Source organism: Ipomoea nil, unplaced genomic scaffold, assembly GCF_001879475.1.
Source record: "Ipomoea nil cultivar Tokyo-kokei standard unplaced genomic scaffold, Asagao_1.1 scaffold3170, whole genome shotgun sequence".
Lineage (NCBI taxonomy): Eukaryota > Viridiplantae > Streptophyta > Magnoliopsida > Solanales > Convolvulaceae > Ipomoea > Ipomoea nil.
The window spans coordinates 2366800-2434853 of NW_017619598.1; the positions used below are offsets into that span (position 1 = coordinate 2366800).

Sequence of the window (68054 nt, forward strand, 5' to 3'; positions counted from 1 at the left end):
TATAAAGTTTTCAATTTGTTTCGGGCAATGGTAGAACGGCGGTTTTCCCGTTCTATCAAAGCCATCCAGTCTGACTTGGGCGGCGAATATCGCCGATTGCATACAGTTTTCGAGTCTCTTGGCATAACTCATAGGCAATCTTGTGCCTATACACACGAACAAAATGGTCGTGTTGAGCGCCGGAACCGACACATTGTCGAAACCGGCTTAGCCTTGTTAGCTGAAAGCTCAACTCCACTTCAATATTGGGATTATGCGTTTGAAACAGCAGCCCACTTAATCAACTACTTGCCGTCCTCAGCTATACAGTTTCAAACACCTTATTCCCGTCTCTACAACACCCAACCAACATATGACTTCTTCCGAGTCTTCGGTTGCCGCTGTTATCCCTATTTGCGGCCTTACAATCGCCACAAAATGGAATACCGGTCGGCACCGTGCGTGTTCTTAGGTTACCCAGTTTCTTATAGGGGATACCGCTGCTTAGACTTAACCACGGGAAAGATCTTCATCTGCCGTCATGTCCGGTTTGATGAGTCCACTTTCCCCTTTTCTATGCAGGATTCTGTACAGGTTTCTGATGAACAACCTCTCAATGCACCTTGGGGTTCAAGCCCGGTTGTTGTTAATACTCCAGTTCCACCACCGACTATGGAATTACCCATAGCGCAGGAACCACCTCAAATGGCTATAGAAGCTGCCCCCGCTCCAACTCGGAGGCGACGGAGGGTCGCTACTAAGTCATCCCAAGGCGAGGGGCATGTCATGCGCACTCGGCGTAAGACACATGGAACAGATGAGCAATTTCAAGCGCTCACTGTCACCACAGACCCCACATGTTACTATCAAGCAGTGGGACATCCGCAGTGGCGGGATGCCATGGACCAGGAGTTTAATGCTCTGTTGCACAACAACACCTGGAATCTAGTCCCGGCAACGCCTCACATGAATGTCATTGGCTGCAAGTGGGTTTTCCGCACCAAGCGTAAAGCTGATGGCTCAATAGAGCGCCACAAAGCACGCCTGGTTGCCAAAGGGGTTTAACCAAGTTGCTGGTGAAGATTTCTTTGACACGTTCAGTCCGGTTGTTAAACCAACCACTGTTCGCATCTTATTTTCTCTTGCAGTGTCTCACAATTGGACCATGCGGCAGCTGGATGTCCATAATGCTTTTCTAAATGGGCATCTATCCGAGACGGTTTTCATGAAGCAACCACCGGGCTACGAGGATCCTGCACATCCGGATCACGTATGCCACTTGCAACGTTCTCTTTATGGCTTGAAACAGGCACCTCGGGCCTGGTTCAAGCGCCTACATGAGTTTCTAATAACAACAGGTTTTCTCGCCTCCAAAACGGATGTGTCGTTCTTTCACTACACCGACGGTGATTCAAGGGTGTTCTTACTCGTCTATGTGGACGATATTATCATGTTTGGCAACGACTCAGCTTTAATTGATTCCCTTTTACAGCGGCTCTCGTCTACTTTCAAGATTCGGGACTTGGGCAAACCCACCTTCTTCCTAGGCATTGAGACTTTGTCTGAGGGAGGTAGCTTCCTTCTATCTCAACGACGGTATATGGCTGATGTTCTCTCTCGGGCAGGTATGACCGACTGTAAGCCCTTGGCTACCCCGGCGGCGGTAACTCAACTGGCTACACCGACTTCGATCCATTTGACAATCCGACTCAATACCGTCGGATCGTAGGGGCTCTACAATACTTGACCATTACTCGGCCAGATCTCTCGTTTTCCGTTAACAGGCTTTGTCAATTCATACACTCTCCCACACAGGATCATTGGGGTCTCCTCAAACGTGTTCTACGTTATGTATAAGGCACCCTTGACTATGGTCTTCGTCTGTCTCCGTCATCATCCTCCACTATACATGCTTTTTCAGACTCGGACTGGGTTGGTTGCACCATTGACCGTAAATCTACCAGTGGCTATGCGGTCTTCCTTGGATCTAACCATATCTCCTGGCTATCTCGGAAGCAGCGCACGGTTGCACGCTCCTCGACTGAGGCCGAATGCAAAGGGCTTGCTGACGTTGCTGCTGAAGTTACATGGGTCGTGTCCTTACTCCGGGAACTGGGTCTACATACTGGCCAGCCTGCCACATTATGGTGCAATAATCTAGGGGCGACTTACTTAGCTGCTAATCCCGTGTTTCACGCCATGACAAAGCATGTGGAGATCGACTTTCACTTTGTGCGTGATAAAGTTTCTTCCGGGGAATTCGTCGTCAACTTCGTTTCCACCAAGGACCAGCTTGCTGACATCTTCACCAAACCTCTTCCAGCTCCTCGCTTTCATACTCTGAGGGACAAGCTCAACGTGGACATCATCCACCCTTGTGCTTGAGGGGGTGTGCTAGCAATAGTAATATTTTATGTCTATGTTATGTTTTAATATTGTTGGCTGTACTTTAGATAATAGTCCTAGCCTTAATAGTAGGAGACTATTGTGTTATTTCTCCTATAGGACTCTAGCATGGTGGTTCCCTGTAATTTGATTTTTGATCATTAATTTGAATTCGAAGTTACATCATCTCATAATTATCACGCCTTGTGATTGTCTTGTTGTTCTATCTAGCAAAGGATCATAAGAAGTGAAAGTGTACAAATGATACACATTAAACCCGTTTATATTGGCTAATTTAATTGACAAAATAATTAGAGCATTTATTTGAAATTAACATATGGACCATGGACCGTCTCATATCAGAAGGTATGATTTTATATTTCTACACTATGGTTTCAAATTGGAGACTTTCGAAATTATGAAGAAGAATATTGATTATGGACAGTGAAGTTAATCAGCTTTGAAGAATTAAACACGTGGTCATGATTGAATTGGAGATATGCTAATTGTGGAAAATTGTGGAATTAATCTTGCATGGGAAAATGAATATGTGACTTTGGATTATTTAGTGGAAGATTTGATTATTTTATTTGCATGGCCACAAATTATTTGGTTGAGAATGAGAAGTCAGGAAATGCAGCATTCAAATAAAAAATGTGTGGCCTGTGATTAATGAAGATTATGAGATGCTGATTTCAAGGATCAATGTAATGCATATCCATTGCTATAAAAGGATGTCACTCAAAGAAGAAAGTTGCCATCTTTGAGATTAACAATTCAAGAGCTCACATCTGAGTTACAAAGCTTCCCATTTTAATGTGTTTTATTATTTAATTCTTAAGAATATTTAATCCGTACTACATGATCAGTACGTGGTACTGCTAAAGCATCTGGTGAAGATTGTTCGGTATTCGTATGTCAATCCTGGATAGGTGTTAGAAAGAGTGGTAGTGGTAAAGGCTGGAGGCCATCTGTATTTACCTCTTGTAATACTCCTTTTGGTGAACATCTATAGTGGATTGGGCAGACGTGGGTTGCCCCGCAGACGTAGGAGAAGGAGCTCCGAACTGTGTAACAATTTCTTTGTGTTTTTACATTCTTTTATGCTTTCTGCTTTCATTATTTACACTTGCTTAAACGAGTATAATTAATTAACGAAACTGGTGCATAACTTAATTAACGAGTAAAAACACATTGCTTTTATTTTTCATGTGTCATGATGCATTTTCAATTCGTATCAGAGCCTGTAGACTTAATCTATTAGTCTATCGATCTGGCGAATCCGTGCATCTTGAACTCATTTCTTCAGCGGCTATTTTTATTTATTTGTTTATTGCTTATTTGTTTGATCTCACGGGGTGTTAAGTGTTACAAATGGATCGTACTAAAGTCATTCCCCAGTTGACCGGCGACAACTACGCATATTGGAAGGCTCGCACCCGTACGCATCTAAAAGCTCAAGGTGAAGCCCTGTGGCGGTCTGTGGTGGCAGGTTGGACACATCCCACCAAACCCAGTTCCAGCACTGACGAAACAGAAATAGCTAAGCCTGAGACTGAGTGGACTCAAACAGAAATAACCAACGCTGGAAACAATGATAAGGCTTTAGACACAATTTATTCTCTTATGCATGAAAGCCAGTTCTCAATTGTTGCCGGTATTCCTTCAGCTAAAGGTACTTGGGAGGCTCTTGAGTCTACTTACGAAGGAACGACATCGGTAAAACAGTCAAAACTACAACTGGTCCATTCAGAATTTGAAGAGCTTCACATGAATGAGGATGAGTCAATCATCGACTTTCACACACGCGTACAGGATCTGGCGAATCGCGCAATGGTCCTTGGTGAACCATTCTCGCAAGCAAAGATTGTTAAGAAAATACTGAGATCTCTACCTCCCAGTTTCAAATGAAAGTCATAGCCATCCAAGGGCATGATGGCTGGGAGAATAAATCAGTCACTCACTTAATGGGAAATCTTAAAACATATGAAATGGAAATCTTAACTGATCATACGAAAAAAACAAAAAAATGTTGCATTTGCCGCTGAAGAAAATAATGTTGTATCCGATTCAGATGAAACTAGTGATGATACAGTTGTATTCCTGACTAATTTTGAAACACGTATCCAAAAACACACACAACAGAAATTCACAAAGGGGAGCAACGTCGTCCAAAACTGCGCCTAGGACAGGGGCATAAAACTTCAAACAGTCTGTGTCATGTCCAGGACAGTCCAAAGAAAGACATAACAATAAAGGAATCAAGTGTTATGAATGCGAGGGCTTTCGACATGTACAAGCTGAGTGTGCTACCTATCTTCGACGCAAAAAATCTATGTAAGCCATTACCTGGAGTGATGACGAGCCTGACGTTGATACAACTGGATCGGATGTCGAAGAAGTCTCGGGTAACTTTGTTGCATTTACGGCACGAGTCACTGGCTGTTCAGAACCCATTGAAGACTCAGAAGGTGGTGAATATGTCTCAGCAGAAGATGTGGAACTAAATACTTTATCTTTTGAAGCTGAGTTTAATAAGTTGTATCCCAAATGGGAAGCCTTACGAAAAATGAACTGCAAACTAGCTAGTGAGATAGAGATTGTAACCAATGCCAATAAAGTATATCAAAGTCAAGTAGCTGATAGGAATGTCTTACTTAAAGAAGCAGCTGATCGAGAAGAAAAACTACAAAACAAAGTACAAACTGGCATTGTACTACTGAGGGAGGCAGCCGACCGAGAAGAAAAACTCCAGCAAGAAGTACAGACATTGAAACAGGAGCTCAGCACCTACAAACGACAAATCCAAATGATGGATACCACTTCAACACTTGATAAGATTCTTGATTCCGGCAAGAAATTTTCTGCAAAATTTGGTTTGGGCTTCACTGGAAGTAACTCCAAAGATAAGACAGTATTTGTCAAAGCATCTGGACCTGATCCAGAAGACATCCCTGAGTCCAGCACAATGAAACGCTCATATGGTACAGTAAGCGCAAATAAGATACATTATAAACTATATAATCCCATTTGCCACAATTGCAGGTTACGCGGTCATACCAGACCTGAATGCTACTATTTCTACAAGGATCAAAGGATCGAGAAGTTCAAGCACAAGAACATACAACCGTTCACAAAACAAATTTGGGTTAAAAAGACTGATTATATTTCATTTGTTTCGTTTCACTCTAAAAGTGCAGGAAGAGAAGAGAAATGGTACTTTGACAGCGGATGTTCCCGTCACATGACAGGAAATGTCAAATTCCTTAACAACGTAAATACCAGTAAAGGTGAAGTTACCTTTGGTGACGGTGTCAAAGGTCAGGTGATTGGCGTAGGCACTCTGAATGTAGCTGGTTTGCCAAAACTGGACAAAGTGTTGCTTGTCCGTGGTCTTCATGCTAATCTTATCAGCATAAGTCAATTATGCGACCAAAACTGGAACGTATGCTTCGCTAAAAATAGCTGCAGTGTGATGGACAAAACAAATCAATGCGTTATGGAAGGTAAAAGCTCAACTGACAATTGCTATATTCTAACTAACATATCTTCTATTGCAGGACCAACATGAATGAAGCCGAGCTATGGCATCAAAAATAAATAAATAAAAAAAAGGGGTCATCTAAGTTATAGACTCCTTGATAAACTTGTAAAAGTAGAAGTTGTTCGTGGTTTACCCAAGATGAAAGTCGAGTCAACTATCTGCGGTGCCTGTCAAGATGGTAAGCAAACCAAATAATCTCATCCAGCACAACATACCATAAACACAAGTCGGTGCCTAGAATTGATCCACATGGATCTCGTTGGTCCAACTCAAACAGAAAGCTTCGGAGGTAAGAAATACATACTGGTATGTGTCGATGACTTTTCACGTTTTTCGTGGGTAATCTTTCTCAGGGAAAAATCCGAAGCACCTGAAGTATTCAAAACACTGTGATTAAAACTCCAAAAAGAAAGAAATGAATCCATTGTTCGAATCCGAAGTGATCACGACAGAGATTTCGAAAACAAGCTGTTCGATGACTTCTATAACCAATCAGGAATCACTCATGAGTATTCAGCTCCAAAGACTCCTCAGCAAATGGGAATGGTTTTATTAAACGCCAAAGGATTACCACAGAAGTTCTGGGCAGAGGCTGTAAACACAGCATGTCACATCATCAACCGAGTCTACCTTCGTCCAGGCACAACACAAACACCATACGAATTATGGAAAGGTAAAAAGCCGAACATTACATATTTTCACATTTTCGGCTCACGATGTTTATATTGAAAGATAGGAATCCAGTCTCAAAATTTGAACCAAAAAGCGACGAAGGAATCTTTCTCGGCTATTCAACAAATAACAGAGCCTACAGAGTATACAATAAGGTGATCAAAACCATCATGGTGTCCACAAATGTCGTAATCAATGATCAACCACATGAGATTATCGAAGTTACTCAACCTGACTCAGTGACAGATCCTGAAGCTAACCGCCCTTAATCCCCTGACGCTGGTACTCCGGAACCAGATCCTAGGTCATCTACCTCATCGCCCATATCTAATCAACCAGAACCTGAACCAGAGTCAGAATCAGACAACGATCGATATGACATTGACATTCCAACATGCATCCACAATAGATCACCCATCTTCAAAATTAATTTTGCCATCATCGCTGGTGATAAAGTTTACAGGTTCTTCACTCTCTAATTCCTTTTGTTAATTCCTTGAATGTTTTTTTGGGTGTATTTGCCTAATGTGTTGTGTGAATTACCTGCAAATTTTCCTATATCTAAAGCTAAGTTTTTATGTGTTCATTTACCTAATTTGGTGCCCTCTACTTCAATATCCTTGCATTTATCAATTCTTGACATTTCTTCATCTTTGCCAATGTAATATTCTGCAACTGTGATAGAATCTGTTTCAGGATAAGAGAATTTACCTTTTGAATTAATGGTTCAGTTCCTACATGCTCTCACACTGCATATATGTTTTATTTGGAGTGTGTCTATGATTGATTTTCCTTATATTTTATCTTTTTAAATTTTCTCGCAATTAGTCCTTTTTGTTGCCTACTACTCTATGTGTTTACTAAACTGGGGGTTAATTCTTTGCATTTTGTTCTTGACTATTTTCTATGTGTTTACTAAATGTTCTACTTGCGTTATTTTGAGTGCTTTTGAACTGATAAACCTATTTTTGCTTACGTTATTTTATTGGTGTTTCTTGTGTTGAATATTTGAATTCTCTATGGTTGAATGAAAATTTGATGCAATTTGTTTAATATTTGTATTCTCCTGTGTTACTATGCGAATGTGTTTTTGTTGGTCCGGTCATGAACGTATCTGTGTTTTCTTGTGCACTTATTGTGCTAAACTGTTATGAATTCTTGCCTGAAGTTGATTTATATGAATCTGTGCCTGATTTTGATATATTTGAATCTCTGGCTGAATATGCTTTACATGACCATGCTTGTTTTGTTTGTGTGTTCTACCGTGCTATCTGGTATGAATCTGTGCTTGACTTGGCTTTATATGAATCTGTGCGTAAATGTGCTTTCTCTGAATGTGCTTACTGTCTTTTTTACCAATCTGTCTTCTTGAGTTACCCAATTGTGTGCTTTTTGTGTTATTTGCTACGAATTTGTGCTTGAGTGCGTTAGTTACTTGGTATGTGTTATCTACTTAATCTGCTCCCACTTAACTTGTGCTTATATGTTATTTGTTAAAATTGTTATCACGTTTTGCGTTTCTCGTTGTTTCTAATCTTCTTATGCAGGTTCAATCCAATAGGGCACTTCGTCAGACTCAATCCACTAATATAGATGTTCACCTTTGTCAATTTATTGGCAAAAAGGGGGAGTATATACTAAGGGGGAGTATGGTTGGAATAAGGGGGGTTTTGGTTAATTCTGGATATTCTGGATTTCTAATAATATTATGATCGTGAATGGATTATGGATTCTGTTTTGGTATAAGGGTCTCGGTTGCATTATGGATTGGATTATCGACTATAATGCATCGTGGTTTATATTCTGGATTTCTAATAATATTATGATGGACTATACTGGGATTATCTTTTGATGAAATAGTCTACAGTTTTGACTCCTCTTACCGTGAATTGAATGTGACTTATTTGGATGGAGCTACGATTCATTGGTCATGGTAATTCAAATAACTCTAATGCTTAGTGTTTTGTCAAACTGATATACTATGGACTCTTTATATATAAAAATGTTGTTTATTTCTTTCTATTTGCCCAAAGTATAGATGTCTAAGATTTTGCCAATTAAATTGCCAAAGGGGGAGATTGTAAGTGTACAAATGATACACATTAAACCCGTTTATATTGGCTAATTTAATTGACAAAATAATTAGAGCATTTATTTGAAATTAACATATGGACCATGGACTGTCTCATATCAGAAGGTATGATTTTATATTTCTACACTATGGTTTCAAATTGGAGACTTTCGAAATTATGAAGAAGAATATTGATTATGGACAGTGAAGTTAATCAGCTTTGAAGAATTAAACACGTGGTCATGATTGAATTGGAGATATGCTAATTGTGGAAAATTGTGGAATTAATCTTGCATGGGAAAATGAATGTGTGACTTTGGAATATTTAGTGGAAGATTTGATTATTTTATTTGCATGGCCACAAATTATTTGGTTGAGAATGAGAAGTCAGGAAATGCAACATTCAAATAAAAAATGTGTGGCCTGAGATTAATGAAGATTATGAGATGCTGATTTCAAGGATCAATGTAATGCATATCCATTGCTATAAAAGGAAGTCACTCAAAGAAGAAAGTTGCCAACTTTGAGATTAACAATTCAAGACTTCACATCTGATTTACAAAGCTTCCCATTTTAATGTGTTTTATTATTTAATTCTTAAGAATATTTAATCTGTACAACATGATCAGTACGTGGTACTGCTGAAGCATCTGGTGAAGATTGTTCGGTATTCGTATGTCAATCCTGGATAGGTGTTAGAAAGAGTGGTAGTGGTAAAGGCTGGAGGCCATCTGTATTTACCTCTAGTAATACTCCTTTTGATGAACATTTATAGTGGATTGGGCAGACGTGGGTTGCCCCGCAGACGTAGGAGAAGGAGCTCCGAACTGCGTAACAATTTCTTTGTGTTTTTACATTCTTTTATGCTTTCTGCTTTAATTATTTACACATGCTTAAACGATTATAATTAATTAACGAAACTGGTGCATAACTTAATTAACGAGTAAAAACACATTGCTTTTATTTTTAAAGTGTCACGGTGCATTTTCAAGAAGGTTGGTGGTCAGTACAAACTGAGAATGCCAATAGACAATTCAGATTCGCCAACTGTTCGACCAACTTGATTGGGATTACCTCCAATGTCAATCAAAACTAATCAATATATACCAATTCTCTCACCTCTTTCACTACTCACTAGTCATTACCGTAAGCACCTTAGAGGTCCAGTCAACTGCAAAATCCTAGCCCAAATTTCCCTACGAAGTGCAGGGTATGAATGCCGTATAAATCAATATTAGGAATTATATTTTGTTAAGTAACTTAAAACAAATAAATAAATGTTTCACCCTAGACAATGTATTTTATATATGATTGGGGTTGAACTTTAAAAAAAAAATAGATGGAAAGAAATATTGGATGGACGGGATGAAAAATATGAGAATTTGAAACGTTCTAAAAAATCGTTGGCTGAAGGGAATATTGGACGGATGGGATATTACATTTGAGAACTTGAAAGGTTCTCAAAAATCTTTGGCGGAAGAAAATACTGGATGGATGTGATAATAAATTTTAGAACTTGAAATGTTCTCAGAAATCTTTGGTGGAAGGGAATATCGAATGAATGAGATTATAAATCTGAGAACTTGAAACGTTCTCAAAAATCTTTGGCGGAAGGGAATATTGAATGGATGGGATGAGAAATTTAAGAAATTGAAACGTTGTCAAAAATTATTTGCGGAAGGAAATACTAGATGGATGGGATAATAAATTTGAGAATTTGAAATGTTCCCATAAGACTAGCAAAACAAAACGACAGCAGAGACATCTACCAAATAATTAAACAGAATATCAAGACACTATGAAAAATCAAATGCGCAATCAGGAAATGCTAAAAACAAAAGTACAGAAGAAAATAGAAGCACAAAATGAACAAGGCAGAAGAGCAGAATAAGCGGACTTGAAATCGTCAGTTATATAACTTCAAGTGATACAAAGAGACTTGGGCCGAACAGTGGCTGTAGTTTAGTGGTAAGAATTCCACGTTGTGGCCGTGGAGACCTGGGCTCAAATCCCAGCAGCCACATCACTGTACTTGTGTTTTTTGTTGTCGGAAGAATCACAAGAAGGTAGCTGATTCACTCAAGTGTGAATGATATACGATAACGTTTTTATATTTATATTTATATTATTTTCAAATTTAAAATAACGTTATGGGTTTATTATCACGCCTTGTGATTGTCTTGTTGATTCGCCAACTGTTTGACCAACTTGATTGGGATTACCTCCAATGTCAATCAAAACTAACCAATATATACCAATTCTCTCACCTCTTTCACTACTCACTAGTCATTACCGTAAGCACCTTAGAGGTCCAGCCAACTGCAAAATCCTATCCCAAATTTCCCTATGAAGTGCAGTGTATGAATGTCATATAAATCAATATTAGGGATTATATTTTCTTAAGAAAATTAAAACAAATAAATAAAAGTTTCACCCTAGACAATGTATTTTATATATAATTGGGGTTGAACTTTAAAAAAAAAATAGTTAGAAGGAAATATTGGATGGACGGGATGACAGATATGAGAATTCGAAACGTTCTAAAAAATCGTTGGCTGAAGTGAATATTGGATGAATGGGATATTACATTAGAGAACTTGAAACGTTCTCAAAAATGTTTGGCGGAAGAAAATACTGGATGGATGTGATAATAAATTTTAGAACTTGAAATTTTCTAAGAAATCTTTGGTGGAAGGGAATATCGAATGAATGAGATTATAAATCTGAGAACTTGAAACGTTCTCAAAAATCTTTGGCGGAAGGGAATATTGAATGGATGGGATGAGAAATTTAAGAAATTGAAATGTTCTCAAATATTATTTGCGGAAGGAAATACTAGATGGATGGGATAATAAATTTGAGAACTTGAAATATTCTCAAAAGACTAGCAAAACAAAACGACAGCAGAGACATCTACCAAATAATTAAACAGAATATCAAGACACTATGAAAAATCAAATGCGCAATCAGGAAATGCTAAACACAAAAGTACAAAAGAAAATAGAAGCACAAAATGAACAAGGCAGAAGAACAGAATAAGCGGACTTGAAATCGCCAGTTATATAGTTTCCATTGATACAAAGTGACTTGGGCCGAACAGTGGCTGTAGTTTAGTGGTAAGAATTCCACGTTGTGGCCGTGGAGACTTGGGCTCGAATCCCAGCAGCCACATCACTCTACATGTGTTATTTTGTTGTTTTAAACAAAATGGAAATGCGATTGACGATAACAACATTTTGGGTGACGGAAGAATCACAAGAAGGTAGCTGATTCACTCAAGTGTGAATGATATACGATAACGTTTTTATATTTATATTTATATTAGTTTCAAATTTATAATAACGTTATGGGTTTATTATCACGCCTTGTGATTGTCTTGTTGTTATATCTAGCAAAGGATCATAAGAAGGTAGTTGGTCAGTTCAAACCGAGAATGCCAATTGACAATTCTGATTCGTCAACTGTTCGACCAACTTGATTGGGATTACCTCCAATGTCAATCAAAACTAACCAATATATACCAATTCTCTCACCTCTTTCATTACTCACTAGTCATTACCGTAAGCACCTTAGATGTCCAGCCAACTGCAAAATCCTAGCCCAAATTTCCCTACGAAGTGCAGGGTATGAATGCCGTATAAATCAATATTAGGAATTATATTTTGTTAAGAAAATTAAAACAAATAAATAAAAGTTTCACCCCAGACAATGTATTTTATATATGATTGGGGTTGAACTTTAAAAAAAATAGTTAGAAGGAAATATTGGATGGACGGGATGACAAATATGAGAATTTGAAACGTTCTAAAAAATCGTTGGCTGAAGGGAATATTGGATGAATGGGATATTACATTAGAGAACTTGAAACGTTCTCAAAAATCTTTGGCGGAAGAAAATACTGGATGGATGTGATAATAAATTTTAGAACTTGAAATTTTCTAAGAAATCTTTGGTGGAAGGGAATATCGAATGAATGAGATTATAAATCTGAGAACTTGAAACGTTCTCAAAAATCTCTGGCGGAAGGGAATATTGAATGGATGGGATGAGAAATTTAAGAAATTGAAATGTTCTCAAAAATTATTTGCGGAAGGAAATACTAGATGGATGGGATAATAAATTTGAGAATTTGAAATGTTCTCAAAAGACTAGCAAAACAAAACGACAGCAGAGACATCTACCAAATAATTAAACAGAATATCAAGACACTATGAAAAATCGAATGCGCAATCAGGAAATGCTAAAAACAAAAGTACAGAAGAAAATAGAAGCACAAAATGAACAAGGCAGAAGAGCAGAATAAGCGGACTTGAAATCGTCAGTTATATAGCTTCTAGTGATACAAAGAGACTTGGGCCGAACAGTGGCTGTAGTTTAGTGGTAAGAATTCTACGTTGTGGCCGTGGAGACCTGGGCTCAAATCCCAGCAGCCACATCACTGTACTTGTGTTTTTTGTTGTCGGAAGAATCACAAGAAGGTAGCTGATTCACTCAAGTGTGAATGATATACGATAACGTTTTTATATTTATATTTATATTATTTTCAAATTTAAAATAACGTTATGGGTTTATTATCACGCCTTGTGATTGTCTTGTTGATTCGCCAACTGTTCGGCCAACTTGATTGGGATTTCCTCCAATGTCAATCAAAACTAACCAATATATACCAATTCTCTCACCTCTTTCACTACTCACTAGTCATTACCGTAAGCACCTTAGAGGTCCAGCCAACTGCAAAATCCTAGCCCAAATTTCCCTATGAAGTGTAGGGTATGAATGTCATATAAATCAATATTAGGGATTATATTTTCTTAAGAAAATTAAAACAAATAAATAAAAGTTTCACCCTAGACAATGTATTTTATATATAATTGGGGTTGAACTTCAAAAAAAAAATAGTTAGAAAGAAATATTGGATGGACTGGATGACAGATATGAGAATTCGAAACGTTCTAAAAAATCGTTGGCTGAAGTGAATATTGGATGAATGGGATATTACATTAGAGAACTTGAAACGTTCTCAAAAATGTTTGGCGGAAGAAAATACTGGATGGATGTGATAATAAATTTTAGAACTTGAAATTTTCTAAGAAATCTTTGGTGGAAGGGAATATCGAATGAATGAGATTATAAATCTGAGAACTTGAAACGTTCTCAAAAATCTTTGGTGGAAGGGAATATTGAATGGATGGGATGAGAAATTTAAGAAATTGAAATGTTCTCAAAAATTATTTGCGGAAGGAAATACTAGATGGATGGGATAATAAATTTGAGAACTTGAAATATTCTCAAAAGACTAGCAAAACAAAACGACAGCAGAGACATCTACCAAATAATTAAACAGAATATCCAGACACTATGAAAAATCAAATGCGGAATCAGGAAATGCTAAACACAAAAGTACAAAAGAAAATAGAAGCACAAAATGAACAAGGCAGAAGAGCAGAATAAGCGGACTTGAAATCGCCAGTTATATAGTTTCCAGTGATACAAAGTGACTTGGGTCGAACAGTGGCTGTAGTTTAGTGGTAAGAATTCCACGTTGTGGCCGTGGAGACCTGGGCTCGAATCCCAGCAGCCACATCACTCTACATGTGTTATTTTGTTGTTTTAAACAAAATGGAAATGCGATTGACGATAACAACATTTTGGGTGACGGAAGAATCACAAGAAGGTAGCTGATTCACTCAAGTGTGAATGATATACGATAACGTTTTTATATTTATATTTATATTAGTTTCAAATTTATAATAACGTTATGGGTTTATTATCACGCCTTGTGATTGTCTTGTTGTTATATCTAGCAAAGGATCATAAGAAGGTAGTTGGTCAGTTCAAACCGAGAATGCCAATTGACAATTCTGATTCGTCAACTGTTCGACCAACTTGATTGGGATTACCTCCAATGTCAATCAAAACTAACCAATATATACCAATTCTCTCACCTCTTTCATTACTCACTAGTCATTACCGTAAGCACCTTAGATGTCCAGCCAACTGCAAAATCCTAGCCCAAATTTCCCTACGAAGTGCAGGGTATGAATGCCGTATAAATCAATATTAGGAATTATATTTTGTTAAGAAAATTAAAACAAATAAATAAAAGTTTCACCCCAGACAATGTATTTTATATATGATTGGGGTTGAACTTTAAAAAAAATAGTTAGAAGGAAATATTGGATGGACGGGATGACAAATATGAGAATTTGAAACGTTCTAAAAAATCGTTGGCTGAAGGGAATATTGGATGAATGGGATATTACATTAGAGAACTTGAAACGTTCTCAAAAATCTTTGGCGGAAGAAAATACTGGATGGATGTGATAATAAATTTTAGAACTTGAAATTTTCTAAGAAATCTTTGGTGGAAGGGAATATCGAATGAATGAGATTATAAATCTGAGAACTTGAAACGTTCTCAAAAATCTCTGGCGGAAGGGAATATTGAATGGATGGGATGAGAAATTTAAGAAATTGAAATGTTCTCAAAAATTATTTGCGGAAGGAAATACTAGATGGATGGGATAATAAATTTGAGAATTTGAAATGTTCTCAAAAGACTAGCAAAACAAAACGACAGCAGAGACATCTACCAAATAATTAAACAGAATATCAAGACACTATGAAAAATCAAATGCGCAATCAGGAAATGCTAAAAACAAAAGTACAGAAGAAAATAGAAGCACAAAATGAACAAGGCAGAAGAGCAGAATAAGCGGACTTGAAATCGTCAGTTATATAACTTCAAGTGATACAAAGAGACTTGGGCCGAACAGTGGCTGTAGTTTAGTGGTAAGAATTCCACGTTGTGGCCGTGGAGACCTGGGCTCAAATCCCAGCAGCCACATCACTGTACTTGTGTTTTTTGTTGTCGGAAGAATCACAAGAAGGTAGCTGATTCACTCAAGTGTGAATGATATACGATAACGTTTTTATATTTATATTTATATTATTTTCAAATTTAAAATAACGTTATGGGTTTATTATCACGCCTTGTGATTGTCTTGTTGATTCGCCAACTGTTTGACCAACTTGATTGGGATTACCTCCAATGTCAATCAAAACTAACCAATATATACCAATTCTCTCACCTCTTTCACTACTCACTAGTCATTACCGTAAGCACCTTAGAGGTCCAGCCAACTGCAAAATCCTATCCCAAATTTCCCTATGAAGTGCAGTGTATGAATGTCATATAAATCAATATTAGGGATTATATTTTCTTAAGAAAATTAAAACAAATAAATAAAAGTTTCACCCTAGACAATGTATTTTATATATAATTGGGGTTGAACTTTAAAAAAAAAATAGTTAGAAGGAAATATTGGATGGACGGGATGACAGATATGAGAATTCGAAACGTTCTAAAAAATCGTTGGCTGAAGTGAATATTGGATGAATGGGATATTACATTAGAGAACTTGAAACGTTCTCAAAAATGTTTGGCGGAAGAAAATACTGGATGGATGTGATAATAAATTTTAGAACTTGAAATTTTCTAAGAAATCTTTGGTGGAAGGGAATATCGAATGAATGAGATTATAAATCTGAGAACTTGAAACGTTCTCAAAAATCTTTGGCGGAAGGGAATATTGAATGGATGGGATGAGAAATTTAAGAAATTGAAATGTTCTCAAATATTATTTGCGGAAGGAAATACTAGATGGATGGGATAATAAATTTGAGAACTTGAAATATTCTCAAAAGACTAGCAAAACAAAACGACAGCAGAGACATCTACCAAATAATTAAACAGAATATCAAGACACTATGAAAAATCAAATGCGCAATCAGGAAATGCTAAACACAAAAGTACAAAAGAAAATAGAAGCACAAAATGAACAAGGCAGAAGAACAGAATAAGCGGACTTGAAATCGCCAGTTATATAGTTTCCATTGATACAAAGTGACTTGGGCCGAACAGTGGCTGTAGTTTAGTGGTAAGAATTCCACGTTGTGGCCGTGGAGACTTGGGCTCGAATCCCAGCAGCCACATCACTCTACATGTGTTATTTTGTTGTTTTAAACAAAATGGAAATGCGATTGACAATAACAACATTTTGGGTGACGGAAGAATCACAAGAAGGTAGCTGATTCACTCAAGTGTGAATGATATACGATAACGTTTTTATATTTATATTTATATTAGTTTCAAATTTATAATAACGTTATGGGTTTATTATCACGCCTTGTGATTGTCTTGTTGTTATATCTAGCAAAGGATCATAAGAAGGTAGTTGGTCAGTTCAAACCGAGAATGCCAATTGACAATTCTGATTCGTCAACTGTTCGACCAACTTGATTGGGATTACCTCCAATGTCAATCAAAACTAACCAATATATACCAATTCTCTCACCTCTTTCATTACTCACTAGTCATTACCGTAAGCACCTTAGATGTCCAGCCAACTGCAAAATCCTAGCCCAAATTTCCCTACGAAGTGCAGGGTATGAATGCCGTATAAATCAATATTAGGAATTATATTTTGTTAAGAAAATTAAAACAAATAAATAAAAGTTTCACCCCAGACAATGTATTTTATATATGATTGGGGTTGAACTTTAAAAAAATAGTTAGAAGGAAATATTGGATGGACGGGATGACAAATATGAGAATTTGAAACGTTCTAAAAAATCGTTGGCTGAAGGGAATATTGGATGAATGGGATATTACATTAGAGAACTTGAAACGTTCTCAAAAATCTTTGGCGGAAGAAAATACTGGATGGATGTGATAATAAATTTTAGAACTTGAAATTTTCTAAGAAATCTTTGGTGGAAGGGAATATCGAATGAATGAGATTATAAATCTGAGAACTTGAAACGTTCTCAAAAATCTCTGGCGGAAGGGAATATTGAATGGATGGGATGAGAAATTTAAGAAATTGAAATGTTCTCAAAAATTATTTGCGGAAGGAAATACTAGATGGATGGGATAATAAATTTGAGAATTTGAAATGTTCTCAAAAGACTAGCAAAACAAAACGACAGCAGAGACATCTACCAAATAATTAAACAGAATATCAAGACACTATGAAAAATCGAATGCGCAATCAGGAAATGCTAAAAACAAAAGTACAGAAGAAAATAGAAGCACAAAATGAACAAGGCAGAAGAGCAGAATAAGCGGACTTGAAATTGTCAGTTATATAGCTTCTAGTGATACAAAGAGACTTGGGCCGAACAGTGGCTGTAGTTTAGTGGTAAGAATTCTACGTTGTGGCCGTGGAGACCTGGGCTCAAATCCCAGCAGCCACATCACTGTACTTGTGTTTTTTGTTGTCGGAAGAATCACAAGAAGGTAGCTGATTCACTCAAGTGTGAATGATATACGATAACGTTTTTATATTTATATTTATATTATTTTCAAATTTAAAATAACGTTATGGGTTTATTATCACGCCTTGTGATTGTCTTGTTGATTCGCCAACTGTTCGGCCAACTTGATTGGGATTTCCTCCAATGTCAATCAAAACTAACCAATATATACCAATTCTCTCACCTCTTTCACTACTCACTAGTCATTACCGTAAGCACCTTAGAGGTCCAGCCAACTGCAAAATCCTAGCCCAAATTTCCCTATGAAGTGCAGGGTATGAATGTCATATAAATCAATATTAGGGATTATATTTTCTTAAGAAAATTAAAACAAATAAATAAAAGTTTCACCCTAGACAATGTATTTTATATATAATTGGGGTTGAACTTTAAAAAAAAAATAGTTAGAAAGAAATATTGGATGGACGGGATGACAGATATGAGAATTCGAAACGTTCTAAAAAATCGTTGGCTGAAGTGAATATTGGATGAATGGGATATTACATTAGAGAACTTGAAACGTTCTCAAAAATGTTTGGCGGAAGAAAATACTGGATGGATGTGATAATAAATTTTAGAACTTGAAATTTTCTAAGAAATCTTTGGTGGAAGGGAATATCGAATGAATGAGATTATAAATCTGAGAACTTGAAACGTTCTCAAAAATCTTTGGCGGAAGGGAATATTGAATGGATGGGATGAGAAATTTAAGAAATTGAAATGTTCTCAAAAATTATTTGCGGAAGGAAATACTAGATGGATGGGATAATAAATTTGAGAACTTGAAATATTCTCAAAAGACTAGCAAAACAAAACGACAGCAGAGACATCTACCAAATAATTAAACAGAATATCCAGACACTATGAAAAATCAAATGCGGAATCAGGAAATGCTAAACACAAAAGTACAAAAGAAAATAGAAGCACAAAATGAACAAGGCAGAAGAGCAGAATAAGCGGACTTGAAATCGCCAGTTATATAGTTTCCAGTGATACAAAGTGACTTGGGTCGAACAGTGGCTGTAGTTTAGTGGTAAGAATTCCACGTTGTGGCCGTGGAGACCTGGGCTCGAATCCCAGCAGCCACATCACTCTACATGTGTTATTTTGTTGTTTTAAACAAAATGGAAATGCGATTGACGATAACAACATTTTGGGTGACGGAAGAATCACAAGAAGGTAGCTGATTCACTCAAGTGTGAATGATATACGATAACGTTTTTATATTTATATTTATATTAGTTTCAAATTTATAATAACGTTATGGGTTTATTATCACGCCTTGTGATTGTCTTGTTGTTAGATCTAGCAAAGGATCATAAGAAGGTAGTTGGTCAGTTCAAACCGAGAATGCCAATTGACAATTCTGATTCGTCAACTGTTCGACCAACTTGATTGGGATTACCTCCAATGTCAATCAAAACTAACCAATATATACCAATTCTCTCACCTCTTTCACTACTCACTAGTCATTACCGTAAGCACCTTAGATGTCCAGCCAACTGCAAAATCCTAGCCCAAATTTCCTTACGAAGTGCAGGGTATGAATGTCGTATAAATCAATATTAGGAATTATATTTTGTTAAGAAAATTAAAACAAATAAATAAAAGTTTCACCCCAGACAATGTATTTTATATATGATTGGGGTTGAACTTTAAAAAAAATAGTTAGAAGGAAATATTGGATGGACGGGATGACAAATATGAGAATTTGAAACGTTCTAAAAAATCGTTGGCTGAAGGGAATATTGGATGAATGGGATATTACATTAGAGAACTTGAAACGTTCTCAAAAATCTTTGGCGGAAGAAAATACTGGATGGATGTGATAATAAATTTTAGAACTTGAAATTTTCTAAGAAATCTTTGGTGGAAGGGAATATCGAATGAATGAGATTATAAATCTGAGAACTTGAAACGTTCTCAAAAATCTCTGGCGGAAGGGAATATTGAATGGATGGGATGAGAAATTTAAGAAATTGAAATGTTCTCAAAAATTATTTGCGGAAGGAAATACTAGATGGATGGGATAATAAATTTGAGAATTTGAAATGTTCTCAAAAGACTAGCAAAACAAAACGACAGCAGAGACATCTACCAAATAATTAAACAGAATATCAAGACACTATGAAAAATCGAATGCGCAATCAGGAAATGCTAAAAACAAAAGTACAGAAGAAAATAGAAGCACAAAATGAACAAGGCAGAAGAGCAGAATAAGCGGACTTGAAATTGTCAGTTATATAGCTTCTAGTGATACAAAGAGACTTGGGCCGAACAGTGGCTGTAGTTTAGTGGTAAGAATTCTACGTTGTGGCCGTGGAGACCTGGGCTCAAATCCCAGCAGCCACATCACTGTACTTGTGTTTTTTGTTGTCGGAAGAATCACAAGAAGGTAGCTGATTCACTCAAGTGTGAATGATATACGATAACGTTTTTATATTTATATTTATATTATTTTCAAATTTAAAATAACGTTATGGGTTTATTATCACGCCTTGTGATTGTCTTGTTGATTCGCCAACTGTTCGGCCAACTTGATTGGGATTTCCTCCAATGTCAATCAAAACTAACCAATATATACCAATTCTCTCACCTCTTTCACTACTCACTAGTCATTACCGTAAGCACCTTAGAGGTCCAGCCAACTGCAAAATCCTAGCCCAAATTTCCCTATGAAGTGCAGGGTATGAATGTCATATAAATCAATATTAGGGATTATATTTTCTTAAGAAAATTAAAACAAATAAATAAAAGTTTCACCCTAGACAATGTATTTTATATATAATTGGGGTTGAACTTTAAAAAAAAAATAGTTAGAAAGAAATATTGGATGGACGGGATGACAGATATGAGAATTCGAAACGTTCTAAAAAATCGTTGGCTGAAGTGAATATTGGATGAATGGGATATTACATTAGAGAACTTGAAACGTTCTCAAAAATGTTTGGCGGAAGAAAATACTGGATGGATGTGATAATAAATTTTAGAACTTGAAATTTTCTAAGAAATCTTTGGTGGAAGGGAATATCGAATGAATGAGATTATAAATCTGAGAACTTGAAACGTTCTCAAAAATCTTTGGCGGAAGGGAATATTGAATGGATGGGATGAGAAATTTAAGAAATTGAAATGTTCTCAAAAATTATTTGCGGAAGGAAATACTAGATGGATGGGATAATAAATTTGAGAACTTGAAATATTCTCAAAAGACTAGCAAAACAAAACGACAGCAGAGACATCTACCAAATAATTAAACAGAATATCCAGACACTATGAAAAATCAAATGCGCAATCAGGAAATGCTAAACACAAAAGTACAAAAGAAAATAGAAGCACAAAATGAACAAGGCAGAAGAGCAGAATAAGCGGACTTGAAATCGCCAGTTATATAGTTTCCAGTGATACAAAGTGACTTGGGTCGAACAGTGGCTGTAGTTTAGTGGTAAGAATTCCACGTTGTGGCCGTGGAGACCTGGGCTCGAATCCCAGCAGCCACATCACTCTACATGTGTTATTTTGTTGTTTTAAACAAAATGGAAATGCGATTGACGATAACAACATTTTGGGTGACGGAAGAATCACAAGAAGGTAGCTGATTCACTCAAGTGTGAATGATATACGATAACGTTTTTATATTTATATTTATATTAGTTTCAAATTTATAATAACGTTATGGGTTTATTATCACGCCTTGTGATTGTCTTGTTGTTAGATCTAGCAAAGGATCATAAGAAGGTAGTTGGTCAGTTCAAACCGAGAATGCCAATTGACAATTCTGATTCGTCAACTGTTCGACCAACTTGATTGGGATTACCTCCAATGTCAATCAAAACTAACCAATATATACCAATTCTCTCACCTCTTTCACTACTCACTAGTCATTACCGTAAGCACCTTAGATGTCCAGCCAACTGCAAAATCCTAGCCCAAATTTCCTTACGAAGTGCAGGGTATGAATGCCGTATAAATCAATATTAGGAATTATATTTTGTTAAGAAAATTAAAACAAATAAATAAAAGTTTCACCCCAGACAATGTATTTTATATATGATTGGGGTTGAACTTTAAAAAAAATAGTTAGAAGGAAATATTGGATGGACGGGATGACAAATATGAGAATTTGAAACGTTCTAAAAAATCGTTGGCTGAAGGGAATATTGGATGAATGGGATATTACATTAGAGAACTTGAAACGTTCTCAAAAATGTTTGGCGGAAGAAAATACTGGATGGATGTGATAATAAATTTTAGAACTTGAAATTTTCTAAGAAATCTTTGGTGGAAGGGAATATCGAATGAACGAGATTATAAATCTGAGAACTTCAAACGTTCTCAAAAATCTTTGGCGGAAGGGAATATTGAATGGATGGGATGAGAAATTTAAGAAATTAAAATGTTCTCAAAAATTATTTGCGGAAGGAAATACTAGATGGATGGGATAATAAATTTGAGAACTTGAAATATTCTCAAAAGACTAGCCAAACAAAACGACAGCAGAGACATCTACCAAATAATTAAACAGAATATCAAGACACTATGAAAAATCAAATGCGCAATCAGGAAATGCTAAACACAAAAGTACAGAAGAAAATAGAAGCACAAAATGAACATGGCAGAAGAGCAGAATAAGCGGACTTGAAATCGCCAGTTATATAACTTCCAGTGATACAAAGTGACTTGGGCCGAATAGTGGCTGCAGTTTAGTGGTAAGAATTCCACGTTGTGGCCGTGGAGACCTGGGCTCGAATCCCAACAGCCACATCACTCTACATGTTTTATTTTGTTGTTTTAAACAAAATGGAAATGCAATTGACGATAACAACATTTTGGGTGACGGAAGAATCACAAGAAGGTAGTTGATTCACTCAAGTGTGAATGATATACGATAACGTTTTTATATTTATATTTATATTATTTTCAAATTTATAATTACGTTATGGGTTTATTATCACGCCTTGTGATTGTCTTGTTGTTATATCTGGCAAAGGATCATAAGAAGGTAGTTGGTCAGTTCAAACCGAGAATGCCAATTGACAATTCTGATTCGCCAACTGTTCGACCAACTTGATTGGGATTACCTCCAATGTCAATCAAAACTAACCAATATATACCAATTCTCTCACCTCTTTCACTACTCACTCGTCATTACCGTAAGCACCTTAGAGGTCCAGTCAACTGCAAAATCCTAGCCCAAATTTCCCTACGAAGTGCAGGGTATGAATGCCGTATAAATCAATATTAGGAATTATATTTTGTTAAGAAACTTAAAACAAATAAATAAAAGTTTCACCCTAGACAATGTATTTAATATATGATTGGGGTTGAACTTAAAAAAAAAAATAGTTGGAAAGAAATAGTGGATGGACGGGATGAAAAATATGAGAATTTGAAACGTTCTAAAAAATCGTTGGCTGAAGGGAATATTGGACGGATGGGATATTACATTTGAGAACTTGAAAGGTTCTCAAAAATCTTTGGCGGAAGAAAATACTGGATGGATGTGATAATAAATTTTAGAACTTGAAATGTTCTCAGAAATCTTTGGTGGAAGGGAATATCGAATGAATGAGATTATAAATCTGAGAACTTGAAACGTTCTCAAAAATCTTTGGCGGAAGGGAATATTGAATGGATGGGATGAGAAATTTAAGAAATTGAAACGTTGTCAAAAATTGTTTGCGGAAGGAAATACTAGATGGATGGGATAATAAATTTGAGAATTTGAAATGTTCCCAAAAGACTAGCAAAACAAAACGACAGCAGAGACATCTACCAAATAATTAAACAGAATATCAGGACACTATGAAAAATCAAATGCGCAATCAGGAAATGCTAAAAACAAAAGTACAGAAGAAAATAGAAGCACAAAACGAACAAGGCAGAAGAGCAGAATAAGCGGACTTGAAATCGCCAGTTATATTGCTTCCAGTGCTACAAAGAGACTTGGGCCGAACAGTGGCTGTAGTTTAGTGGTAAGAATTCCACGTTGTGGCCGTGGAGACCTGGGCTCGAATCCCAACAGCCACATCACTGTACTTGTGTTTTTTGTTGTCGGAAGAATCACAAGAAGGTAGCTGATTCACTCAAGTGTGAATGATATACGATAACATTTTTATATTTATATTTATATTATTTTCAAATTTATAATAACGTTATGGGTTTATTAGGCAAATTATTGTATGGACCATGGTTCACACAATGTTACGTGGACCATAATAAAAAGTACATTTTCAATATACTAAATGTACATTATTTTTATACTGAATATACATTACATAATATGGTTTGGGTTTGGGCTTCACTGGAAGTAACTCCAAAGATAAGACAGTATTTGTCAAAGCATCTGGACCTGATCCAGAAGACATCCCTGAGTCCAGCACAATGAAACGCTCCTATGGTACAGTAAGCGCAAATAAGATACATTATAAACTATATAATTCTGTTTGCCACTATTGCAGGTTACGCGGTCATACCAGACCTGAATGCTACTATTTCTACAAGGATCAAAGGATCGAGAAGTTCAAGCACAAGAACATACAACCGTTCACAAAACAAATTTGGGTTAAAAAGACTGATTATATTTCGTTTGTTTCGTTTCACTCTAAAAGTGCAGGAAGAGAAGAGAAATGGTACTTTGACAGCGGATGTTCCCGTCACATGACAGGAAATGTCAAATTCCTTAACATCGTAAATACCTGTAAAGGTGAATTTACCTTTGGTGACGGTGTCAAAGGCCAGGTGACTGGCGTAGGCACTCTGAATGTAGCTGGTTTGCCAAAACTGGACAAAGTGTTGCTTGTCCGTGGTCTTCATGCTAATCTTATCAGCATAAGTCAATTATGCGACCAAAACTGGAACGTATGCTTCGCTAAAAATAGCTGCAGTGTGATGGACAAAACAAATCAATGCGTTATGGAAGGTAAAAGGTCAACTGACAATTGCTATATTCTAACTAACATATCTTCTATTGCAAGACCAACATGAATGAAGCCGAGCTATGGCATCAAAAATAAATAAATAAATAAAAGGGGTCATCTAAGTTATAGACTCCTTGATAAACTTGTAAAAGTAGAAGCTGTTCGTGGTTTACCCAAGATGAAAGTCGAGTCAACTATCTGCGGTGCCTGTCAAGATGGTAAGCAAACCAAATAATCTCATCCAGCTCAACATACCATAAACACAAGTCGGTGCCTAGAATTGATCCACATGGATCTCGTTGGTCCAACTCAAACAGAAAGCTTCAGAGGTAAGAAATACATACTGGTATGTGTCGATGACTTTTCACGTTTTTCGTGGGTAATCTTTCTCAGGGAAAAATCCGAAGCACCTAAAGTATTCAAAACACTGTGATTAAAACTCCAAAAAGAAAGAAATGAATCCATTGTTCGAATCCGAAGTGATCACGATAGAGATTTCGAAAACAAGCTGTTCGATGACTTCTATATCCAATCAGGAATCACTCATGAGTATTCAGCCCCAAAGACTCCTCAGCAAATGGGAATGGTTTTATTAAACGCCAAAGGATTACCACAGAAGTTCTGGGCAGAGGCTGTAAACACAGCATGTCACATCATCAACCGAGTCTACCTTCGTCCAGGCATAACACAAACACCATACGAATTATGGAAAGGTAAAAAGCCGAACATTACATATTTTCACATTTTAGGCTCACGATGTTTTATATTGAAAGATAGGAATCCAGTCTCAAAATTTGAACCAAAAAGCGACGAAGGAATCTTTCTCGGCTATTCAACAAATAACAGAGCCTACAGAGTATACAATAAGGTGATCAAAACCATCATGGTGTCCACAAATGTCGTAATCGATGATCAACCACATGAGATTATCGAAGTTACTCAACCTGACTCAGTGACAGATCCTGAAGCTAACCGCCCTAAATCCCCTGACGCTGGTACTCCGGAACCAGATCCTAGGTCATCTACCTCATCGCCCATATCTAATCAACCAGAACCTGAACCAGAGTCAGAATCAGACAACGATCGATATGACATTGACATTCCAACACGCATCCACAATAGATCACCCATCTTCAAAATTAATTTTGCCATCATCGCTGGTGATAAAGTTTACAGGTTCATCACTCTCTAATTCCTTTTGTTAATTCCTTGAATGTTTTTTTTGGGTGTATTTGCCTAATGTGTCTTGTGAATTACCTGAAAATTTTCCTATATCTAAAGCTAAGTTTTTATGTGTTCATTTACCTAATTTGGTTCCCTCTACTTCAATATCCTTGCATTTATCAATTCTTGACATTTCTTCATCTTTGCCAATGTAATATTCTGCAACTGTGATAGAATCTGCTTCAGGATAATAGACTTTACCTTTTGAATTAATGGTTCAGTTCCTACATGCTCTCACACTGCATATATGTTTTATTTGGAGTGTGTCTATGATTGATTTTCCTTATATTTTATCTATTTAAATTTTCTCGCAATTAGTCCTTTTTGTTGCCTACTACTCTATGTGTTTACTAAACTGGGGGTTAATTGTTTGCGTTTTGTTTTTGACTATTTTCTATGTGTTTACTAAATGTTCTACTTGCATTATTTTGAGTGCTTTTGAACTGATAAACCTATTTTTGGTTACGTTATTTTATTGGTGTTTCTTGTGTTGAATAATTGAATTCTCTATGGTTGAATGAAAATTTGATGCAATTTGTTTAATATTTGTATTCTCCTGTGTTACTATGCGAATGTGTTTTTGTTGGTCCGGTCATGACAGTATCTGTGTTTGCTTGTGTACTTATTGTGCTAAACTGTTATGAATTCTTGCCTGAAGTTGATTTATATGAATCTGTGCCTGATTTTGATCTATTTGAATCTCTGGCTGAATATGCTTTACATGACCATGCTTGTTTTGTTTGTGTGTTCTACCGTGCTATCTGGTATGAATCTGTGCTTGACTTGGCTTTATATGAATCTGTGCGTAAATGTGCTTTTTCTGAATGTGCTTACTGTCTTTTTTACCAATCTATCTTCTTGAGTGACCGAATTGTGTGCTTTTTGTGTTATTTGCTACGAATTTGTGCTTGAGTGCGTTTGTTACTTGGTATGTGTTATCTACTTAATTTACTCCCACTTGACTTGTGCTTATATGTTATTTGTAAAATTGTTATCACGTTTTGCGTTTCTCGTTGTTTCTAATCTTCTTATGCAGGTTCAATCCAATAGGGCACTTCGTCAGACTCAATCCACTAATATAGATGTTCACCTTTGTCAATTTATTGGCAAAAAGGGGGAGTATATACTAAGGGGGAGTATGGTTGGAATAAGGGGGGTTTTGGTTAATTCTAGATATTCTGGATTTCTAATAATATTATGATCGTGAATGGATTATGGATTCTGTTTTGGTATAAGGGTCTCGGTTGCATTATGGATTGGATTATCGACTATAGTGCATCGTGGTTTATACTCTGGATTTCTAATAATATTATGATGGACTATACTGGGATTATCTTTTGATGAAATAGTCTACAGTTTTGACTCCTCTTACCGTGAATTGAATGTGACTTATTTGGATGGAGCTATGATTCATTGGTCATGGTAATTCAAATAACTCTAATGCTTAGTGTTTTGTCAAACTGATATACTATGGGCTCTTTATAAATAAAAATGTTGTTTATTTCTTTCTATTTGCCCAAAGTATAGATGTCTTAGATTTTGCCAATTAAATTGCCAAAGGGGGAGATTGTAAGTGTACAAATGATACACATTAAACCCGTTTATATTGGCTAATTTAATTGACAAAATAATTAGAGCATTTATTTGAAATTAACATATGGACAATGGACCGTCTCATATCAGAAGGTATGATTTTATATTTCTACACTATGGTTTCAAATTGGAGACTTTCGAAATTATGAAGAAGAATATTGATTATGGACAGTGAAGTTAATCAGCTTTGAAGAATTAAACACGTGGTCATGATTGAATTGGAGATATGCAAATTGTGGAAAATTGTGGAAGGGAAAATGAATATGTGACTTTGGAATATTTAGTGGAAGATTTGATTATTTTATTTGAATGGCCACAAATTATTTGGTTGAGAATGAGAAGTCGGGAAATGCAGCATTCAAATAAAAAATGTGTGGCCTGGGATTGATGAAGATTATGAGATGCTAATTTCAAGGATCAATGTAATGCATATCCATTGCTATAAAAGGATGTCACTCAAAGAAGAAAGTTGCCAACTTTGAGATTAACAATTCAAGAGCTCACATCTGATTTACAAAGCTTCCCATTTTAATGTGTTTTATTATTTAATTCTTAAGAATATTTAACCAGTACTACATGATTAGTACGTGGTACTGCTGAAGCATCTGGTGAAGATTGTTCGGTATTCGTATGTCAATCCTGGATAGGTGTTAGAAAGAGTGGTAGTGGTAAAGGCTGGAGGTCATCTATATTTACCTCTTGTAATACTCCTTTTGGTGAACATCTATAGTGGATTGGCAGACGTGGGTTGCCCCACGGACGTAGGAGAAGGAGCTCCGAACTGCGTAACAATTTCTTTGTGTTTTTACATTCTTTTATGCTTTCTGCTTTCATTATTTACACTTTCTTAAACGATTATAATTAATTAACGAAACTGGTGCATAACTTAATTAATGAGTAAAAACACATTGCTTTTATTTTTCAAGTGTCGCGGTGCATTTTCAAGAAGGTTGGTGTTCAGTTCAAACCGAGAATGCCAATAGACAATTCAGATTCGCCAACTGTTCGACCAACTTGATTGGGATTACCTCCAATGTCAATCAAAACTAATCAATATATACCAATTCTCTCACCTCTTTCAATACTCACTAGTCATTACCGTTAGCACCTTAGAGGTCGAGTCAAGTGCAAAATCCTAACCCAATTTCCCCACGAAGTGCATGGTATGAGTGCCGTATAAATCGTTATTAGGAATTAAATTTTGTTACGAAACTTAAAACAAATAAATAAAAGTTTCACCCTTGACACGGTAATTATATATGATTGGGGTTGAACTTTAAAAAAAAAAATTGTTGGAAGGAAATATTGGGATGGACGGGATGATAAATATGAGAATTTGAAACGTTCTAAAAAATCTTTAGCTGAAGGGAATATTGGACGGATGGGATAATACATTTGAGAACTTGAAACGTTCTCAAAAATCTTTTGGCGGAACAAAATACGGGATGGATGTGATAATAAATTTTAGAACGTGAAATGTTGTCAGAAATCTTTGAGGCAGGGAATATCGAATGAATAGGATTATAAATCTGAGAACATGAAACGTTCTCAAAAATCTTTGGCGGAAGCGAATATTAAATGGATGGGATGATAAATTTAAGAACTTGAAATGTTCTCAAAAAATTTTTGCGGAAGGAAATACTAGATGGTTGGGATAATAAATTTGAGAACTTGAAATGTTCTCAACAGAATAGCAAAACCAAACAACAGCAGAGACATCTACCAAATAATTAAACAGAATATCAAGACACTATGAAAAATCAAATGCGCAATCAGGAAATGCTAAAAACAAAAGTACAGACGAAAATAGAAGCACAAAATGAACAAGGCATAAGAGCAGAACAAGCGGACTTGAAATCGCCAGTTATATAGCTTCCAGTGATACAAAGAGATTTAGGCCGAACAGGTGCTGTAGTTTAGTGGTAAGAATTCCACATTGTGTTCATGGAGACCTGGGCTTGAATCCCAGCAGCCACATCACTAAACATGTTTTTTTGTTGTTTTAAAAAAATGGTAAAGCGATTGACGATAACAACATTTTGGGTGACAGAATAATTACAAGAAGGTAGCTGATTCACTCAAGTGTACGTGAATGATTTACCATAACGTTTTTATATTTTTATATTTATATTATTTTCAAATTTATAATAACGTTATGGGTGCATTATCATGCCTTGTGATTGTTTTGTTGTTCTATCTAGCAAAGGATCATAAGAAGGTAGTTGGTCAGTTCAAACCGAGAATGCCAATAGACAATTCTGATTCGCCAACTATTCGACCAACTTGATTGGGATTACCTCCAATGTCAATCAAAACTAACCAATATATACAAATTCTCTCACCTCTTTCACTACTCACTAGTCATTACCGTTAGCACCTTAGAGGTCCGGTCAAGTGCAAAATCCTAACCCAAATTTCCCTACGAAGTTCATGGTATGAGTGCCGTATTAATCATTATTAGGAATTAAATTTTGTTAAGAAACTTAAAACAAATAAATAAACATTTAACCCTAGACAATGTTTATTATATATGATTGGGGTTGAACTTTAAAAAAAAATAGTTGGAAGGAAATATTGGATGGACGGGATGATAAATATGAGAATTTGAAATGTTCTAATAAATATTTGGCTGAATGGAATATTGGACGGATGGGATAATACATTTGAGAACTTGAAACGTTCTCAAAAATCTTTGGCGGAAGAAAATACTGGATGGATGTGATAATAAATTTTAGAACTTGAAATTTTCTAAAAATCTTTGGTGGAAGGGAATATTGAATGAATGGGAATATAAATCTGAGAACTTGAAACGTTCTCAAAAATTTTTGGCGGAAGGGAATATTGAATGCATGGGATGATAAATTTAAGAACTCGAGACGTTCTCAAAAATTTTTTGCAGAAGGAAATACTAGATGGATGGGATAATAAATTTGAGAAGTTGAAATGTTCTCAAAAGACTAGCAAAACAAAACGATAGCAGAGACATCTACCAAATAATTAAACAGAATATCAGGACACTATAAAAATCAAATGCGCATTCAGGAAATGCTAAAAACAAAAGTACAGAACAAAATAGAAGCACAAAATGAACAAGGCAGAAGAGCAGAATAAGCGGACTTGAAGTCGCCAGTTATATAACTTCAAGTGATACAAAGAGACTTAGGTTGAACAGTGGCTATAGTTTATTGGTAAGAATTCCATGTTGTGGCTTGGAGACCTGTGCTCAAATCCCAGCAGCCACATCACTAAACATGTTTTTTTTTTGTTGTTTTAAACAAAATGGAAAAGTGTTTGACGATAACAACATTTTGGGTGACGGAAGAATCACAAGAAGGTAGCTGATTCACTCAAGTGTGAATGATTTACGATAACGTTTTTATATTTATATTTATATTGTTTTCAAATTTATAATAACATTATGGGGTTATTATCACGCCTTGTGATTGTCTTGTTGTTATATCTGGCAAAGGATCATGAGATGGTAGTTGGTCAGTTCAGACCGAGAATGCCAATAGACAATTCTGATTCGCCAACTGTTCGACCAACTTGATTGGGATTACCTCTAATGTCAATCAAAACTAACCAATATATACCAATTCTCTCACCTTCATTGCCTCCATGATGAACAGGAGCTTCAACCTCTTGACTGATTCCATGGTGCTGCTGCTGCCCAACCACTTCATTAAGTCCATGACCTTGACTCAGTCCATGCTCCTGCTGCCCAACATCTTGACTCACTCCATGCTCCTACTGCCCAACATCTTGACTCACTCCATGCTCCTGCTGCCCAACCTCTTGACTCACTCCATGGTCCTGCTGCCCAACCTTTTGACTAACTCCTTGCTGCTTAGTGAGGTGTATGGGGATTTGTTTAGTGGAATACATCACCTTTTTCTTTGGCTTCATGGAAAACAATACAGTACAGTAAGTTACAAACCATGCATACATTAAAATACTCTAATTACAATTATATACCACAACGAATATTACCTTTTGCTTTGGATTAGATGGACATCTCCTTGAATTGTGTCCAGCTTGCTTACAAAGGGAGCAGTGCAATTGTATATGCTTTCTTGAGACATATACTCCATCCACACTCAACTTTGGCCTCTCAGGCTCTTCCTCACCCGCAGATTTCTTCCTTAGTTTCTTAGGCCTCCCAACCTTGGCAGAATAGATAGGGGGCAGTAGAGGAGTGTTGTTACTGATTGGCCACTCATCTGGACCAGCCATAGGGTTAATTGAGCCCTTGTATATTTTCAGATAACTCTCCTTTGAGTAACATGGATGTACAAAGTCATAAACTGCTCCATTGCCATTCTTTTTCCAAATAGCACACACAACATACTTGCATGGAAGCCCAGTGAGATCCCACTTCCTACAAGAGCATTTTTTGTTCTCCAAGTCCACCTCTTGTTGGTCTCCATACAAATGTTGGACTTCAAACTCAAAAAAATCACACTGGGTAGCCAAATATCTAGCAGCTTGTTTCTCAATTTGCTTCATTTTTCCAACAATTTTAGGACAGATAACTGAGTTCCAACCAGATGCCTTTTGTCTTTGTTCGAAGAATTTGGCCATTAACATTTTCCTAATTGTTTCTAAATAGTCAATAATAGGCTTATCCCTTGCCCCAAGTAAAGCTGAATTCCATTACTCACAAATATTGTTCACCAACATGTCTTAATGGCTAACTGTTGAGAAGTGGGATCTAGACCATTCCTTAGGATCCTTATCACCTAACCATTGATATGCTTCTTCATCTAATTCCCTAAATTTGCTTAAAGCAGTACTGAATGAAGTCATAGTTGTTGCCCTAGCACAAGCCCACAGAGTATCCTTCAGTACTCTGCCTTGAAACCCTGCCACTTTCATATTGGAATGTAGGTGCCTCACACAAAATCTGTGCTCTACTCCAGGTAAGACTGCAACAAAAGCTGGAATTAATCCCTTTTGTTTATCACTTATAAAATAGAAATCCTTCTCACAGTGGTCTAAAATCTGTAAATCATCCTTGAGCAGTCTTAGAAACCAACTCCAAGACTCCTTGTTCTCACCTTCTACAATAGCATATGCAAGGGGAAAAATGCAGTCATTAGCATCCACACAAACAGCAGTAAGTAACATCCCCCCTGTAGAACATCTCAAGTGACATCTATCCACTCCTATGAGGGGTCTACAATGCTTAAAGCCTTATTTGCTAGCATCCCAGCACATGTACATCCTTAAAAATCTCTTCTGCCCAGATCCATCAGCCAAATCTTTGTCCTTGACAATACAAGTGGTGTGTGGGTTTGTCCTTAAGATTTCATCATGGTAGTTCCAAATCTTCTTGAAGTTGTCTTCATCATCACCTAGTCTTTGATTCTTAGCCTTCCAAATTGCCCTATAGGCCTGTTGATTACTAATATAGAAACCCTCTTCACTGCTCACCTTATCCCTGAATTTTTTCATCATCCATTCAGGATGGTCTTTTAATTCCTTACACCACCTCTTTGAAACAACACTTGCTTTGACTAAAGAGTTCTCCCAAACCCAACAGCAACCTTCATGCACATCCACCATGTTTAGAATCCTCCAAGACAAAGAGTTTTGTACTTTCCTGAATCCTATTCTCCAAGGACAACCATGTTGTGAACACTCAACTATAACCCTCTGCTTATCATTTCTAAGAGTTCTAATATCTTTCCCATTTTTTAAACCATAGTTTCTAATTGCTTCTCTAAATTGTTGCTTGGATGCAAAAGTCATGCCTAATGTAAACTGTGGATCTTGCATGTCAGTGGCAGGTCTAAAGATAGTCCACTTATTATCTACATCACTGTCAGAATTCACTAATGAGGCATCATCAGAGAAGTTGATCTCATCAAAATCATTTGTGTTTCTGTTTCTGTCAGGCTCTAGCTCAACCATGACACCATTACCATCTTCAGCATCACTTTCAATCTTTATGTTTCTATTCCCGTTTCTGTCAGTCTCTAACTCAACCATGACACCCTGACCATCTTCAACATCACTTTCAATCTTAATGTTTCTGTTCCTGTTCCTGTTTCTCTCATATTCAAACACAGCCTTCACACCCTTACCATCTTCCTCATCAGTACCACCATCACCACACTTCTCATCCTTGTTTAAACACTCAACCTCAAGCTCAAAGTCACTGTCCCATTCACCCTCAGATTCAAAGAAATCTATTTCTGTTTCAATAAAATCAGTAGCATCCACTATTTCCACCCATATCTCTAATATTTTCCCCTCTTTCTGTGCATTAATTAGACAGTTTGCAACATCAAATTCAGTTTGAAGTAAATTCAACCTTTTAGTTGTAAAATCATAAATGTTGGCTCCTATTTCAGAATACCTTAGAGCTTTTACCTTATCCTTGAAGAACTGTATACAGACTTCCTTAGCATCCACACTTTCATATAATTCTACACCACCCCCAAATACTTCACTTCACCTTGCCTATTTATAATTCCATTGTGAAATAGAGCAATTTCAAAGAGGCTAAGTTTATCTTCTGGAAAGCACCAAAACAATAAAACAATAAAGTAAAAGCATATGTCAGTATTACTAAACTACAAACTTCAATATATGCACATGACATTTCAAGAAAAAGATAAACAAAGTGGTCCCCCGCAAGCAAACCTACTCAGAAAATTTAAATATTCAATACATTGGACCCCACAAGCAACTTTCTCAGAATATGTCCTTAATCTAACACAAATATACAACTAAAATGGTCCCCACATGTCATCTTCTCAACATATATAAAGCCCAGTTAGAGAGAATATCACCATTGCTACTTTACACTATACTCTACTCACATACACACAAGAAATACTCTGAAAAACAGAATAATGCGAAAGGTTCCAATTTCAGAGTAATTTTTACAAGACTAAGTAAATCTTACTTGCTTCGAGAGTATTGGACGCACTACCCATTCCACTACCAGAAGACGACATAGCAATTCGTCGTTGTGTTCACCTTCCTTCTTCTGTGTTCGCCGGAGTACTTGTTTACTCCATCGACGTCTTTACCTTCGTTCGTCTGTGTTGTTCGCTTTAGGGTTGTGAAACAAATTAGGAATTGATTAACGAGTTAGAGTAGAACAATACGCAGGTCTAATAGTGAGGGAGGGAGTGGAGTCGATTTGGTGAACCGGCTCAAAACGCGGTCCAGTCAATTACGAGCACAGCATGAAAAGACTCATTCGCCCCTTAGTTTTGTGCCTATTCTTTTTTCCGGTCGAATTTGACCGGTAAATTGGTCGGAATGACTAAAATTGAGAAAAATTACATACTCAAGGTACTGAATTGATACTTTTGAAAGTTAGGTATTGAAATTAACAAGACCGCTATAGTCGTATGACCAAAATTGAAATTTTCTCATATGAGAATTTGAAACGTTCTAAAAAATATTTGGCTGAAGGGAATATTGGACGGATGGGATAATACATTTGAGAACTTGAAACGATCTCAAAAATCTTTGGCGGAAGAAAATACTGGATGGATGTGATAATAAATTTTAGAACTTGAAATGTTCTCAGAAATCTTTGGTGGAAGGAAATATCGAATGAATGAGATTATAAATCTGAGAACTTGAAACGTTCTCAAAACTCTTTGGCGGAAGGGAATATTGATGGATGGGATGACAAATTTAAGAACTTGAAACGTTCTCAAAAATTTTATGCGGAAGGAAATACTAGATAGATGGGATAATAAATTTGAGAACCTGAAATGTTCTCAAAAGACTAGCAAAACAAAACGACAGCAGAGACATCTATGATGTTATCACATCTGTGCATGTTTTTATAGCTTTTCTGATTCATTTTAGAAACAAAGTTATTGAATCATGTCCATTTATTGCTTGTTTTCCTTGCTTTCTCGTTAGATTATGTTTTTACACTTGTTTTGAATGTCTTACGGTGTTCAGTAGTGTTTTTCTTCACCATTACAGGGTGAGCGTGAGAGCAAGGGAAGAATTTCAAGCACGAAATGATCAAAAGAGGAAGAAGTCGAAGCATCAGCAATTCAACGCGTCGAGCCCATGCCTCGACGCGTCGAAAAATTCCAGTAGCCTCAAACATCGCACAGGTTGGAGGCTCGACGCGTCGAGCAAATTTTCGACGCGTCGAGATCGCGGACAGCTGTTGACTTAAAGGATTCCTAAATTGATGCCATCAGGGTTCTACTATAAAAAGATCATCTTCTATCAACCCTAGCCTCTTCTTCTTCTGCGATTTGGGTGTTTTGAAGGCAATCAAGAGCAAAGCACAAAGAGGACCAACTTGAAGATTTACAACTAGCTTTGGAATAGAGAACTAGCTAGAAAGATTCGGGAGAACTCTTTCACTCTTACTCTTATCCTCGTTGGTATTTGTTTATCTTTGAGCATTGAATTTACTGTTATTATGGCCATGAGTGGCTAGATTCCTTAGGGATTTTTGGGTGAATTTGTTTATGAACCTATGTGCCTTGTTCGTTAATTTCTTAATATATTTATGTTTGGTTTTATGATTTGTGTTGCAGTCTTGTCTTAACCTGTTGTTGTTGGTAATTAAAGGCCTAAATTACTAGCTTCATAGTCATATTTGTGTCACCAATGGGAATTGGGGCATAAATTAGGGCACACACGATTGCACCTAATAGTTAGACCCTGGGAAAGGGGAACTTATTAGGGGAAGTTAATTCCAGATTGTTACTCATCGGGAGATGGTAGTAATTGGGAATAATTGAATGCTGATCTTTGATCTTATTGGGTGTTTAAGCCATGGGAGTGGAAATTCACTAGGAATAGAGATTACGGGAGTAATTCGATTCCACTTTGCATTCCCACACAGATCTTAATTCCGAACCAAATATTACAAACGTTAATTGGCACTAGGTGATTAAACATCCCAAGAATCCCATTTTTCTCTATTGTTTACGAAACCTTATTATTTGTTTAATTTCTTGCTCGCTATTTTATGCAACCAATCAACCATCAAGTTTCGATCAGACTAGCTCTTATAAGTAAGCAAGTAATTAGTATTTAGTACTCCATCTCCCTGTGGTTCGACAACCCGAATACTCCGGGTATTATTTGTTTGCCCCAAATTACAGTAATCAATCTACCAGCTATTTAAACAAAATATCAAGACACTATGAAAAATCAAATGCGCAATCAGGAAATGCTAAAAACAAAAGTACAGAACAAAATAGAAGCACAAAATGAACAAGGCATAAGAGCAGAATAAGCGGACTTGAAATTGCCAGTTATATAACTTCCAGTGATACAAAAAGACTTTAGTTGAATAGTGGTTGTAGTTTAGTGGTAAGAATTTCACGTTGTGGTTGTGGAAACTTGGGTTCGAATCCCAATAGCCACATCACTAAACATGTTTTTTTGTTGTTTTTAACAAAATGAAAAAGCGATTGACGATAACAACATTTTCGGTGACGGAAAAATCACAAGAAGGTTGCTGATTCACTCAAGTGTGAATGATTTACGATAACGTTTATATATTTATATTTGTATTATTTTCAAATTTATAATAACGTTATGGGTGTATTACCACGCCTTTTGATTGTCTTGTTGTTCTATCTGGCAAAGGATCATAAGAAGGTAGTTGGTCAGTTCAAACCGAGAATGCCAATAAACAATTCTGATTCACCAACTGTTCCACCAACTTGATTGTGATTACCTCCAATGTCAATCAAAACTAACCAGTATATACCAATTCTCTCACCTCTTTCACTAGTCACTAGTCATTACCGTTAGCAACTTAGAGGTCCAGTCAAGTGCAAAATCCTAACCCAAATTTACCTACGAAGTGTATGGTATGAGTGCCGTATAAATCCTTATTAGGAATTAAATTTTGTTAAGAAACATAGAACAAATAAATAAAAGTTTCACCCTATACAATGTATATTATATATGATTGGGGTTGATCTTTAAAAAAAAAAAAAAGTATTTGGAAGGAAATATTGGATGGACGGGATGATAAATATGAGAATTTGAAACGTTCTAAAAAATCTTTGGCTGAAGGGAATATTGGACGGATGGGATAATACATTTGAGAACTTGAAACGTTCTCAAAAATCTTTGGTGGAAGAAAATACTGGTTGGATGGTGATAATAAATTTTAGAACTTGAAATGTTCTCAGAAATCTTTGGTGGAAGGGAATATCGAATGAATGGGATTATAAATCTGAGAACTTGAAACGTTCTCAAAAATCTTTGGCGGAAGGGAATATTGAATATATGGGATGATAAATTTAAGAACTTGAAATGTAACACCCCCTAAAAAACTGAGCTATTTAAAGCATTAAAACATGCAGATATATTAAACCAAAACACCAAACACAACGGAAGACTGAAAGATAAGATATATATATAACGAGGGAACGGGGTGCTACGCCACGCTCACCCAAGGGTGAACGCACAGGCTAAATCTGCATTGTTTAAATCTACAACCATCCAACAGAGTTCTATGTCTATACTGGCTCACAGGCCACACAACACAAAGGGGAAACTATGCTAGCAGGCACTAGACCGCGCACTCATCTCAACATCACCTGAAAGAAGCATATAAAACATGGGACGACGCCCGGTCAGCGAATAATGCTGGTAACCCACCAATACATGTGAAATATCATACATAGATAAGATATAAGTTGTAAAGCCATTTTTGATACGGAATACATATATATAAGTCACAAACCAAGAGTAATAGTCAACACAAGACTCAACACTCTCAACGAGAACACGGGAACACATCCCAAGACTACAAAGAACAACAACGACTCACAAGAAGTCTCAAGGTATAATCTATCATCACACAATAGATTAATACCCGACATGCATGGATGGATGTGATAATAAATTTTAGAACTTGAAATGTTCTAAGAAATCTTTGGCGGAAGGGAATATTGAATGGATGGGATGATAAATTTAAGAACTTGAAACGTTCTCAAAAAATTTTTGCGGAAGGAAATACTATATGGATGGGATAATAAAGGGAAAATTGTAAGAAATGCCCCTGTATAATATGCAAATTATCAATGTCACCCCTGAATTATGAGTGGTGTAAATGTTGCCCCTCAATTATCAAAATGGTGCACATATAGCCCCTCCTTGGCGGACCTTTGGTTCCCCGTTAGTGTACGACACCATTAAGTCGAAGTAAATATGTAATTTAGTTTTTTTCCCTCCCTCGATTCGAAGTACCAGCGATGGACAATGGTGGGGAACCACAGGTCCGTTACCGGAGGGACTATACGTGCAACATATTGATATATAATTGAGGGGCACCATTTACACCACTCATAATTTAGGGGTGACATCTATAATTGTCATATTATAGAGGGACATTTTTTACAATTTTCCCGATAATAAATTTGAGAACTTGAAATGTTCTCGAAAGTCTAGCAAAACAAAACGACAGCAGAGGCATCTATCAAATAATTAAACCGAATATCAAGACACTAAGAAAAATCAAATGCGCAATTAGGACATGCTAAAAACAAAAGCACAGAACAAAATAGAAGCACAAAATGAACAAGGCAGAAGAGTAGAATAAGCGGACTTGAAATTGCCAGTTATATAGCTTCCAGTGACCCAAAGAAATTTGGGTCGAACAGTGGCTGTAGTTTAGTGGTTAGAATCCCATGTTGTGGCCGTGGAGACCTGGGCTCGAATCCCAACAGCCACATCACTAGACATATTTATTTTTTGTTTTTAACAAAATGGAAAAGCGATTGACTATTACAAAATTTTGGGTGACGGAAGAATCACAAGAAGGTAGCTGATTCATTCAAGTGTGAATGATTTACGATAACGTTTTTATATTTATATTTACATTATTTTTAATTTATAATAACGTTTTGGTGTATTATCACGCCTTGTGATTGTCTTGTTGTTCTATCTGGCAAAAGATCATAAGAAGGTAGTTGGTCAGTTCAAACCGAGAATACCAATAGACAATTCTGATTCGCCAATTGCTCGACCAACTTGATTGGGATTACCTCAAATGTCAATCAAAACAAACCATTATATACCAATTCTCTCACTTATTTCACAACTCACTAGTCATTTACCGTTAGCACCATAGAGGTCTAGTCAAGTGCAAACTCCTAACCCAAATTTCCCTACGAAGTGCAGGGTATGAATGCCGTATAAATCATTATTAGGAATTAAATTTTGTTAGGAAACTTAAAACAAATAAATAAAAGTTTCACCCTAGAGAATGTATATTATATACGTTTGGGGTTGAAATCTAAAAAAAAAATTGTTGAAAGGGAATATAGGATGGACGGGATGATAAATATGAGAATTTGAAATGTTCTAAAAAAACTTTGGCTGAAGGGAATATTGGACGGATGGGATAATACATTTGAGAACTTGAAACGTTCTCAAAAATCTTTGGCGGAAGAAAATACTGGATGGATGTGATAATAAATTTTAGAACTTGAAATGTTCTCAGAGATCTTTGGTGGGAGGGAATATCGAATGAATGGGATTATAATTCTAAGAACTTGAAATGTTCTCAAAAATCTTTGGCGGAAGGGAATATTGAATGGATGGGATGATAAATTTAAGAACTTGAAACGTTATCAAAAATTTTTTGGGGAAGGAAATACTAGATGGATGGATAATAAATTTAAGAACTTGAAATGTTCTCAAAAGACTAGCAAAACAAAACCACAGCAGAGACATTAACCAAATAATTAAACAGAATATCAAGTCACTATGAAAAATCAAATGCAAAATCACGAAATGCTAATGTTAGTGTTTTTAAATGTTCAAAAACCCCATATTATAATTGGCAATATTATTATGGCATACCAAGATAGGTTTAGAGTTTGTCCGTCCAGCTCTACAGACGACTGATCAATCAGAAGCAACAACAGAAGGACTGACACTGAAGATCTGATTTAGGAAGCTGATTTCTAAAAGTCTTACGCGGTATTATCAGACAAGTTTGGAAAGAAGATTAGCGTATATTTTCAAGAAAGGTATGGACCTAATCTTCTCAGATTACATTCCTCTTTTATAGTCCTACCTTCTACAATCAAAGTCTTTTATGGAGAGAGTTTATTGAAGAATCTATAAGTACCCGTACTCGAAGAGATTTAGGGTTACGCCGAATATATGAAGAAACACTCCCCATCTGCTATATGAGATTAGATCTTTGATTGTCATGTATCTTCTCAATACAATATGTTCATGGTGATTAAGATGATGAACTTGAGAAGAATCACTGCTGCTTAAACGAAAGGACACTGTGATCACACTATTGTGGGAACAACTATAAAGAGCGTCATTGAAGTGGACTGCATCAGAGTGGGCTCTCCAAGTGAAGGGATTTCATTGGACTTCTATATGCATGGCTCTCCATCTTCAACAATCCACTAAACCTTTGTAGACTGGGTATGTACCTTGTGTGGGGCACTTGGGTAAGATTGTTGTATATCTACCTTTGTACATTGGATTATGATTTAGTGGTTGGACGCCTACGTGATCGTCCCCCAGACGTAGATACACACTGTATCGAACTGGGTAAATATTCTGTGTCGTTGGGTGTGTGCTCTTATCTTTCTGTTACATTTTCTCCACTATTTATTATTACTGACTGACTTCGTAACTGAATCAATCAGTAATCTCTAACAGTTGATTAATTCGGTTAATCTATCTAAAAATAGAATATGCAAAATTACATGTGGTATCAGAGCTTTTAAGTGTACATAGTGACTTGATCCGACGGGTTGTTTTTAGTTTTGCATTCTCTCTGTCTTTCGCAAGTTCTTTCTGTGTGTTCGTTGGCTGGTTGTTTGTATTCAGGATGGATGCAAGTATGAAACCACCAGAACTAGATGGTCATAACAACACTTTCTGGAAGGCTCGCATGGAGATATATCTTCAAGCACAAGGTACCAGGGTTTATCGTACTGTCCTAACTGGGTGGAGTCGTCCCACTACTCATAATGCACAAGGAGTTACTGAAGATAAGCCCATGGAGACTTGGACAGACGATGAAATGAATGCCTCGAATCTAAACAACAAGGCATTAAATTCAATTGTAGGATCTTTGCATGAATCTGTATTTACTCTTTTCACAGGAGTAAAAGAAGCTAAACGTGTTTGGGAAATTCTTGAAACCAGATTTGAAGGAACTAGTGATATCAAATAGTCAAAGCTACAAATGGTTTTGTCAGAATTCGAGGCACTCAGAATGACTGAAGAAGAAACCATTTCGACCTTCCACAGTAGAGTTCAGAATCTTATGAACCGAGCCTCGATCCTTGGAGAACCTTTCACTGATGAAAGAGTGGTCAAAAAGATCCTTCGATCTTTACCTAAACGCTTTCGAATGAAAGTAACTGCTATTCAGGAACACACAGGTTGGGAAAAGAAGACTGTCGGAGAACTTATGGGAAGCTTACACACATATGAACTAGAAGTTCTTGCTGATGATGATCTTGGAAGCAACAGAAAAGGAAAGTTAGTGGCCTTTGTGGCTGAGGCTGATCGACAATCTGACACAGACGACATAGATGATGAAACCTTGGCTCTTCTAACCAAAAATTTCAAGAAAATCTTAAAAGGTTTCAACAGAAAGGGACAAGGTCAGCCAGGACACAATCCAAAGGCAACAACTCCTCATATCAAAAGGCTGAAACGTCACCTTTCTAGCAGAACAATCAATCTCAGACTGGTCGAACCAGACAAAACAGAAATAGTTCCACAGACACAGGTAAATCCCTCAACCGGTCAGTACAGTGTAGGGAATGTGAAGGATATGGACACATACGAGCTGAATGTGCAACGTATCTCAAAAGGAAAAAGGCTATGTCGGTAACTACTTTAAGCGATGATGAGGAGGAAACATCAAACGATCAGTCAGATCATAATGTGGGAAACTTTGTCACCTACTTTACTGGGAACAACTTGTGAAAGTGAATAAGAATCTGAATGAAGAGCTGAAGCAAAGAGATGATCTTCTAAAGAAACTGAATACAGATTTAGTCATAAAAGATGATCTCATCACTCAGATAAGGTCCAGAGAAGGAAAACTGATCAAGGAATTGGAGAGTCTGAAGAAAAATATCCAGATGATGGACACCACATCTACCCTAGACAAGATTCTAGACTCTGGAAGAAATCCTAATGACTAAAAGGGTCTGGGATTTGAACGAGGTGAATCTTCGAATAACGCACCTACGTTCATCAAAGAGGGTATGTCTAAGATCACAATTGATCACAACTATGAACAAGGACAGTCATCCCAGTCAGTGCAGAACAAGGGAAAGAGGTACGACCAGACTACTAATACTGGCCTGGGCAGATTAACTCATCAATCTCATTATTCAAGGTTTAAAAATAAGATTGTCAAAGTTAAATATTACACCCCTGTTTGTCACTACTGTCAAACGAAAGGTCATACTCGGCCTGAGTGTTATTTTTCTTACAGAGATCAAAGGAAGGAAAAATATCAGAATAAGACCATTACACCATTCACTCGGCAGGTTTGGGTCAGGAAGTCAAAAGTTATCTGCTACCGCACCATTGTTCTGACTGCATCTACTACTGACGCTAGATGGTATTTTGACAGTGGGTGTTCCAGACATATGACAGGAAATGTCAAGTGTCTAATGGCTGTTCAACCTAGCATTGGAGCTGTAACATATGGAGATGGACAAAAAGGGAAAATAGTTTGGAAAGGTGTCCTAAATGTACCAGGTTTACCTCAATTAGAAGAAGTCCTGCTTGTCAGTGGGTTGAAAGCGAATCTTATTAGCATCAGTCAGTTGTGTGATCAAAATTGGAATGTGTGCTTCCATCGTAACTGCTGCAGAGTTAGTGACAAAGCAAATCAACTAGTCATGGAAGGAACTCGGTCCTCAGACAATTGTTACGTCTTGGCAAATGGAACTACTTGTCACTTATCCAAATCTGATGAATCGAAACTCTGGCATAGACGACTGGGTCACGTAAACTTCAGAGATATGGATAAGTTGATAAAACTGGAAGCACTGAAGGGTGTACCTAAGATCAGAATAGATCCGAAAAAAATCTGTGGTGCATGTGCTATTGCGAAACAAATCAGAACTCCACACAAAGCAGTAAGAGGCATCACCACTGAGAAGTGCCTAGATCTTGTCCACATAGACCTCATGGGGCCAACACAAACTGAAAGCATTGGGGGAAAGAAATACATATTTGTGTGTGTAGATGATTTCTCTCGATACAGCTGGGTATACTTTCGGAGAGAAAAAACAGAAGCTTTCAAGGCTTTTAAAACTCTGTGTATAAGAGTTCAGAAGGAAAAGAATGAGTCTATAATAAAAGTTCAGAGATTGAGGAGCGATCATGGAAAGGAATTTGAGAACTCACTATATTCAGACTTCTGCTCCGAGCACGGTATATCACATGAGTTCTCAGCCCCTAGAACTGCTCAACAGAATGGAGTAGTGGAAAGAAAGAATCGAACATCACAAGAAATGGCTAGAGTTATGCTACATGCCTCGCATCTGCCGCAGCGCTTCTGGGCCGAAGCAGTACACACAGCCTGTCATACCATAAATAAGGTCTATCTTAGACTAGGAACAACCAAAACTCCTTATGAGATCTGGAAGGTTAAGAAGCCAAATCTGAAGTATTTTCATGTGTTTGGGACAAAGTGTTATGTGCTAGCTGATAGAGAACAAAGAGGGAAGTTCGAACCAAAGAGTGATGAGAGCATCTTCCTTGGATACTCTCCAAACAGTCGTGTCTACAGAGTCTACAACAAGATGACTCAATCTGTGATGGAGTCAATAAATGTGGTTATAGATGACAGTCCAGAAGAGTCAGTAGACACAACAGTGACAGATTCAGTGACAGAACTTCATCTCAGTGATCCAATTGCCACTAATAGCAACAGTCAGGCCAAACCACAGGAATCGTCAGATGAAGATCAAGAAAGTTCGGATCAAGAGACAAACCTCATAAATGATACAGGTAAAGACAAACCCACCAGAACTCAGAAAAACCATCCATCAGATAACATTATTGGAGATCCATCAGATGGGATGAAGACCAGGAGCAGAATAAGAAATAATTTGACAGAAGTATCTGGGTCTGCTTGTTATACCTCAAAGATAGAACCCAGAAATGTTAAAGAAGCCTTACAGGAAGATCTATGGATCAAGGCAATGCAGGAGGAGCTACATCAGTTTGAGAGGAATCATGTCTGAGATCTAGTTTCAAGACCGGATGGTGTTAACGTAATTGGAACGAAGTGGATCTTTAAAAATAAAACTGATGAAGCAGGGAATATAGCAAGGAACAAAGCTCGGTTAGTGGCTCAAGGGTATACTCAGATTGAAGGAATTGACTATGATGAGACTTTTGCTCCTGTAGCTAGACTCGAGTCAATTAGGATTTTGTTGGCTGTGGCATGCATTTTGGGATTCACTTTGTTTCAGATGGATGTCAAAACAACATTTCTGAATGGCTATCTCCATGAAGATATATATGTGGCTCAACCTAAAGGTTTCGAAGATCCAGATCATCCCTCATATGTCTATAAGCTTTGAAAAGCTCTCTATGGTCTCAAACAAGCCCCACGGGCATGGTATGAACGACTGACACAGTATCTGCTCCAGCATGGGTATAAACGAGGAAGTGTTGACAAAACCATGTTCGTAAAAACTACTGGAAGTCATGTAACCATTGCCCAAATCTATGTTGATGACATCGTGTTTGGATCAACCTTACAGAAATACACTGACGAGTTAGTAAAAGTGATGAAGGAAGAGTTTGAAATGTCCATGGTTGGTCAACTGACATACTTCCTAGGTCTACAGGTCAAGCAAAGTCCTGAAGGATACTTTATTTTACAAGAGAAGTATGCTTAGAATCTAGTTAAAAAATTTGATCTGAAATCATGTAAATCATCCAGGACACCAATCTCCACCTCCACAAAAGTATCGAAAGATGAAAGTGGTGTATCAGTGGATAACACAGTTTATCGCAGCTTGATAAGGAGTCTGTTGTATCTAACAGCCAGTCGACCAGACATAATGTTCAGTGTTGGAATCTGCTCAAGGTATCAATCTGACCCAAAGGAATCACACTTGATAGCTGCAAAACGCATTCTGAAATATGTTAAAGAAATGATGCAGTATGGTCTCTGGTACTCCAAGGACAGTGTACTAAGTCTGGTTGCCTACTGTGATGCTGATTGGGCAGGAAATATTGATGACCGAAAGAGTACTTCCGGGGGATGTATCTTTGTTGGTAAAAACTTAGTATCATGGCTAAGCAAGAAATAGAATTCAATTTCACTAAGCACTGCAGAGGCAGAATACATAGCTGCAGGAGGATGTTGTACTCAGCTGGTTTGGATGAAGCAGATGTTCCTAGATTATGGTCTCACTCAAGGGATAATGACACTCTATTGTGACAATGTCATTGCTATTAATATTTCCAAGAATCCAGTTCAACATTCCAGAACAAAGCATATTGACATCAGGCATCATTACATCAAAGACTTGGTTGAATCCAAGGAAATTGAATTGGAATACATTCAAACTGACAAACAACTGGCGGATATTCTAACTAAGCCGCTGGACGCCAATCGTTTTGAAATTCTCAGGTCTGCTCTTGGAATTTGCAGAATTGACTAATTAAAGCAGTTGGTCAATCAGAGAGGAGTGGTGTACATGGGTCAGTATTATGATTTGACTTTTTGAAGACTCCTCTCTATTTTAGTTAAGTGGTGTTATTTTGGCCTTAATGATATCTCAAAAAGATTTTAATCTTTTTTCAAAATTCAAATGTCCTTGGGTTCCGTTTCCTTCCTAAAAAGAAGTTGTACCGTTGTATCAATCAATCGCGTCTACATGATATTTGACAAGCCGCATTGATTAGGGTTCTTCACCCTTTAGTCTATCTGATACCGGGCCACGAAGAGAACAGGCTTTCAAACATCTCAGCACTCAAACCCTTTCTCTCTCAGCTTATCTGCTCTCAGAGTTGTATTTCTCTCCTCTCACAAAAATTTCTCCAATGGCAGACCCGGTAAGAAATATCATCATCAAGCTCGGAAGCAAGACACATTCTCCGGAGGTGGCCCTTAAACACATTCAGACGCTATTGCAGTTCGCTATGAAGAAGAAGCTCAAACTTGATCCTCTGCTTCGCGACGAGATTTTAGTAACTGTGATTACCTATTACCTAGAGTTTTATGCAGAATGGTCTGAAGATGATGCGACTGAACTGCTTATGATGGTTTCTAAAGCCAGTGATGAAGTTTCTCCAGTATATATTCCAGAACCCTCGGATGGAAATCGGGCTGGGGCATTCCTTCAGTACTTTGCACATCGTGCCCTAGAATTGGTTGAGGTCTCTCGACGGTAAGCGGAGGCGCACCCTCTGTATCTCGAAGCTGCTCAGAAAGAGGCAAAACACAGACAGGAGATCCTCCGAAATAGGTCAAACAATTCTGAAACTCCTATTGAAATTTCACCAGATAAACCTGATGTTTCTGCTACCCCATCTTGTGTGCCTGTTATTTTTGAAAATTTAACTGCTTTGGATTCCGAGAATCCCCCTGTGAATGTTGATTCTACATCTCTGCCTGTGAGTGAGTCTGTTGGTGTGAAAACTGATGTCTTGCATGTGTCTGATGAGAAAGAAAATTCCTCTGATGAGCCAAATAAATTGAGCTTAGTTGTTTATGCTTCTGATAATGTTGCTCTGCCTCCGGCTGAAATTGCTGATGACCCTAAGGAAGTCTGTTCTGTTGTTGACACTCCTGTCTTACCTGCTAATGTTGAATCTGTTGATCTATCAAGCACCTACAAGTCTGAGAAAACAGGTGGAATCCCAGTCTACACTGCCACATCATTAGGCGAAAGTTTGGAACACGTGAGACATTTTGCTGGTCTACCATCTCCTTCAATCCCTCAACCGTATTAAGTGATTCACCCTTCCGAATCTTCCAGCAAAGATGATAAAATACTAGCTGAAGTGTATGGATCTCAAGCACCTCCATCTGATATTCCAACTATTGAGGCCACTGCTCATCCTGACTCCACGACCTTCAAAATTCGAGAAATTTCGAATATTATTGGGAGCTCATCTGCCAATGTTTCTGATTCCAATCACTCTGTGACTCCTGTTCAATCCCCATCCAAAGATCCAAGAAGGTCTAAAAGGAAGAATGTTCCAGTAAAGGTTGTTGTTGAGAGTGGAGATGACAGTGCTGATGTGGATCAGCCTGAGAAGAAAAGGAAGTCGAGTGAGGGTGTTAAGCCGGAAGAAAATCCGCCTATTCAACAAGTGTTCAAGACTCTGCGATCGTCTGTTAAGCAAAAGGGGCCTACTGTTCAAGCCACTTCTGTACATGCACCATCTGTCAAAAAAGGGAAGCCACCCACACGATCAAGAGGACGAAGCATTACTCCTGAGGTTCAACCTGTCGAAGAAACTGATCCATCTGTTTACAGGCCTCAGTTTGCTGAATGAAGTCGGATTGTTGAAGACTGTCACGAACATCTGCCTATACTCTAAGCTTCTCACGTATGAATTCTATTGTAATCTCAATGACAAGATTGACATCCTATCTGGGCCACGACCGATGCAGATTTTCATTAGAGGAAGGTGGTATGTTTTTGGGCCGGATATGATCAATGAATACTATGGTTTGACTGCTGTGCAAGAAAACCCTGTCACTGACTGGAACTTGGTGGCCAGAACTCTTACTGGTGGACAGACAAAATCATGGCCTATAGGAGATAAGGACTATCTGCAGAGCTCGCATCTCACATCCAGATATGTGATTCTACATCGGCTGACCCTTCACAATTGGCTCCCATCAGCCCATTTCCACACTGTTGGCAAGTTACTGGCAGGCTTCTTATTTCGCATTGGAACGAAGATGCCAATTGATCTGGGAAAATGGATTTACTATCACATTTTTACCTTAATTCATCCACGGGAACAGAAGGTAAGACTACCCTTCCCAAATCTGATTTTTGGCATTCTTACCACTTAGGGTCTTGAGCCTATGCCCAGTGAGGTGATCAGTCCAACACTGCTCTATACTGTTGATAAACGTCTGCTGACTAGAGATCACATTCGGGATGTTGTTCCTGTGTCTGCCCCATCCAATTCTGAACCTGATGCTGTTTCTGATGACTCTCCTCATGTTAAGGATGTTCAGCTTTCCATACAGTTGAAGGCAAGGGTCGCTGATCTTGAGACAGTACATGGCATTATTGCAAAGCAACTGACAGGGTCCCGTACTGAGCTAGCAACCATTCTACTTTGTTTAAGCCTATCAGAATCTGCTGCTGCTGCTGATCCTGCGAAGTCTAACAGTGACACTCCCTCCAATGCTTGACCTTTGGCTATCATTGGTAAAAAGGGGGAGTAGTATGAACTCAGGGAGAGTTTTTTGTGTTTGAGTACCTTCTGGCCCTGGCTGGGCGTTGTTTTTTATGACACCATTTCTTGCTTTTGATCATAAACTATTTTGGATCTTATGTTTTTGTTTTTGTTCTATGTAATCAGATCAGACTCATGGGTTGCTTCTTTATAATAACCTATCTTATATCTTTATGTTTTGTCTATCTATATAGTCTAGTTGGTTTGCCAAATAATAGCCAAAGGGGGAGTTTGTTAGTGTTTTTAAATGTTCAAAAACCCCATATTATAATTGGCAATATTATTATGGCATACCAAGATAGGTTTAGAGTTTGTCCGTCCAGCTCTACAGACGACTGATCAATCAGAACCAACAACAGAAGGACTGACACTGAAGATCTGATTTAGGAAGCTGATTTCTAAAAGTCTTACGCGGTATTATCAGACAAGTTTGGAAAGAAGATCAGCGTATATTTTCAAGAAAGGTATGGACCTAATCTTCTGAGATTACATTCCTCTTTTATAGTCCTACCTTCTACAATCAAAGTCTTTTATGGAGAGAGTTTATTGAAGAATCTATAAGTACCCGTACTCGAAGAGATTTAGGGTTACGCCGAATATATGAAGAAACACTCCCCATCTGCTATATGAGATTAGATCTTTGATTGTCATGTATCTTCTCAATACAATATGTTCATGGTGATTAAGATGATGAATTTGAGAAGAATCACTGCTGCTTAAACGAAAGGACACTGTGATCACACTGTTGTGGGAACAACTATAAAGAGCGTCATTGAAGTGGACTGCATCAGAGTGGGCTCTCCAAGTGAAGGGATTTTATTGGACTTCTGTATGCATGGCTCTCCATCTTCAACAATCCACTAAACCTGTGTAGACTGGGTATGTACCTTGTGTGGGGCACTTGGGTAAGATTGTTGTATATCTACCTTTGTACATTGGATTATGATTTAGTGGATTGGACGCCTACGTGATCGTCCCCCAGACATAGATACACACTGTATCGAACTGGGTAAATATTCTGTGTCGTTGGGTGTGTGCTCTTATCTTTCTGTTACATCTTCTCCACTATTTATTATTACTGACTGACTTCGTAACTGAATCAATCAGTAATCTCTGATAGTTGATTAATTCAGTTAATCTATCTAAAAAGAGAATATGCAAAATAACAGCTAAAAACAAAAGCACAGAACAAAATAAAAGCTCAAAATGAACAAGGTGATGAGGAGAATCAGCGGACTTGAAATCGCCAGTTATATAGCTTCTAGTGATACAAAGAAACTTGGTCGAACAGTGGTTATAGTTTAGTGGTAAGTATTCCACGTTGTGGCTGTGGAGACTTGGGTTCGAATCTTAGTAGCCTTATCAATAAACATGTTTATTTGTTGTTTCTAACAAAATGGAAAAGTGATTGATGATAACAACATTTTGGATGATGAAAGAATCACAAGAAGGTAGCTTATTCACTCAAGTGTGAATGATTTACGATAAAGTTTTTACATTTATATTTATATTATTTTCAAATTTATAATAACGTTATGGGTGTATTATCACGCCTTGTGATTGTCTTGTTGTTCTATCTAGCAAAGGATCATAAGAAGGTAGTTGGTCAGTTCAAACCGAGAATGTCAATAAACAATTCTAATTTGCCAACTGCTCGACCAACTTCATTGGGATTACCTCCAATGTCAATCAAAACTAACTATTATATACCAATTCTCTCACCTCTTTCACTACTTACTAGTCATTTACCGTTAGCACCTTAGAGGTCTAGTCAAGTGCAAAATCCTAACCCAAATTTCCCTACGAAGTGCAACGTATGAATGTCGTATAAATCATTATTAGGAATTAAATTGAGTTAGGAAACTAAAAACAAATAAATAAAAGTTTCACCCTAGAGAATGTATATTATATACGTTTGGGGTTGAACTCTAAAAAAAATAAAAAAAATTGTTGAAAGGGAATATAGGATCGACGGGATGATAAATATGAGAATTTGAAATGTTCTAAAAAATCTTTGGCTGAAGGGAATATTGGACGGATGGCATAATACATTTGAAAACTTGAAACGTTCTCAAAAATCTTTGGCTGAAGAAAATACTGGAAGGATGTGATAATAAATTTTAGAACTTGAAATGTTCTCAGAAATCTTTGGCGGAAGGGAATATCGAATGAATGGGATTATAAATCTAAGAACTTGAAACGTTCTCAAAAATATTTGGCGGAAGGGAATATTGAATAGATGGGATTATAAATTTAAGAACTTTAAACGTTCTCAATAAATATTTGCGGAAGGAAATACTAGATGGATGAGATAATAAATTAACGAACTTGAAATGTTCTCGAAAGTCTAGCAAAACAAAACGACAGCAGAGACATCTATCAAATAATTAAACAGAATAATAAGACACTGAGGAAAATCAAATGCGCAATCAGGAAATGCTAAAAACAAAAGCACAAAACAAAATAGAAGCACAAAATGAACAAGGCGGAATAGCAGAATAAGCGGACTTGAAATCGCCAGATATATAGCTTCTAGTGATACAAAGAGTTCCAGCAGCCACATCACTAAACACGTTTAGTGGTAAGAATTCCACGTTGTGGTCGTGGAGACTTGGGCTTGAATCCTAGCAGCCACATCACTAAACATGTTTATTTTTGTTTCCCTTAGGGTTGGGGTTCAACCTTTCAGAAGAATGTTTTTTTGTTATTTTTAACAAAATGGAAAAGCAATTGACGATAACAACATTTTGGTTGACGGAAGAATCACAAGAAGGTAGCTGATTCACTCAGGTGTGAATGATTTACGATAATGTTTTTATATTTATATTCATATTATTTTCAAATTTATAATAACATTTTGGGTGTATTATCATGCCTTGTGATTGTCTTGTTGTTCTTTCTGGCAAAGGATCATAAGAATGAAGTTGTTCAGTTCAAACCGAGAATTCCAATAGACAATTCTGATTCGCCAAATGCTCGACCAACTTGATTGGGATTACCTCCGATGTCAATTAAAACTAACCAATATATACCAATTCTCTCACCTCTTTCACTACTCACTAGTCATTTAACGTTAGCACCTTAGAGGTCCAATCAAGTGCAAAATCCTAACCCAAATTTCCCTACGAAGTGCAGGGTATGAATGCCGTATAAATCATTATTAGGAATTAAATTTTGTTAAGAAACTTAAAATAAAAAATAAAAAATAGTTTCACCCAAGAGAATGTATATTATATATGTTTGGGGTTGAACTAAAAAAAATAAAAAAAAAAAATTTGTTGGAAGGGAATATTGGATGGACGGGATGATAAATATGAGAATTTGAAACGTTCAAAAAAATCTTTGGCTGAAGGGAATATTGGACGGATGGGATAATACATTTGAGAACTTGAAACGTTCTCAAAAATCTTTGACCGATGAAAATACTGGATGGATGTGATAATAAATTTTAGAACTTGAAATGTTCTCAGAAATATTTGGTGGAAGGGAATATCGAATGAATGGGATTATAAATCTGAGAACTTGAAACGTTCTCAAAAATCTTTGGCGGAAGGGAATATTGAATGGATGAGATGATAAATTTAAGAACATGAAACGTTCTCAAAAAAATTTTGCAGAACGAAATACTAGATGGGTGGGATAATAAATTTGAGAACTTGAAATGTTCTCAAAAGACTAGCAAAACAAAACGACAGCAGAGACATCTATCAAATAATTAAACAGAAGATCAAGACACTATGAAAAATCAAATGCGCAATCAGGAAATGCTAAAAACAAAAGCACAGAACAAAATAGAAGCACAAAATGAACAAGGCGGAAGAGCAGAATAAGCGGACTTGAAATAGCCAGTTATATAACTTCTAGTGATACAAAGAGAGTTAAGGCTAATAGTGGTTGTAGTTTAGTGGTAAGAATTCCACATCGTGGCCATGGAGACCTGGGCTCAAATCCTAGTAGCCACATTGTTGAACTTTTTTCCTTTGTGTTTAACAAAGTCAAAAAGCGACCTGGTCCAGTGCGAACGACGAGTGCCAATTAATTCACTCAAATGTGAATGATTTACGATAACGTTTTTCTTTTATGTAGTATTAATTTTTTTTGTTTATAATAAAGTTTTGGGTGAATTATCACGCCTTGTGATTGTCTTGTTTTCATATCTCGCAAAAGATCATAAGAAGGTAGTTGGTCAGTTCAAACCGAGTATATCAATAGACAATTTTGACTTTCCAACTACTCGACTAACTTGATTGGGATTACCTTCAATGTCAATCAAAACTAAACAATATATATCAATTCTCTCACATCTTTCACTACTCACTAGTCATTTACTATTAGCACCTTAACGGTCCGGTCAAGTACAAAATCTTAACCCAAATTTTCCTACAAAGTGCAGGGTATGAACGCTGTATAAATCATTATTAGGACTTAGATTTTGTTTAAGAAACTTAAAACAAATAAATAAAAGTTTCACCCTAAAGACAATGTATATTATATATGTTTGGGGTTGAACTTTTAAAAAATATACATTCTTGGAAGGTAATATTGGATGAACGGGATGATAAATATGAGAACCTGAAACGTTCTAAAAAATCTTTGGCGGAAGGGAATATTTGACGGATGGGATGATAAATTTGAGAACTTGAAACGTTCTTAAAAATCTTTGGTGGAAGGAAATACTGGATGGATGGGATAATAAATTTGAGAACATGAAATTAAATGTTCTCATAAATCTTTGGCAAAAGGGAGTATCAAATGAATGGGATGACAAATTTGTGAACTTGAAAATTTCACAACAATCTTTGGCGGAAGGAAATACTAGATGGATGTGATAATAAATTTGAGAACTTGAAATGTTCTCAAATGGTTAGCAAAACAAAATGACAGCAGAAACATCTATCAAACAATTAAACAGAATATCAAGACACTAATAACAATCAAATGCGCAATCAGGAAATGTTAAAAACAAAAGCACATAACAAAATAGAAGCACAAAATGAACAACGCGGAAGAGCAGAATAAGCGGACTTGAAATCGCCAGTTATATAGCTTCCAGTGGTCCAAAACCATACAAGTAAAAGAAAAGAAGAAAATCAAAGAAACTGCTACATGTCATCTAGAGAATAGGAGCCCGACTGGAAGCATCCCCTTGCTTGGCCCCATCCTGTCGACTAAAGTCATCAATCGTCTGACCTATGACTAAAGTCATCAATCCTCGACATTCGAAAGATCAGCCAGCGCATTAAGGTTGATGGTTGAGTTTAGATAGTCTTGGTCTAGAGGAATCTCTTGCTGCTCAGCCGAGCCCTAAGACGTCGCCAATGTTAATTTTATGACTTATGGATAGTCAATGGCTAGCCAACATAACCGTTAGAATAACGAGAATATAGGAAATCGGAAAATACAAAGAGAATATAGGTGTTGTATTGCTTGTCCCCTTCCCAGTGTATGGATGGTCCTATTTATACATATTTTGTGTCTAGGGCCCTATAAGAATTCTAGATTGCCTCATATTGGGAATCATTTCTACATTAGGAATAATAAGCCCTAATTCTTATTTTATATATTATGAATACTATGTCTAATTCTATTAAACCCCTCAGTTGTTCCATACTGGTTCTATTCCATAGGCGTTCTTGGTCAAGTTATTCTTTTGGGTTGGTCAATGTGGTCGGCCCAGGCCTAGTATGCCATCCATGGCAAATTATGCCCTGGATCCGTGTCCACAATGAATTGTGGACACGGGCCCAAACTGACGTCGTTTAAAAAAAAAAAAAAAAAAACGCATCATTTAGTTTAAAAAAAAAATAAAATCGCGCGTGTTTTGCCGTTAACGGCGTTATTTTTTTTTTTGGATTATGAATGTACAGTTATGCTGTTATGAATGTACAGTTATGCAATTATGAAATTATGAACACAGAGCTCTAACATTATGAACTTACAACTGTGAACATATAGTGATAAAATTATGACCATGGAGCTTTAAAATTGTGAATATAGAGCTTCGAAGATTATGAATGTACAGTTATGGAGTTATGAATGTACAGTTATGGAGTTATGAATCTACAGTTATGGAGTTATGAATCTACAGTTATGAGATTATGAATCTACAGTTATGGAATTATGAATGTACAGTTATTGATCGAATTATGAACAAAGAGCTCTGACATTATGAACTTACAATTATGAACATATAGTGATAAAATTATGAACATAGAGCTCTAAAATTGTGAACATAGAGCTTCGAAAATTATGAATGTACAATTATTGAGTTATGAATGTACAGTTATGGAGTTATGAATGTATAGTTATGAATTTACAATTATAGAGTTATGAACGTACAGTTATGGAGTTATGAATGTACAGTTATTAACATATAGTAATAAAATTATGAACATATACTCCTATAACGAAGCGGTCTGAAATTTAAAAAAAAAAAAAAAAAAAAAAAAAAAAAAAAAAAAAAAAAAAAAAAGGAGATAACAGTGCCTAACGGCACTGTTACCCGTGTCCAGCATGCATGCTGGACACGGGTCCATAGCATAACGATTGGCCATCCATCAAGAATGATTACTAATATTGATGTTTCGTTGTGTATATATGACCCTATAATGGGAATAAATGTTTTAAAAATACAAAAACAAAAAATAAGACAATCGATTCTAATATAATGAGATCCAAAGCATCAATATGAACAAAAAAAAAATCAAAAAAAAAAATTAAAAAGTTCTAATCCAAACTTAAAAATTAGATTACCAATAAGATGGAATTATACCCCTTTTTAATAAGGAAATGAGATTTTTAATTGAAGGGGTAATCAAATCTCATAGTTGTGTGTTAAAAGTTGTGAACCAAACACTAACTATAATTTTGATTCACATTTATAGTGTGTAAACTCATGAACCAAACACACCCTGGTTGGAATCTTCCTAGTGGACTTGGGTCTTTTAATCATTTAATAGTGTATGTTACCGAAGGTTTTTTGTTTTGTTTTTTTTTTTTTTTTGAATAATAGGGCATCAAAGTTGGGACAAATTATACCATGCATTGTAGACCTTGATTTACCTTTAGATTTTGTACATGCAGTTAACCATTTTTGTACCTGTAAACAAATTGAAGGCACATTACATCGTAATTGCAGGCACGTAACATAATAACTGCAGACAAATAAACTATTACTTCAATGTACAAAATAAGTTAATTGCAGACACATAACATGTTAATCAACATCTTAACATATTTTAAACCTACAATTAACAATTTATGTATCTGTAGTTATCGTTATGTCATGTGTTTGTAATTACTATGTTATGTGTCTTTAATTTGTTTACATGTACAGAAATTATTAATTACATGTACAAAATGCTAATTGCATACACATAATTTTTAAACTATTGTTTACAATGTAAAATAAACCCTAGCTAGTCCATGATATAACAATTGTAAAGTTGGATAAGAGTCAAACATACTATATCAAGTTCTATAATGCCCACAAAAAAAAAAAAAAAAAAAAAAAGTACCTACAAAACGATAAGGACAGGAATTGGACTACAAAACAATGGTGAGGATTTGTAGTTGCAAAAGGGATTCAGTGGTCAGGTAGTTTCTCACCCAAAGAAGCGGAAGCATTAGCGGTCCGAGAGGTTCTAAGTTGGCTCAAGCAAAACAACTTTGATAAAGTGCAAGTTGAGACGGACTCATTGCTTGTGATCCAATGTCTTAACGACACTCTTAACACATCTTCTTTCTACCTTATTCTAAACGATGATGTAAAAAAACTTGTTGAATGAGTTTACTCATGTAAATTTAACTTTTGCTAGAAGATCAACGAACTAGACAATTCATGTGTTAGCTAAGCAGTTCGTTTCTATGTCTGATTGTTTGGAGTGATTTGTTGGAATTTTTAGCTAAAAATGGCATTTTGAGTAATTATTTTGTGGTACAAGTATATGTGGGTCCACTTCCGATTTGGGTCGGGTTAAAGTGGATTCGGGTTCTTCGTAGTGAGACGAAGAATTTGATATAATGTATGCTCAAAATGGATAATAGGTGAATGAGAAATTGATTCTCAAAGTGAACCTATTTTGAGAGAAGTCAACAACTTAAACCTATTGTTTAGTGGCTAATTAAGATTAGCACTAATCTTGATGCTAATTACTTAGCATTCACGAAAGAATGCTTGTAATTAGGCTTTGGTAAAAGGTTAAGTGGTAATTAAGCTTTTGAAAGCTTGATTAGTGAATTGGGAAGTGTACTTTCGTGTTATGCCTTCATGCATGGACGAAAGATGCTGCACGAAACTTGAAAGTTTAATTGTAAGCTTTGGTTTTGGTGCCTTGATTTTTATTAATCTTTGGCTTAGGCACCTTTCGTGCTATGGATTCGGTGAGCATGAGTCAATGCTATATGCATTGATTCGTGCTGCACCGTTTCGGTGCTTGCGGACCACTCGGGTGTGGTTTCCGGTCCCAATTCGTTAAACCTTCGGGTTTCTACGGACTTCTCGGTCACTAAGATATTTTGAAACGGGTCGTTGTGGTCGGTACGAATTAATCGCGTATTAAGTTCGTGACCGTTGGAATTATTACGATAATAATTACGACAGTTTCAAACGTTATTATCCAATTATTAAATTTTGAATTTATATTGGTTAATGGCCATGAATATGCTATTTAATTCCTCTATCCCTACAAATACCTTGGGTGGTTGGCAGAATTTTTGGGCACATTCTTGTTGAAACTCTCAAAATCTTTCTTTGTTTTCTCTCTACTCTCATCTCGTTTACAAAGGGAAATTTCTGCCAACATCTTCTGAAAACATCGGAGTGCTCAACTTGTGTTCTAGTTCGCCAGGCTTTGGGTTGGAGTGCTCGAACGCCAAAGTCGTAGTCCGTTTTATCCTGGGAGACTGACGCCACAACGATCCTAGCACCCTCGGGAGGTGGCGAATCGGTTTTAAGGAGAGTGTGTGTACACACGACTCGGGCTTCATCTGCTTCTTCTTGTTTCTTCGCATTGGGTTAAACCTCAGGTTAGAAACCCGTCTCTTGTTTATTTTTGTTCTTGGTTTCGGACCAAGTGGTAGGATTAATCTCGGATAGATTAAATCCTTGTACTAGTTTCGTACTAGTTGTGGTGGGATTAATTTCGTGAAAATTAAGTCCCGTGTACTAGTTTCGTACTAGTTGTAGTGGGATTATTTTGATAAAATAAATCCCTAGTTGGTTAATATATATACGAGGTATATATATATGTATGTAATTTTGGTTTCGTACCAAAATTGGTTGGAATTAATTTTGTATAAATTAAATTCCATCTTTCGGGACAAATATATATTTTTTATATATATTTTGTGTATCGATTTATTCACTAATTTCCAACAATCTTAAAACCGATTATTTCTTGGTGATTAAATCGATGGATTCCACGAGTGGTGGAACCGTGAATGTTGCTCGTGGTGCACATTCGATTGGTCGGATCGGCAATGTAGTTGCACAATCCGAAACCCCTGTGAACTTTGGTTCGGAGACCGGTGGTGGCATCAAAGGGTATATCCCTATGATGAAGGTACATGGGACGGTACCTTGTGGATTGGTCGAAAGACCATGGAGATTCAAAGAAGTTGAATTTTGAATGGTGGCAACTTAAAGTGTTGTTCAACCTAGTGATTCTCGGCATGTCATGGTTCTTGATCGAGATGGTTCCTAGTTGAAAGGAACATGAGTCTAACGCTCAAACCGTTAGCATAGTAAGGATTTGGAAATATTTGATTTTTCCTATGCCTAAACTATGTTTTTAATGGCTTGTGTGACTCGTTGTGGGAATCTTTGGACCTGAAGTATAAGAGTGATGACGCTAAGGCAAAAGTGTTTGTCGTTAGCCGATTACTTGAATACAAGATGGTAGATTCCGGGATCGTCCTAAGTCAAGTTGACGAAGGAATGATCGTGAGTGAAGCCTTTCAAGTGGAATCTGGTATCCATTTGTTGCCTTTGGGCAGAAAGGACTTCAAGAAGCAATTCCACGGAAAATGCTTGAATGGCTTAACGGCCATAGTGGTATGTAACAAACGTGTTGCATGGTTGAAATCTCGTAAAGGACTTCGGTTCTAGATTTCAAGTATAGTCAATTTGTCAAAATTGGGATGGCTATATAATCGTGAGCGTCAAAGCTCAAATGTGTTGAATATTTTAAATAATATTCTTAATACGATTATATAAGCTTGATTCAACTAGTTGGAAAATTTGGTTGATATAATCTTGTTAATTGTGTGAAAATTAACTTGATTAAAGATACCAAATTGTACTAGTATGAAATTAATTTGTGACAAATGACAGAAGTGTTGGGACAACAAAATAAATCTTGAACCACCTAACTTGCGAGTAATGGTGTAATGATTTATAAAGTTGTCACTATTGTGGATTAAGACAAGGTTTTGTCTAATTTTTTGGAATGAAGGCAAGGGTTAATTACTAACTGGGCTATAAGCTCGGTGTAATAACCGTAATTAATAAGAACATTATTAATTGGTCTTGCCTGGTTGGGTCTTCGTGTTTGTGGCACGGTAGACAAGGTCATGGTAATTTTGAATCTATACGTAGATTAGTTAGCATAGACCACATTCCTAATTTAATGATAAGCACAAATATGATATTTGTGATGTGGCAAAACCACCGAGAAATGAAGTGCACATCTCGGGTCTGTGAAGTGCTAGAAGCACCTCTAGGCCATGTGATCGAGAAGTAAACGTACATTTCGGTCATAGGCGAGTTATCGAGAAGTGGAGGTACGTAACCTTTTGGGTACCTTCGGGTGACATCTTGGATGTACTTCTCGGAGTATCAACGATAGCACTCGATAGTGCTAAGTGAATTTTGCTTGAGAGAAAAAACGATGTCGTTGATAAATTTATTCTGTATAAGAATAAAGTGGAAAACCAACTTAATTGTGGAATTAAGGCGGTTAGAAACGATCGATGTGGTGAATATGAAACACTTATTGGTGATTTCTGCGTAAGCGTTGGTATCGTACTCGAGCGTACGACACAGTATTCACCTCAATCGAACGTTGTTGCCGAACATAAATATCAAGACGTTGATAAGTTCGGGTCTACCTCAAAGTGTGTGGGGTGAGACAAGACTTTGGACAAGTAAGTACCTTTTAAATAAGGTTACCCGCACGAAACTCGATAAGGCTTCTTATGGGTTATGGGTACGTAGGAAGTTGTCCTACTAATTCCTGAAATGTGGGGGTGTCTTGCCAAAGGCGTTTTTTTTGGTTCTTAGTACACGAGTCCTATGTTCTGGACGTACATAAGAACACGATAAATTGAATCAAGAAATTCGTTGCTCTTTGAGAATGTATTTCTGCGAAGGTTCAATGAATGGACCTAGCACGTTGAAACGAACGTTCGACGTAGCTGTGGTTGGAGGGTATGAAAGAGAACCCGAGCTCGAAGCTAGACGTAGCAAGAGAGCTAGGAATTGAAAAATCCTTGGTCCATATTTTCTGACGTACATGTTAGAATGTGATGCGCATATTCTAACTTGTTTACAAGAAAATGAACCAGATTTTCTGACATGGTTGTTAGAAAATGAGCCTCGAACATATGTAGAAGGGGTGACTTCTACAGATGGACCAACACGAGAGAGGCTACCGAGGTGAAGTAGATTCTATCTTAAAGAATCATACTTGAAACTGGTTGTTCTTCCTCTGGGTTGTAAAACCTCTGGATCTTAATGGATCACGTGTCGGAAGATAAAAACTGGTTGGTTATATTGAAGTAAATGGCCAGGTGTGTAATGGTAGATTACATGCAACGCGAGAGCCATGGTTACTTCGATATATATTCTGTTGTGATGAGAATGAAATCCATTAGAATGATACTTGCCATAGCTGCTTAGTGAGACTTGGAAGTTCATCAAATGGATGTGGAAAATCACTTTCTTAATAGACATGGAACGACCTGAGGGTTTTGTGGTTCCGCACTATAGAAAGAAAGTGTGTGATTGGTGAAATCATTGTATGGTTTGAAACAATTGCCTAAGCATTGGCACGTGAAGTTTGATCATGCAATGATAACCAATGAGTTTAGTATAAACGAAAGTGAAAAGTGCGTCTACGTAATGGATACGATAGACGGTGATATCACTATTTGTTTATACACGATAAACTCACCGTGGGTAGTAACGATCAGTTGATCAAATCTACCAGGAACATGTTAAATTTGAGATTTGACATGAAGGATGTGAGTTTGGCAGATTTAATCTTCGGGATTAAAATCGTGAGAAGACCGTACGGTCTCGTGTTAAGCCAATCTCATTGTGTTGATTGAATCCTTGCAAAGGATGATAATCAAGTGGCTTGGACACCGTTAGATACTAACGTACAACTAGCCAATAATCACGGAGATTGTATTTCTCATGGAGAATAAATTCAGATTATTGGTAGTTTAATTGTATCAAATGGGTGGTACTACGCCGGATATTGCCTTGCGGTTAACAAACTCGGTTGACATACGAGTAACCCTAGTGATACGCACTAGAAGGCAATAATGGAAGTTATGAGATACTTAAGGTATGCTCGTGACTTTGGACTGCACTACGTGGGATATCTAGCTGTATTTGGAAAGTATAGCACGTTAAAAAGATATCAAAGGACGCTAAGTCCATTGAAGGCTACGTGTTTACGTAGGCCAGTGCAGTTGGTTGTATGGAAATTCTCGAAACGATTTGTGATAGCTAAGATCCATGACGGGATCAAAGCTGAGAGCCTTACACTCGTGTCGCGAGCGAGTAGGCCGAATGGCTATGCCATTTTTCGGGAATGTTCCTAGAGATAAACTCGTACCTCCAATTTGTGTGCGTTGCGATAGTCAAGCCAAAATTGGTTAAGTACAGAGTTAGATGTGGAATGGTAAGTCTAGACTTATAAGTCGTAGACATAATACCATTAAACAATTTCTCACAACATGGGTTATCTCTATTGACTACGTGATGTCAAAAGATAACGTAGCGGCCGCTAACTCGCTAACCCGAGGGTAAGCAAATGGTTGTTGAGAAATTGGCACGAGGAATGGGTTTGAAGCCCTTGGAATAAAAAGTTCTATAGTGGACACCCAACCTAGCTGGCACCTAGGTTCAATGGGACAACTAAATTATGGAACGAAGCGTGTCACTGTGGGGGTCCTAGACTCCCTACCATTCCTCGTTAGAACAGTGACTCCCGCACGAGGCTAGCATGTTGATGCTTTAATGATTCGAATGTCGGTTGACATGTGTGAGTATGCGTGATACTCGATAAAAAATCACCTATGTTAGAGAGAAGTGGGGTCGCTTCAAAGGAGAATTGATGGGCTCAATTCTTTAGAAACTCTCGCAGAACCAGGAAGGTGACCCATGACCAAAACGGGCACACCCATGAGAACAGAACAAAGGTTGGAAGGTTCCTGTGTGGGATATGTCATCGTCTACACAAACGGCAGTTGGTTTAAAGACATCAAGTTCTACCATACAGCCAGTAGAGTAAACATATTTTCACAAGGCAAGGTTCAAAGGGTAACACCTACCTATGCTATGCAGGGATTGACCGTTGAGCACGTTCGTGTCGATTTTTCCTCGTCCCGAAAATCAATTTTCATTCATGTGGGGGATTGTTGGAATTTTTAGCTAAAAATGGCATTTTGAGTGATTATTTTGTGGTACAAATATATGTGGGTCCACTTCCGATTTGGGTCGGGTTAAAGTGGATTCGGGTTCTTCGTAGTGAGACGAAGAATTTGATATAATGTACGCTCAAAATGGATAATAGGTGAATGAGAAATTGATTCTCAAAGTGAACCTATTTTGAGAGAAGTCAACAACTTAAACCTATTGTTTAGTGGCTAATTAAGATTAGCACTAATCTTGATGCTAATTACTTAGCATTCACGAAAGAATGCTTGTAATTAGGCTTTGGTAAAAGGTTAAGTGGTAATTAAGCTTTTGAAAGCTTGATTAGTGAATTGGGAAGTGTACTTTCGTGTTATACCTTCATGCATGGACGAAAGATGCTGCACGAAACTTGAAAGTTTAATTGTATGCTTTGGTTTTGGTGCCTTGATTTTTATTAATCTTTGGCTTAGGCACCTTTCGTGCTATGGATTCGGTGAGCATGAGTCAATGCTATATGCATTGATTCGTGCTGCACCGTTTCGGTGCTTGCGGACCACTCGGGTGTGGTTTCCGGTCCCAATTCGTTAAACCTTCGCGTTTCTACGGACTTCTCGGTCACTCAGATATTTTTAAACGGGTCGTTGTGGTCGGTACGAATTAATCGCGTATTAAGTTCGTGACCGTTGGAATTATTACGATAATAATTACGACCGTTTCAAACGTTATTATCCAATTATTAAATTTTGAATTTATATTGGTTAATGGCCATGAATATGCTATTTAATTCCTCTATCCCTACAAATACCTTGGGTGGTTGGCAGAATTTTTGGGCACATTCTTGTTGAAACTCTCAAAATCTTTCTTTGTTTTCTCTCTACTCTCATCTCGTTTACAAAGGGAAATTTCTGCCAACATCTTCTGAAAACATCGGAGTGCTCAACTTGTGTTCTAGTTCGCCAGGCTTTGGGTTGGAGTGCTCGAACGCCAAAGTCGTAGTCCGTTTTATCCTGGGAGACTGACGCCACAACGATCCTAGCACCCTCGGGAGGTGGCGAATCGGTTTTAAGGAGAGTGTGTGTACACACGACTCGGGCTTCATCTGTTTCTTCTTGTTTCTTCGCATTGGGTTAAACCTCAGGTTAGAAACCCGTGTCTTGTTTATTTTTGTTCTTGGTTTCGGACCAAGTGGTAGGATTAATCTCGGATAGATTAAATCCTTGTACTAGTTTCGTACTAGTTGTGGTGGGATTAATTTCGTGAAAATTAAGTCCCGTGTACTAGTTTCGTACTAGTTGTAGTGGGATTATTTTGATAAAATAAATCCCTAGTTGGTTAATATATATACGAGGTATATATATATGTATGTAATTTTGATTTTGTACCAAAATTGGTTGGAATTAATTTTGTATAAATTAAATTCCATCTTTCGGGACAAATATATATTTTTTATATATATTTTGTGTATTGATTTATTCACTAATTTCCAACATGATTTTCATACCCTCCATCTTTCCTTTGTAATGTGTTACTTTCGAATTTGAATTAATGTTACTTATCGTTCGTTAAAAAAAAAAAAACAAAAAAAAAAAAAAAAAAAAAAAAAAAAAAAAACTCCTCCAAACTTGTAAGAATAAAAAGTAAACAAAACCGTTACAATTGGACATGCCAGTCGTGTACAAACAAACAAGACCAAAGTCAAATGCCCAAAAGTCTAAAAGAAAAATGCCACGGATAACAACCTCACTTAAAGCAATAAGCCAATTATTATACCCTGCACCACGGCGCGCATAGCATGCACTTTGTGCCCCGTGCCTTCCAAAACGACGTTGTTTTGGTAAGTTATGTAGGAAGTTGACGTGATTATGTGTATTTGTTTATAAATTATGTGTATTTGTTTATACAATGTGTATTTATTTATACAATTATGTACATTTTTTATACAATCATGTACATCTTTTTTATACAATTATGTACATCCGAAACAAGAAATTTATGTGTATTATGTTAAGAGTTGATTTTTATTATGTTAAAAGTTTGTGAATATTATTTAATATGTTAGATTATATGTATTATCTTCTTAAAGAAAAGTATGTGTATTTTGTTATACAATTATGTACATTCATGTATACAATTATCTGTATTCTAGTATAAAATTATGTACATTTTTTAACATGAAATTTTTTCTTTTTAAAGAAAATTAAACGCCAATACAGGGTAGCGAAATATTTTTTTTTAAAAAATTATGAAACGACGTCGTTTTGCAACAGGGCGCACAATGCGAATGCAGGATATAAATTGCCCCAATAAGCCAATGAACAAGATCACCCAGGTTGCGTCGGAATACCAAGGAAACCACTAATTCAAGTACTTCCCTAATCCCTAGTTTCCTTGTATATGGCCAAAACCAAATGTAAAGGGCCAAAAATTTGTGTGAGATCATCTCATGTGAAATTGCACCGTAAGTCTTGAATTCAATTATACCTTTAATGTTCTACTTGTTTTAGAAGAGATATTACATTATCAATTAATTAGGTTATTTAATGAACATAAATAACGAAATATAAATGCATAAAAATAAAACAAGTACTCAGAGATTGATCACGCAGTTCGGAGCGCTCTCCTACGTCTGCGGGGCAACTTACGTTTGCCCAATCCACTATAGATGTTCACCAAGTAGTATTACAAGAGGTAAGTACAAATGGCACTCAGCCTTTACCACTACAACACCTTCCTAACATCTACTCAGGATTGTACGTGCATGCCGTGACGATCTTCAACCAAAGCTTCAGCTGTACCAGGTACTGACTGTGCAGCTCAGACAGAAATCCTCAAGAAAATAATAAAGGAGATTAATACAGTTGCTTTCTAGAATGTCTTTCACTCAAAATATCAATACTCAATTCAGCTTAATAAAATTGTAATAAATATAATTTGGCTTCACTCAATTTAGCAAGTGAAAATTTGTGTCTTTCCAAAAAGGAATGACTTCCTTTTATAGCAAAGATTACCCCATTACTTGATCCACATTATTAGCATTCCAAAGCCTTCAAATAACCATAGCCACATATTTAATTTGAATGCTTCATTCCATGGGTAAGCTGACTTCCATACTAACTTCATCCACTCATCAAACCATACTTTAATTTTCTAATATAATACACACCACACTTTTCTAACATAATACATACCACACTTTTTCACTGACCACTTCAATGCCAAACTGTAATAAATCCATGCAAAGATAAATTCCTTTATTAACACCAATTAACCAAGACCACTTGATTAATTTCTTCAAGCTTGATTAACAATCATATTCATAATGAGTATTTTCTTCATAATTTTGAACACCTCCGAATAAACTCATGCGGTAGAGGATAAAGACATACCTTTTGATAGGAGACGGTCCATGGTCCATAGGTTAATTCCAATATAAATTCTGATTATTTTGTCAATTAAATTAGCCAACATAAAAGGGTCTAACGTGTATCATTTGTACACTTACATCATGGATTCTTATTCATAAGACGGGTCTGGTCACGATGAAATGTAATGCTTATATTAGCAAATGTAATGCTAAATTAGGAATAATATGTTTATTACTTAGATGTGAAAATGTAAATTTTGAAGGAAAATATAATACTTTTACATAAAAATATAAAAGTATTACATTTGTCCTCAAAAATATTATATTTTTCGTTATAACAAACAAATACTTTATTCCTAATTATTATTACATTTTTTAGTATAAGTATTATATTTTCATATTTATCCGCCCCGTCTCATAGATAAAGATCTGTGAGATATGGTCTCAATGTGAAGTGGTTCCTAGAATCCACCAATAAAGGAATAGACGCATTTATAACAAACTTCACGGAATTAATGGGGATAAAATAAATGAGCTCAAACACAACTATGATTTTGATTTCCATTCTTAGTGTGTAAACTTATGAACCAAGCACACCCTTACAGGGAGTTTGGTTCAGGTTATATAAAATAACTAAGGGAATGTGACATTCCAAAGGTTACATTCTTATGTTTGGTTCGCATTATCTTAGAGAATATAACATTCCCTCCACATAGGATTTTGAAGGGATTGTGATTCCCTTCCTTTTCTTAGGTTATGTAAGATAACCTTAGATATTTATAAATTTTGTCATTTTAATTCTAATTATTTAAATAAATAAATAAATAAATAAATATATATATATATATATATATATATATATATATATATATATATATATATATATATATATATATATTATTCGCACCTGGGCGCTCCATTCGCACCAGAGTGCAATTATATATATAAAAGATAACCCTAACCATAATGATTATATGTTATAATAATAATAATAATAATAATAATAATAATATTAGTAATATTAAACCAAGTAGTTAGTTAATTGGTTAAAAATAATGGGAGTAATTATAGGTGCAGTACATGGCCATGATGTTAGCTTTACATGGAGCATTAATTCCTTAATTTTAGCATTTGAGTTATCTTATCTAGTATAAATAGTCTTTGTATTCAAGCTTTTATTATCAATCAAGTTATCTATTCCCATCTCTCTCTCTCTCCTCAATATATATAAATATAATATATATACATATTATATTTAATATATATTATAGATATATTATATTATATTTAATATATATTATATTAAATATATTATATTTAATATATCTAACATTTGGTATCAGAGCAAGTCAACCTTTCAACCCCGAGATATTTTTCGTAGTGAAATATGGCTGCAAATTTCAATATTGTATGGACGAGTCCCAAATTGGACGGGAAACTCGATTACAATTATTGGCAAATTATGATGTCCACACATTTGCAAGCTCAAAATCTTTGGAGCTTTGTTGATCCCGGTCTACCCGAAGGAGCTGATGCAGGCGCTATACGGCGAGATAAATTGGCCTTGGGTCAGATTCACCAAGGTGTTCATTATTCCATTTTTGGGCAATTAGCTCGTGCTCAAACAGCAAAACAAGCTTGGGACATCTTAAAGGTGTCAAACAAAGGAGTCGATCGGGCACAGAAGTCTAAGTTGCAGTCGTTGAGAAGGTTGTACGATAATTGTGAGATGGCCTCTACAGAAACAGTAGATGCGTATTTCACTCGTCTTATTGATATGGTGAATAAGATGAGGCTATATGGAGATACGATTGAAGATGGTGCAGTGGTTGAAAAAGTTCTTCGAACTATGTCGATAAAGTATGACCATGTGGTGGCTTCGATAACAGAGTCACACAAAACCGAGCTCTTATCAATTG

General features: G+C 36.6%; 12 non-coding genes across 12 annotated transcripts; all 12 read left to right on the top strand.

The window, feature by feature from the left end:
• The first annotated feature begins 10602 nt into the window (after positions 1–10602).
• TRNAH-GUG lies at positions 10603–10674 on the top strand. Its single transcript has one exon. It is a non-coding gene; the product is annotated as a tRNA-His (tRNA).
• Positions 10675–11750: 1076 nt separating this feature from the next.
• TRNAH-GUG lies at positions 11751–11822 on the top strand. The gene has a single exon. It is a non-coding gene; the product is annotated as a tRNA-His (tRNA).
• A 1192-nt stretch (positions 11823–13014) lies between these two features.
• Positions 13015–13086, top strand: TRNAH-GUG. Its single transcript has one exon. It is a non-coding gene; the product is annotated as a tRNA-His (tRNA).
• A 1076-nt stretch (positions 13087–14162) lies between these two features.
• TRNAH-GUG lies at positions 14163–14234 on the top strand. Its single transcript has one exon. It is a non-coding gene; the product is annotated as a tRNA-His (tRNA).
• A 1192-nt stretch (positions 14235–15426) lies between these two features.
• Positions 15427–15498, top strand: TRNAH-GUG. The gene has a single exon. It is a non-coding gene; the product is annotated as a tRNA-His (tRNA).
• Positions 15499–16574: 1076 nt separating this feature from the next.
• On the top strand, positions 16575–16646 carry TRNAH-GUG. The gene has a single exon. It is a non-coding gene; the product is annotated as a tRNA-His (tRNA).
• Positions 16647–17837: 1191 nt separating this feature from the next.
• TRNAH-GUG lies at positions 17838–17909 on the top strand. The gene has a single exon. It is a non-coding gene; the product is annotated as a tRNA-His (tRNA).
• Positions 17910–18985: 1076 nt separating this feature from the next.
• Positions 18986–19057, top strand: TRNAH-GUG. Its single transcript has one exon. It is a non-coding gene; the product is annotated as a tRNA-His (tRNA).
• A 1192-nt stretch (positions 19058–20249) lies between these two features.
• TRNAH-GUG lies at positions 20250–20321 on the top strand. Its single transcript has one exon. It is a non-coding gene; the product is annotated as a tRNA-His (tRNA).
• Positions 20322–21397: 1076 nt separating this feature from the next.
• TRNAH-GUG lies at positions 21398–21469 on the top strand. Its single transcript has one exon. It is a non-coding gene; the product is annotated as a tRNA-His (tRNA).
• Positions 21470–23927: 2458 nt separating this feature from the next.
• On the top strand, positions 23928–23999 carry TRNAH-GUG. The gene has a single exon. It is a non-coding gene; the product is annotated as a tRNA-His (tRNA).
• Positions 24000–39329: 15330 nt separating this feature from the next.
• TRNAH-GUG lies at positions 39330–39401 on the top strand. Its single transcript has one exon. It is a non-coding gene; the product is annotated as a tRNA-His (tRNA).
• The last annotated feature ends 28653 nt before the right edge of the window (positions 39402–68054 follow it).